General features: G+C 36.6%; 2 protein-coding genes across 2 annotated transcripts; one reads left to right on the top strand and one right to left on the bottom strand.

Moving 5' to 3' along the window:
- The first annotated feature begins 28,004 nt into the window (after window positions 1-28,004).
- LOC148166089 (uncharacterized protein F54H12.2-like) lies at window positions 28,005-29,952 on the top strand. The gene is made up of 2 exons (XM_088049445.1): window positions 28,005-29,310; window positions 29,372-29,952. Exons 1-2 carry the CDS (start codon window positions 28,005-28,007, stop codon window positions 29,950-29,952), a joined length of 1,887 nt encoding a protein of 628 aa, XP_087905571.1.
- Window positions 29,953-30,829: 877 nt separating this feature from the next.
- On the bottom strand, window positions 30,830-36,022 carry LOC148166088 (uncharacterized). The gene is made up of 11 exons (XM_088049444.1): window positions 35,869-36,022; window positions 35,780-35,793; window positions 35,591-35,729; window positions 35,361-35,525; window positions 35,212-35,301; window positions 35,003-35,158; window positions 34,867-34,950; window positions 34,743-34,796; window positions 34,654-34,692; window positions 34,556-34,620; window positions 30,830-34,495 (listed from the first exon to the last, which is right to left on the bottom strand). The coding sequence occupies exons 1-11, from the start codon at window positions 36,020-36,022 to the stop codon at window positions 30,830-30,832; spliced, it is 4,626 nt and encodes a 1,541-aa protein (XP_087905570.1).
- Window positions 36,023-71,417: the final 35,395 nt, after the last annotated feature.

Genomic DNA, 71,417 nt, shown 5'->3' with positions numbered 1-71,417 from the left:
CAACGTAAATCGGCGAGAAATCGTTGTTTTGCATCGAAATATGCAGTTTTCTCTAAGAATTTTGATGATTTTGTGCAGAATTCTGCTGTTTTCTTGCAATTCAGCTGTTGAATCTTGGTAAAAAGTCATGATTTTGTAGATTTCGTGCTCTTCTTTGCGAATTCAAGATAGAAAACAACGAAAATCAGCGAGAAAACGTCGTTTTGCATCGAAATATGCGGTTTTCTCTAAGAATTTTGATGATTTCGTGCAGAAATCTGCTGTTTTCCTGCAATTCAGCCGTTGAATCTTGGTAAAAAGTCATGATTTTGTAGATTTCGTGCTCTTCTTTGCAAATTCATGCCAGAAAACAACGAAAATCGGCGAGAAATCGTCGTTTTGCATCGAAATATGCGGTTTTCTGTAAGAATTTTGATGATTTCGTGCAGAATTCTGCTGTTTTCTTGCAATTCAGCCGTTGAATCTAGGTAAAAAGTCATGATTTTGTAGATTTCGTGCTCTTCTTGGCGAATTCAAGATAGAAAACAACGACAATCGGCGAGAACTCGTTGTTTTGCATCGAAATATGCAGTTTTCTCTAAGAATTTTGATGATTTCGTGCGGAATTCTGCTGTTTTCTTGCAATTCAGCCGTTGAATCTTGGTAAAAAGTCATGATTTTGTAGATTTCGTTCTCTTCTTTGCGAATTCAAGCCAGAAAACAACGAAAATCGGCGAGAAATCGTCGTTTTGCATCGAAATATGCGGTTTTCTGTAAGAATTTTGATGATTTCGTGCAGAATTCTGCTGTTTTCTTGCAATTCAGCCGTAGAATCTTGGTAAAAAGTGATGATTTTGTAGATTTCGTACTCTTCTTTGCGAATTCAAGCCAGAAAACAACGAAAATCGGCGAGAAATCGTTGTTTTGCATCGAAATATGAGGTTTTCTGTAAGAATTTTGATGATTTCGTGCAGAATTCTGCTGTTTTCTTGCAATTCAGCTGTTGAATCTTGGTAAAAAGTCATGATTTTGTAGATTTCGTGCTCTTCTTTGCGAATTCAAGCCACAAAACAACGAAAATCGGCGAGAAATCGTCGTTTTGCATCGAAAAATGCGGTTTTCTGTGAGAATTTTGATGATTTCGTGCAGAATTCTGCTGTTTTCTTGCAATTCAGCCGTTGAATCTAGGTAAAAAGTCAAGATTTTGTAGATTTCGTGCTCTTCTTGGCGAATTCAAGATAGAAAACAACGAAAATCGGCGAGAAATCGTTGTTTTGCATCGTAATATGCAGTTTTCTCTAAGAATTTTGATGATTTCGTGCAGAATTCTGCTGTTTTCTTGCAATTCAGCCGTTGAATCTTGGTAAAAAGTCATGATTTTGTAGATTTAGTGCTCTTCTTTGCGAACTCAAGCCAGAAAACAACGAAAATCGGCGAGAAATCGCCGTTTTGCATCGAAAATTGCGGTTTTCTGTAAGAATTCTGATGATTTCGTGCAGAATTTTGCTGTTTTCTAGCAATTCAGCCGTTGAATCTTGGTAAAAAGTCATGATTTTGTAGATTTCGTGCTCTTCTTTGCGAATTCAAGCCAGAAAACAACGAAAATCGGCGAGAAAACGTCGTTTTGCATCGAAATATGCGGTTTTCCGTAAGAATTTTGATGATTTCGTGCAGAATTCTGCTGTTTTCTTGCAATTCAGCCGTTGAATCTTGGTAAAAAGTCATGATTTTGTAGATTCCGTGCTCTTCTTTGCGAATTCAAGATAGAAAACAACGAAAATCAGCGAGAAATCGTCGTTTTGCATCGAAATATGCGGTTTTCTCTAAGAATTTTGATGATTTCGTGCAGAATTCTGCTGTTTTCTTGCAATTCAGCCGTTGAATCTTGGTAAAAAGTAATGATTTTGTAGATTTCGTGCTCTTCTTTGCGAATTCAAGCCAGAAAACAACGAAAATCGGCGAGAAATCGTCGTTTTGCATCGAAATATGCGGTTTTCTCTAAGAATTTTGATGATTTCGTGCAGAATTCTGCTGTTTTCTTGCAATTCAGCCGTTGAATCTTGGTAAAAAGTGATGATTTTGTAGATTTCGTGCTCTTCTTTGCGAATTCAAGCCAGAAAACAACGAAAATCGGCGAGAAATCGTCGCTTTGCATCAAAATATGCGGTTTTTTTTAAGAATTTTGATGATTTCGTGCAGAATTCTGCTGTTTTCTTGCAATTCAGCCGTTGAATCTTGGTAAAAAGTCATGATTTTGTGGATTTTGTGCTCTTCTTTGCGAATTCAAGCCAGAAAACAACGAAAATCACCGAGAAATCGTCGATTTGCATCGAAATATGCGGTTTTCTGTAAGAATTTTGATGATTTCGTGCAGAATTCTGCTGTTTTCTTGCAATTCAGCCGTTGAATCTACGTAAAAAGTCATGATTTTGTAGATTTCGTGCTCTTCTTGGCGAATTCAAGATAGAAAACAACGAAAATCGGCGAGAAATCGTTGTTTTGCATCGAAATATGCGGTTTTCTGTAAGAATTTTGATGATTTCGTGCAGAATTCTGCTGTTTTCTTGCAATTCAGCCGTTGAATCTAGGTAAAAATTCATGATTTTGTAGATTTCGTGCTCTTCTTGGCGAATTCAAGATAGAAAACAACGAAAATCGGCGAGAAATCGTTGTTTTGCATCGGAATATGCAGTTTTCTCTAAGAATTTTGATGATTTTGTGCAGAATTCTGCTGTTTTCTTGCAATTCAGCCGTTGAATCTTGGTAAAAAGTCATGATTTTGTAGATTTCGTGCTCTTCTTTGCGAATTCAAGCCAGAAAACAACGAAAATCGGCGAGAAATCGTTGTTTTGCATCGAAATATGCGGTTTTCTGTAAGAATTTTGATGATTTCGTGCAGAATTCTGCTGTTTTCTTGCAATTCAGCCGTTGAATCTAGGTAAAAAGTCATGATTTTGTAGATTTCGTGCTCTTCTTGGCGAATTCAAGATAGAAAACAACGAAAATCGGCGAGAAATCGTTGTTTTGCATCGAAATATGCGGTTTTCTGTAAGAATTTTGATGATTTCGTGCAGAATTCTGCTGTTTTCTTGCAATTCAGCCGTTGAATCTAGGTAAAAAGTCATGATTTTGTAGATTTCGTGCTCTTCTTGGCGAATTCAAGATAGAAAACAACGAAAATCGGCAAAAAATCGTTGTTTCGCATCGGAATATGCAGTTTTCTCTAAGAATTTTGATGATTTTGTGCAGAATTCTGCTGTTTTCTTGCAATTCAGCTGTTGAATCTTGGTAAAAAGTCATGATTTTGTAGATTTCGTGCTCTTCTTTGCGAATTCAAGATAGAAAACAACGAAAATCAGCGAGAAAACGTCGTTTTGCATCGAAATATGCGGTTTTCTCTAAGAATTTTGATGATTTCGTGCAGAAATCTGCTGTTTTCTTGCAATTCAGCCGTTGAATCTTGGTAAAAAGTCATGATTTTGTAGATTTCGTGCTCTTCTTTGCAAATTCATGCCAGAAATCAACGAAAATCGGCGAGAAATCGTCGATTTGCATCGAAATATGCGGTTTTCTGTAAGAATTTTGATGATTTCGTGCAGAATTCTGCTGTTTTCTTGCAATTCAGCCGTTGAATCTTGGTAAAAAATCATGATTTTGTAGATTTCGTGCCCTTCTTTGCAAATTCAAGCCAGAAAACAACGAAAATCGGCGAGAAATCGTCGTTTTGCATCGAAATACGCGGTTTTCTGTAAGAATTTTGATGATTTCGTGCAGAATTCTGCTGTTTTCTTGCAATTCAGCCGTTGAATCTAGGTAAAAAGGCATGATTTTGTAGATTTCGTGCGCTTCTTGGCGAATTCAAGATAGAAAACAACGACAATCGGCGAAAAATCGTTGTTTTGCATCGAAATATGCAGTTTTCTCTAAGAATTTTGATGATTTCGTGCGGAATTCTGCTGTTTTCTTGCAATTCAGCCGTTGAATCTTGGTAAAAAGTCATGATTTTGTAGATTTCGTGCTCTTCTTTGCGAATTCAAGCCAGAAAACAACGAAAATCGGCGAGAAATCGTCGTTTTGCATCGAAAAATGCGGTTTTCTGTAAGAATTTTGATGATTTCGTGCAGAATTCTGCTGTTTTCTTGCAATTCAGCCGTTGAATCTTGGTAAAAAGTCATGATTTTGTAGATTTCGTGCTCTTCTTTGCGAATTCAAGCCAGAAAACAACGAAAATCGGCGAGAAATCGTCGTTTTGCATCAAAATATGCGGTTTTCTGTAAGAATTTTGATGATTTCGTGCAGAATTCTGCTGTTTTCTTGCAATTCAGCTGTTGAATCTTGGTAAAAAGTCATGATTTTTTAGATTTCGTGCTCTTCTTTGCGAATTCAAGATAGAAAACAACGAAAATCAGCGAGAAAACGTCGTTTTGCATCGAAATATGCGGTTTTCTCTAAGAATTTTGATGATTTCGTGCAGAAATCTGCTGTTTTCTTGCAATTCAGCCGTTGAATCTTGGTAAAAAGTCATGATTTTGTAGATTTCGTGCTCTTCTTTGCGAATTCAAGCCAGAAAACAACGAAAATCGGCGAGAAATCGTCGTTTTGCATCGAAAAATGCGGTTTTCTGTAAGAATTTTGATGATTTCGTGCAGAATTCTGCTGTTTTCTTGCAATTCAGCTGTTGAATCTTGGTAAAAAGTCATGATTTTGTAGATTTCGTGCTCTTCTTTGCGAATTCAAGATAGAAAACAACGAAAATCAGCGAGAAATCGTCGTTTTGCATCGAAATATGCGGTTTTCTCTAAGAATTTTGATGATTTCGTGCAGAAATCTGCTGTTTTCTTGCAATTCAGCCGTTGAATCTTGGTAAAAAGTCATGATTTTGTAGATTTCGTGCTCTTCTTTGCGAATTCAAGCCAGAAAACAACGAAAATCGGCGAGAAATCGTCGTTTTGCATCGAAAAATGCGGTTTTCTGTAAGAATTTTGATGATTTCGTGCAGAATTCTGCTGTTTTCTTGCAATTCAGCCGTTGAATCTTGGTAAAAAGTCATGATTTTGTAGATTTCGTGCTCTTCTTTGCGAATTCAAGCCAGAAAACAACGAAAATCGGCGAGAAATCGTCGTTTTGCATCAAAATATGCGGTTTTCTGTAAGAATTTTGATGATTTCGTGCAGAATTCTGCTGTTTTCTTGCAATTCAGCTGTTGAATCTTGGTAAAAAGTCATGATTTTGTAGATTCCGTGCTCTTCTTTGCGAATTCAAGATAGAAAACAACGAAAATCAGCGAGAAATCGTCGTTTTGCATCGAAATATGCGGTTTTCTCTAAGAATTTTGATGATTTCGTGCAGAATTCTGCTGTTTTCTTGCAATTCAGCCGTTGAATCTTGGTAAAAAGTGATGATTTTGTAGACTTCGTGCTCTTCTTTGCGAATTCAAGCCAGAAAACAACGAAAATCGGCGAGAAATCGTCGTTTTGCATCGAAATATGCGGTTTTCTCTATGAATTTTGATGATTTCGTGCAGAATTCTGCTGTTTTCTTGCAATTCAGCCGTTGAATCTTGGTAAAAAGTGATGATTTTGTAGATTTCGTGCTCTTCTTTGCGAATTAAAGCCAGAAAACAACGAAAATCGACGAGAAATCGTCGTTTTGCATCGAAATATGCGGTTTTCTGTAAGAATTTTGACGATTTCGTGCAGAATTCTGCTGTTTACTTGCAATTCAGCTGTTGAATCTTGGTAAAAAGTCATGATTTTGTAGATTTCGTGCTCTTCTTTGCGAATTCAAGATAGAAAACAACGAAAATCAGCGAGAAATCGTCGTTTTGCATCGAAATATGCGGTTTTCTCTAAGAATTTTGATGGTGTCGTGCAGAATTCTGCTGTTTTCTTGCAATTCAGCCGTTGAATCTTGGTAAAAAGTCATGATTTTGTAGATTTCGTGCTCTTCTTTGCAAATTCATGCCAGAAAACAACGAAAATCGGCGAGAAATCGTCGTTTTGCATCGAAATATGCGGTTTTCTGTAAGAATTTTGATGATTTCGTGCAGAATTCTGCTGTTTTCTTGCAATTCAGCCGTTGAATCTTGGTAAAAAGTCATGATTTTGTAGATTTCGTGCTCTTCTTTGCAAATTCAAGCCAGAAAACAACGAAAATCGGCAAGAAATCGTCGTTTTGCATCGAAATATGCGGTTTTCTGTAAGAATTTTGATGATTTTGTGCAGAATTCTGCTGTTTTCTTGCAATTTAGCCGTTGAATCTAGGTAAAAAGTCATGATTTTATAGATTTCGTGCTCTTCTTGGCGAATTCAAGATAGAAAACAACGAAAATCGGCGAGAAATCGTTGTTTTGCATCGAAATATGCGGTTTTCTGTAAGAATTTTGATGATTTCGTGCAGAATTCTGCGGTTTTCTTGCAATTCAGCCGTTGAATCTTGGTAAAAAGTAATGATTTTGTAGATTTCGTGCTCTTCTTTGCGAATTCAAGCCAGAAAACAACGAAAATCGGCAAGAAATCGTCGTTTTGCATCGAAATATGCGGTTTTCTGTAAGAATTTTGATGATTTCGTGCAGAATTCTGCTGTTTTCTTGCAATTCAGCCGTTGAATCTTGGTAAAAAGTCATGATTTTGTAGATTTCGTGCTCTTCTTTGCGAATTCAAGCCAGAAAACAACGAAAATCGGCGAGAAATAATCGTTTTGCATCGAAATATGCGGTTTTCTGTAAGAATTTTGATGATTTCGTGCAGAATTCTGCTGTTTTCTTGCAATTCAGCCGTTGAATCTTGGTAAAAAGTCATGATTTTGTTGATTTCGTGCTCTTCTTGGCGAATTCAAGATAGAAAACAACGAAAATCGACGAAAAATCGTTGTTTTGCATCGAAATATGCAGTTTTCTCTAAGAATTTTGATGATTTCGTGCAGAATTCTGCTGTTTTCTTGCAATTCAGCCGTTGAATCTTGGTAAAAAGTCATGATTTTGTAGATTTCGTGCTCTTCTTTGCGAATTCAAGCCAGAAAACAAGGAAAATCGGCGAGAAATCTTCGTTTTGCATCGAAATATGCGGTTTTCTGTAAGAATTTTGATGATTTCGTGCAGAATTCTGCTGTTTTCTTGCAATTCAGCCGTAGAATCTTGGTAAAAAGTGATGATTTTGTAGATTTCGTGCTCTTCTTTGCGAATTCAAGCCAGAAAACAACGAAAATCGGCGAGAAATCGTTGTTTTGCATCGAAATATGCGGATTTCTGTAAGAATTTTGATGATTTCGTGCAGAATTCTGCTGTTTTCTCGCAATTCTGCCGTAGAATCTTGGTAAAAAGTGATGATTTTGTAGATTTCGTGCTCTTCTTTGCGAGTTCAAGCCAGAAAACAACGAAAATCGGCGAGAAATCGTTGTTTTGCATCGAAATATGCGGTTTTCTGTAAGAATTTTGATAATTTCGTGCAGAATTCTGCGGTTTTGTTGCAATTCAGCTGTTGAATCTTGGTAAAAAGTCATGATTTTGTAGATTTCGTGCTCTTCTTTGCGAATTCAAGCCAGAAAACAACGAAAATCGGCGAGAAATCGTCGTTTTGCATCGAAATATGCGGTTTTCTGTAAGAATTTTGATGATTTCGTGCAGAATTCTGCTGTTTTCTTGCAATTCAGCTGTTGAATCTTGGTAAAAAGTCATGATTTTGTAGATTTCGTGCTCTTCTTTGCGAATTCAAGCCAAAAAACAACGAAAATCGGCGAGAAATAATCGTTTTGCATCGAAATATGCGGTTTTCTGTAAGAATTTTGATGATTTCGTGCAGAATTCTGCTGTTTTCTTGCAATTCAGCCGTTGAATCTTAATAAAAAGTCATGATTTTGTAGATTTCGTGCTCTTCTTTGCGAACTCAAGCCAGAAAACCACGAAAATCGGCGAGAAATCGTCGTTTTGCATCGAAATATGCGGTTTTCTCTAAGAATTTTGATGATTTCGTGCAAAATTCTGTTGTTTTCTTGCAATTCAGCCGTTGAATCTTGGTAAAAAGTGATGATTTTGTTGATTTCGTGCTCTTCTTTGCGAATTCAAGCCAGAAAACAACGAAAATCGGCGAGAAATCGTCGTTTTGCATCGATATATGCGGTTTTCTGTAAGAATTTTGATGATTTCGTGCAGAATTCTGCTGTTTTCTTGCAATTCAGCCGTTGAATCTTGGTAAAAAGTCATGATTTTGTAGATTTCGTGCTCTTCTTTGCGAATTCATGCCAGAAAACAACGAAAATCGGCGAGAAATCGTCGTTTTGCATCGAAATATGCGGTTTTCTGTAAGAATTTTGATGATTTCGTGCAGAATTCTGCTGTTTTCTTGCAATTCAGCCGTTGAATCTTGGTAAAAAGTCATGATTTTGTAGATTTCGTGCTCTTCTTTGCAAATTCATGCCAGAAAACAACGAAAATCGGCGAGAAATCGTCGTTTTGCATCGAAATATGCGGTTTTCTCTAAGAATTTTGATGATTTCGTGCAGAATTCTGCTGTTTTCTTGCAATTCAGCCGTTGAATCTAGGTAAAAAGTCATGATTTTGTAGATTTCGTGCTCTTCTTGGCGAATTCAAGATAGAAAACAACGAAAATCGGCGAGAAATCGTTGTTTTGCATCGAAATATGCAGTTTTCTCTAAGAATTTTGATGATTTCGTGCGGAATTCTGCTGTTTTCTTGCAATTCAGCCGTTGAATCTTGGTAAAAAGTCATGATTTTGTAGATTTCGTGCTCTTCTTTGCGAATTCAAGCCAGAAAACAACGAAAATCGGCGAGAAATCGTCGTTTTGCATCGAAAAATGCGGTTTTCTGTAAGAATTTTGATGATTTCGTGCAGAATTCTGCTGTTTTCTTGCAATTCAGCCGTTGAATCTTGGTAAAAAGTCATGATTTTGTAGATTTCGTGCTCTTCTTTGCGAATTCAAGCCAGAAAACAACGAAAATCGGCGAGAAATCGTCGTTTTGCATCAAAATATGCGGTTTTCTGTAAGAATTTTGATGATTTCGTGCAGAATTCTGCTGTTTTCTTGCAATTCAGCTGTTGAATCTTGGTAAAAAGTCATGATTTTTTAGATTTCGTGCTCTTCTTTGCGAATTCAAGATAGAAAACAACGAAAATCAGCGAGAAAACGTCGTTTTGCATCGAAATATGCGGTTTTTTCTAAGAATTTTGATGATTTCGTGCAGAAATCTGCTGTTTTCTTGCAATTCAGCCGTTGAATCTTGGTAAAAAGTCATGATTTTGTAGATTTCGTGCTCTTCTTTGCGAATTCAAGCCAGAAAACAACGAAAATCGGCGAGAAATCGTCGTTTTGCATCGAAAAATGCGGTTTTCTGTAAGAATTTTGATGATTTCGTGCAGAATTCTGCTGTTTTCTTGCAATTCAGCTGTTGAATCTTGGTAAAAAGTCATGATTTTGTAGATTTCGTGCTCTTCTTTGCGAATTCAAGATAGAAAACAACGAAAATCAGCGAGAAATCGTCGTTTTGCATCGAAATATGCGGTTTTCTCTAAGAATTTTGATGATTTCGTGCAGAAATCTGCTGTTTTCTTGCAATTCAGCCGTTGAATCTTGGTAAAAAGTCATGATTTTGTAGATTTCGTGCTCTTCTTTGCGAATTCAAGCCAGAAAACAACGAAAATCGGCGAGAAATCGTCGTTTTGCATCGAAAAATGCGGTTTTCTGTAAGAATTTTGATGATTTCGTGCAGAATTCTGCTGTTTTCTTGCAATTCAGCCGTTGAATCTTGGTAAAAAGTCATGATTTTGTAGATTTCGTGCTCTTCTTTGCGAATTCAAGCCAGAAAACAACGAAAATCGGCGAGAAATCGTCGTTTTGCATCAAAATATGCGGTTTTCTGTAAGAATTTTGATGATTTCGTGCAGAATTCTGCTGTTTTCTTGCAATTCAGCTGTTGAATCTTGGTAAAAAGTCATGATTTTGTAGATTCCGTGCTCTTCTTTGCGAATTCAAGATAGAAAACAACGAAAATCAGCGAGAAATCGTCGTTTTGCATCGAAATATGCGGTTTTCTCTAAGAATTTTGATGATTTCGTGCAGAATTCTGCTGTTTTCTTGCAATTCAGCCGTTGAATCTTGGTAAAAAGTGATGATTTTGTAGACTTCGTGCTCTTCTTTGCGAATTCAAGCCAGAAAACAACGAAAATCGGCGAGAAATCGTCGTTTTGCATCGAAATATGCGGTTTTCTCTATGAATTTTGATGATTTCGTGCAGAATTCTGCTGTTTTCTTGCAATTCAGCCGTTGAATCTTGGTAAAAAGTGATGATTTTGTAGATTTCGTGCTCTTCTTTGCGAATTAAAGCCAGAAAACAACGAAAATCGACGAGAAATCGTCGTTTTGCATCGAAATATGCGGTTTTCTGTAAGAATTTTGACGATTTCGTGCAGAATTCTGCTGTTTACTTGCAATTCAGCTGTTGAATCTTGGTAAAAAGTCATGATTTTGTAGATTTCGTGCTCTTCTTTGCGAATTCAAGATAGAAAACAACGAAAATCAGCGAGAAATCGTCGTTTTGCATCGAAATATGCGGTTTTCTCTAAGAATTTTGATGGTGTCGTGCAGAATTCTGCTGTTTTCTTGCAATTCAGCCGTTGAATCTTGGTAAAAAGTCATGATTTTGTAGATTTCGTGCTCTTCTTTGCAAATTCATGCCAGAAAACAACGAAAATCGGCGAGAAATCGTCGTTTTGCATCGAAATATGCGGTTTTCTGTAAGAATTTTGATGATTTCGTGCAGAATTCTGCTGTTTTCTTGCAATTCAGCCGTTGAATCTTGGTAAAAAGTCATGATTTTGTAGATTTCGTGCTCTTCTTTGCAAATTCAAGCCAGAAAACAACGAAAATCGGCAAGAAATCGTCGTTTTGCATCGAAATATGCGGTTTTCTGTAAGAATTTTGATGATTTTGTGCAGAATTCTGCTGTTTTCTTGCAATTTAGCCGTTGAATCTAGGTAAAAAGTCATGATTTTATAGATTTCGTGCTCTTCTTGGCGAATTCAAGATAGAAAACAACGAAAATCGGCGAGAAATCGTTGTTTTGCATCGAAATATGCGGTTTTCTGTAAGAATTTTGATGATTTCGTGCAGAATTCTGCGGTTTTCTTGCAATTCAGCCGTTGAATCTTGGTAAAAAGTCATGATTTTGTAGATTTCGTGCTCTTCTTTGCGAATTCAAGCCAGAAAACAACGAAAATCGGCAAGAAATCGTCGTTTTGCATCGAAATATGCGGTTTTCTGTAAGAATTTTGATGATTTCGTGCAGAATTCTGCTGTTTTCTTGCAATTCAGCCGTTGAATCTTGGTAAAAAGTCATGATTTTGTAGATTTCGTGCTCTTCTTTGCGAATTCAAGCCAGAAAACAACGAAAATCGGCGAGAAATAATCGTTTTGCATCGAAATATGCGGTTTTCTGTAAGAATTTTGATGATTTCGTGCAGAATTCTGCTGTTTTCTTGCAATTCAGCCGTTGAATCTTGGTAAAAAGTCATGATTTTGTTGATTTCGTGCTCTTCTTGGCGAATTCAAGATAGAAAACAACGAAAATCGACGAAAAATCGTTGTTTTGCATCGAAATATGCAGTTTTCTCTAAGAATTTTGATGATTTCGTGCAGAATTCTGCTGTTTTCTTGCAATTCAGCCGTTGAATCTTGGTAAAAAGTCATGATTTTGTAGATTTCGTGCTCTTCTTTGCGAATTCAAGCCAGAAAACAAGGAAAATCGGCGAGAAATCTTCGTTTTGCATCGAAATATGCGGTTTTCTGTAAGAATTTTGATGATTTCGTGCAGAATTCTGCTGTTTTCTTGCAATTCAGCCGTAGAATCTTGGTAAAAAGTGATGATTTTGTAGATTTCGTGCTCTTCTTTGCGAATTCAAGCCAGAAAACAACGAAAATCGGCGAGAAATCGTTGTTTTGCATCGAAATATGCGGATTTCTGTAAGAATTTTGATGATTTCGTGCAGAATTCTGCTGTTTTCTCGCAATTCTGCCGTAGAATCTTGGTTAAAAGTGATGATTTTGTAGATTTCGTGCTCTTCTTTGCGAGTTCAAGTCAGAAAACAACGAAAATCGGCGAGAAATCGTTGTTTTGCATCGAAATATGCGGTTTTCTGTAAGAATTTTGATAATTTCGTGCAGAATTCTGCGGTTTTGTTGCAATTCAGCTGTTGAATCTTGGTAAAAAGTCATGATTTTGTAGATTTCGTGCTCTTCTTTGCGAATTCAAGCCAGAAAACAACGAAAATCGGCGAGAAATCGTCGTTTTGCATCGAAATATGCGGTTTTCTGTAAGAATTTTGATGATTTCGTGCAGAATTCTGCTGTTTTCTTGCAATTCAGCTGTTGAATCTTGGTAAAAAGTCATGATTTTTTAGATTTCGTGCTCTTCTTTGCGAATTCAAGCCAAAAAACAACGAAAATCGGCGAGAAATAATCGTTTTGCATCGAAATATGCGGTTTTCTGTAAGAATTTTGATGATTTCGTGCAGAATTCTGCTGTTTTCTTGCAATTCAGCCGTTGAATCTTAATAAAAAGTCATGATTTTGTAGATTTCGTGCTCTTCTTTGCGAACTCAAGCCAGAAAACCACGAAAATCGGCGAGAAATCGTCGTTTTGCATCGAAATATGCGGTTTTCTCTAAGAATTTTGATGATTTCGTGCAAAATTCTGTTGTTTTCTTGCAATTCAGCCGTTGAATCTTGGTAAAAAGTGATGATTTTGTTGATTTCGTGCTCTTCTTTGCGAATTCAAGCCAGAAAACAACGAAAATCGGCGAGAAATCGTCGTTTTGCATCGATATATGCGGTTTTCTGTAAGAATTTTGATGATTTCGTGCAGAATTCTGCAGTTTTCTTGCAATTCAGCCGTTGAATCTTGGTAAAAAGTCATGATTTTGTAGATTTCGTGCTCTTCTTTGCGAATTCATGCCAGAAAACAACGAAAATCGGCGAGAAATCGTCGTTTTGCATCGAAATATGCGGTTTTCTGTAAGAATTTTGATGATTTCGTGCAGAATTCTGCTGTTTTCTTGCAATTCAGCCGTTGAATCTTGGTAAAAAGTCATGATTTTGTAGATTTCGTGCTCTTCTTTGCAAATTCATGCCAGAAAACAACGAAAATCGGCGAGAAATCGTCGTTTTGCATCGAAATATGCGGTTTTCTCTAAGAATTTTGATGATTTCGTGCAGAATTCTGCTGTTTTCTTGCAATTCAGCCGTTGAATCTAGGTAAAAAGTCATGATTTTGTAGATTTCGTGCTCTTCTTGGCGAATTCAAGATAGAAAACAACGAAAATCGGCGAGAAATCGTTGTTTTGCATCGAAATATGCAGTTTTCTCTAAGAATTTTAATGATTTCGTGCAGAATTCTGCTGTTTTCTTGCAATTCAGCCGTTGGATCTTGGTAAAAAGTCATGATTTTGTAGATTTCGTGCTCTTCTTTGCGAATTCGTGCCAGAAAACAACGAAAATCGGCGAGAAATCGTCGTTTTGCATCGAAATATGCGGTTTTCTGTAAGAATTTTGATGATTTCGTGCAGAATTCTGCAGTTTTCTTGCAATTCAGCCGTTGAATCTTGGTAAAAAGTCATGATTTTGTAGATTTCGTGCTCTTCTTTGCGAATTAAAGCCAGAAAACAACGAAAATCGGCGAGAAATCGTTGTTTTGCATCGAAATATGCGGTTTTCTCTAAGAATTTTGATGATTTCGTGCAGAATTCTGTTGTTTTCTTGCAATTCAGCCGTTGAATCTTGGTAAAAAGTGATGATTTTGTAGATTTCGTGCTCTTCTTTGCGAATTCAAGCCAGAAAACAACGAAAATCGGCGAGAAATCGTCGTTTTGCATCGAAATATGCGGTTTTCTCTAAGAATTTTGACGATTTCGTGCAGAATTCTGCTGTTTTCTTGCAATTCAGCCGTTGAATCTTGGTAAAAAGTCATGATTTTGTAGATTTCGTGCTCTTCTTTGCGAATTCAAGATAGAAAACAACGAAAATCAGCGAGAAATCGTCGATTTGCATCGAAATATGCGGTTTTCTCTAAGAATTTTGATGATTTCGTGCAGAATTCTGCTGTTTTCTTGCAATTCAGCCGTTGAATCTTGGTAAAAAGTCATGATTTTGTAGATTTCGTGCTCTTCTTGGCGAATTCAAGATAGAAAACAACGAAAATCGGCGAGAAATCGTTGTTTTGCATCGAAATATGCAGTTTTCTCTAAGAATTGTGATGATTTCGTGCAGAATTCTGCTGTTTTCTTGCAATTCAGCCGTTGAATCTTGGTAAAAAGTGATGATTTTGTTGATTTCGTGCTCTTCTTTGCGAATTCAAGCCAGAAAACAACGAAAATCGGCGAGAAATCGTCGTTTTGCATCGAAATATGCGGTTTTCTGTAAGAATTTTGATGATTTCGTGCAGAATTCTGCTGTTTTCTTGCAATTCAGCCGTTGAATCTTGGTAAAAAGTCATGATTTTGTAGATTTCGTGCTCTTCTTTGCGAATTCATGCCAGAAAACAACGAAAATCGGCGAGAAATCGTCGTTTTGCATCGAAATATGCGGTTTTCTGTAAGAATTTTGATGATTTCGTGCAGAATTCTGCTGTTTTCTTGCAATTCAGCCGTTGAATCTTGGTAAAAAGTCATAATTTTGTAGATTTTGTGCTCTTCTTTGCGAATTCAAGCCAGAAAACAACGAAAATCGGCGAGAAATCGTCGTTTTGCATCGAAATATGCGGTTTTCTCTAAGAATTTTGATGATTTCGTGCAGAATTCTGCTGTTTTCTTGCAATTCAGCCGTTGAATCTAGGTAAAAAGTCATGATTTTGTAGATTTCGTGCTCTTCTTGGCGAATTCAAGATAGAAAACAACGAAAATCGGCGAGAAATCGTTGTTTTGCATCGAAATATGCGGTTTTCTCTAAGAATTTTGACGATTTCGTGCAGAATTCTGCTGTTTTCTTGCAATTCAGCCGTTGAATCTTGATAAAAAGTCATGATTTTGTAGATTTCGTGCTCTTCTTTGCGAATTCAAGATAGAAAACAACGAAAATCAGCGAGAAATCGTCGATTTGCATCGAAATATGCGGTTTTCTCTAAGAATTTTGATGATTTCGTGCAGAATTCTGCTGTTTTCTTCCAATTCAGCCGTTGAATCTTGGTAAAAAGTCATGATTTTGTAGATTTCGTGCTCTTCTTGGCGAATTCAAGATAGAAAACAACGAAAATCGGCGAGAAATCGTTGTTTTGCATCGAAATATGCAGTTTTCTCTAAGAATTTTAATGATTTCGTGCAGAATTCTGCTGTTTTCTTGCAATTCAGCCGTTGGATCTTGGTAAAAAGTCATGATTTTGTAGATTTCGTGCTCTTCTTTGCGAATTCATGCCAGAAAACAACGAAAATCGGCGAGAAATCGTCGTTTTGCATCGAAATATGCGGTTTTCTGTAAGAATTTTGATGATTTCGTGCAGAATTCTGCTGTTTTCTTGCAATTCAGCCGTTGAATCTTGGTAAAAAGTCATAATTTTGTAGATTTTGTGCTCTTCTTTGCGAATTCAAGCCAGAAAACAACGAAAATCGGCGAGAAATCGTCGTTTTGCATCGAAATATGCGGTTTTCTCTAAGAATTTTGATGATTTCGTGCAGAATTCTGCTGTTTTCTTGCAATTCAGCCGTTGAATCTAGGTAAAAAGTCATGATTTTGTAGATTTCGTGCTCTTCTTGGCGAATTCAAGATAGAAAACAACGAAAATCGGCGAGAAATCGTTGTTTTGCATCGAAATATGCGGTTTTCTCTAAGAATTTTGACGATTTCGTGCAGAATTCTGCTGTTTTCTTGCAATTCAGCCGTTGAATCTTGATAAAAAGTCATGATTTTGTAGATTTCGTGCTCTTCTTTGCGAATTCAAGATAGAAAACAACGAAAATCAGCGAGAAATCGTCGATTTGCATCGAAATATGCGGTTTTCTCTAAGAATTTTGATGATTTCGTGCAGAATTCTGCTGTTTTCTTCCAATTCAGCCGTTGAATCTTGGTAAAAAGTCATGATTTTGTAGATTTCGTGCTCTTCTTGGCGAATTCAAGATAGAAAACAACGAAAATCGGCGAGAAATCGTTGTTTTGCATCGAAATATGCAGTTTTCTCTAAGAATTTTAATGATTTCGTGCAGAATTCTGCTGTTTTCTTGCAATTCAGCCGTTGGATCTTGGTAAAAAGTCATGATTTTGTAGATTTCGTGCTCTTCTTTGCGAATTCAAGCCAGAAAACAACGAAAATCGGCGAGAAATCGTCGTTTTGCATCGAAATATGCGGTTTTCTCTAAGAATTTTGACGATTTCGTGCAGAATTCTGCTGTTTTCTTGCAATTCAGCCGTTGAATCTTGGTAAAAAGTCATGATTTTGTAGATTTCGTGCTCTTCTTTGCGAATTCAAGATAGAAAACAACGAAAATCAGCGAGAAATCGTCGATTTGCATCGAAATATGCGGTTTTCTCTAAGAATTTTGATGATTTCGTGCAGAATTCTGCTGTTTTCTTGCAATTCAGCCGTTGAATCTTGGTAAAAAGTCATGATTTTGTAGATTTCGTGCTCTTCTTGGCGAATTCAAGATAGAAAACAACGAAAATCGGCGAGAAATCGTTGTTTTGCATCGAAATATGCAGTTTTCTCTAAGAATTGTGATGATTTCGTGCAGAATTCTGCTGTTTTCTTGCAATTCAGCCGTTGAATCTTGGTAAAAAGTGATGATTTTGTTGATTTCGTGCTCTTCTTTGCGAATTCAAGCCAGAAAACAACGAAAATCGGCGAGAAATCGTCGTTTTGCATCGAAATATGCGGTTTTCTGTAAGAATTTTGATGATTTCGTGCAGAATTCTGCAGTTTTCTTGCAATTCAGCCGTTGAATCTTGGTAAAAAGTCATGATTTTGTAGATTTCGTGCTCTTCTTTGCGAATTAAAGCCTGAAAACAACGAAAATCGGCGAGAAATCGTTGTTTTGCATCGAAATATGCGGTTTTCTCTAAGAATTTTGATGATTTCGTGCAGAATTCTGTTGTTTTCTTGCAATTCAGCCGTTGAATCTTGGTAAAAAGTGATGATTTTGTAGATTTCGTGCTCTTCTTTGCGAATTCAAGCCAGAAAACAACGAAAATCGGCGAGAAATCGTCGTTTTGCATCGAAATATGCGGTTTTCTCTAAGAATTTTGACGATTTCGTGCAGAATTCTGCTGTTTTCTTGCAATTCAGCCGTTGAATCTTGATAAAAAGTCATGATTTTGTAGATTTCGTGCTCTTCTTTGCGAATTCAAGATAGAAAACAACGAAAATCAGCGAGAAATCGTCGATTTGCATCGAAATATGCGGTTTTCTCTAAGAATTTTGATGATTTCGTGCAGAATTCTGCTGTTTTCTTCCAATTCAGCCGTTGAATCTTGGTAAAAAGTCATGATTTTGTAAATTTCGTGCTCTTCTTGGCGAATTCAAGATAGAAAACAACGAAAATCGGCGAGAAATCGTTGTTTTGCATCGAAATATGCAGTTTTCTCTAAGAATTTTGATGATTTCGTGCAGAATTCTGCTGTTTTCTTGCAATTCAGCCGTTGAATCTTGGTAAAAAGTCATGATTTTGTAGATTTCGTGCTCATCTTTGCGAATTCAAGATAGAAAACAACGAAAATCAGCGAGAAATCGTCGTTTTGCATCGAAATATGCGGTTTTCTCTAAGAATTTTGATGATTTCGTGCAGAATTCTGCTGTTTTCTTGCAATTCAGCCGTTGAATCTTGGTAAAAAGTCATGATTTTGTAGATTTCGTGCTCTTCTTTGCAAATTCATGCCAGAAAACAACGAAAATCGGCGAGAAATCGTCGTTTTGCATCGAAATATGCGGTTTTCTGTAAGAATTTTGATGATTTCGTGCAGAATTCTGCTGTTTTCTTGCAATTCAGCCGTTGAATCTTGGTAAAAAGTCATGATTTTGTAGATTTCGTGCTCTACTTTGCGAATTCAAGCCAGAAAACAACGAAAATCGGCGAGAAATAATCGTTTTGCATCGAAATATGCGGTTTTCTGTAAGAATTTTGATGATTTCGTGCAGAATTTCGCTGTTTTCTTGCGATTCAGCCGTTGAATCTTGGTAAAAAGTCATGATTTTGTAGATTTCGTGCTCTTCTTTGCGAATTCAAGCCAGAAAACAACGAAAATCGGCGAGAAATCGTCGTTTTGCATCGAAATATGCGGTTTTCTCTAAGAATTTTGACGATTTCGTGCAGAATTCTGCTGTTTTCTTGCAATTCAGCCTTTGAATCTTGGTAAAAAGTCATGATTTTGTAGATTTCGTGCTCTTCTTTGCGAATTCAAGCCAGAAAACAACGAAAATCGGCGAGAAATCGTCGTTTTGCATCGAAATATGCGGTTTTCTCTAAGAATTTTGACGATTTCGTGCAGAATTCTGCTGTTTTCTTGCAATTCAGCCGTTGAATCTTGGTAAAAAGTCATGATTTTGTAGATTTCGTGCTCTTCTTTGCGAATTCAAGCTAGAAAACAACGAAAATCAGCGAGAAATCGTCGTTTTGCATCGAAATATGCGGTTTTCTCTAAGAATTTTGATGATTTCGTGCAGAATTCTGCTGTTTTCTTGCAATTCAGCCGTTGAATCTTGGTAAAAAGTCATGATTTTGTAGATTTCGTGCTCTTCTTTGCGAATTCATGCCAGAAAACAACGAAAATCGGCGAGAAATCGTCGTTTTGCATCGAAATATGCGGTTTTCTGTAAGAATTTTGATGATTTCGTGCAGAATTCTGCTGTTTTCTTGCAATTCAGCCGTTGAATCTTGGTAAAAAGTCATGATTTTGTAGATTTCGTGCTCTTCTTTGCGAATTCAAGCCAGAAAACAACGAAAATCGGCGAGAAATCGTCGTTTTGCATCGAAATATGCGGTTTTCTGTAAGAATTTTGATGATTTCGTGCAGAATTCTGCTGTTTTCTTGCAATTCAGCCGTTGAATCTTGGTAAAAAGTCATGATTTTGTAGATTTCGTGCTCTACTTTGCGAATTCAAGCCAGAAAACAACGAAAATCGGCGAGAAATAATCGTTTTGCATCGAAATATGCGGTTTTCTGTAAGAATTTTGATGATTTCGTGCAGAATTTCGCTGTTTTCTTGCAATTCAGCCGTTGAATCTTGGTAAAAAGTCATGATTTTGTAGATTTCGTGCTCTTCTTTGCGAATTCAAGCCAGAAAACCACGAAAATCGGCGAGAAATCGTCGTTTTGCATCGAAATATGCGGTTTTCTCTAAGAATTTTGATGATTTCGTGCAGAATTCTGCTGTTTTCTTGCAATTCAGCCGTTAAATCTTGGTAAAAAGTGATGATTTTGTAGATTTCGTGCTCTTCTTTGCGAATTCAAGCCAGAAAACAACGAAAATCGGCGAGAAATCGTCGTTTTGCATCGAAATATGCGGTTTTTCTCTAAGAATTTTGACGATTTCGTGCAGAATTCTGCTGTTTTCTTGCAATTCAGCCGTTGAATCTTGGTAAAAAGTCATGATTTTGTAGATTTCGTGCTCTTCTTTGCGAATTCAAGCTAGAAAACAACGAAAATCAGCGAGAAATCGTCGTTTTGCATCGAAATATGCGGTTTTCTCTAAGAATTTTGATGATTTCGTGCAGAATTCTGCTGTTTTCTTGCAATTCAGCCGTTGAATCTTGGTAAAAAGTCATGATTTTGTAGATTTCGTGCTCTTCTTTGCGAATTCATGCCAGAAAACAACGAAAATCGGCGAGAAATCGTCGTTTTGCATCGAAATATGCGGTTTTCTGTAAGAATTTTGATGATTTCGTGCAGAATTCTGCTGTTTTCTTGCAATTCAGCCGTTGAATCTTGGTAAAAAGTCATGATTTTGTAGATTTCGTGCTCTTCTTTGCGAATTCAAGCCAGAAAACAACGAAAATCGGCGAGAAATCGTCGTTTTGCATCGAAATATGCGGTTTTCTGTAAGAATTTTGATGATTTCGTGCAGAATTCTGCTGTTTTCTTGCAATTCAGCTGTTGAATCTTGGTAAAAAGTCATGATTTTGTAGATTTCGTGCTCTTCTTTGCGAATTCAAGCCAGAAAACAACGAAAATCGGCGAGAAATCGTCGTTTTGCATCGAAATATGCGGTTTTCTCTAAGAATTTTGATGATTTCGTGCAGAATTCTGCTGTTTTTTTGCAATTCAGCCGTTGAATCTTGATAAAAAGTCATGATTTTGTAGATTTCGTGCTCTTCTTTGCGAATTCAAGCCAGAAAACAACGAAAATCGGCGAGAAATCGTCGTTTTGCATCGAAATATGCGGTTTTCTGTAAGAATTTTGATGATTTCGTGCAGAATTCTGCTGTTTTCTTGCAATTCAGCCGTTGAATCTTGGTAAAAAGTCATGATTTTGTAGATTTCGTGCTCTTCTTTGCGAATTCAAGCCAGAAAACAACGAAAATCGGCGAGAAATAATCGTTTTGCATCGAAATATGCGGTTTTCTGTAAGAATTTTGATGATTTCGTGCAGAATTCTGCTGTTTTCTTGCAATTCAGCTGTTGAATCTTGGTAAAAAGTGATGATTTTGTAGATTTCGTGCTCTTCTTTGCGAATTCAAGCCAGAAAACAACGAAAATCGGCGAGAAATCGTCGTTTTGCATCGAAATATGCGGTTTTCTCTAAGAATTTTGACGATTTCGTGCAGAATTCTGCTGTTTTCTTCCAATTCAGCCGTTGAATCTTGGTAAAAAGTCATGATTTTGTAGATTTCGTGCTCTTCTTTGCGAATTCAAGATAGAAAACAACGAAAATGAGCGAGAAATCGTCGTTTTGCATCGAAATATGCGGTTTTCTGTAAGAATTTTGATGATTTCGTGCAGAATTCTGCTGTTTTCTTCCAATTCAGCCGTTGAATCTTGGTAAAAAGTCATGATTTTGTAGATTTCGTGCTCTTCTTGGCGAATTCAAGATAGAAAACAACGAAAATCGGCGAGAAATCGTTGTTTTGCATCGAAATATGCAGTTTTCTCTAAGAATTTTGATGATTTCGTGCAGAATTCTGCTGTTTTCTTGCAATTCAGCCGTTGAATCTTGGTAAAAAGTCATGATTTTGTAGATTTCGTGCTCATCTTTGCGAATTCAAGATAGAAAACAACGAAAATCAGCGAGAAATCGTCGTTTTGCATCGAAATATGCGGTTTTCTCTAAGAATTTTGATGATTTCGTGCAGAATTCTGCTGTTTTCTTGCAATTCAGCCGTTGAATCTTGGTAAAAAGTCATGATTTTGTAGATTTCGTGCTCTTCTTTGCAAATTCATGCCAGAAAACAACGAAAATCGGCGAGAAATCGTCGTTTTGCATCGAAATATGCGGTTTTCTGTAAGAATTTTGATGATTTCGTGCAGAATTTCGCTGTTTTCTTGCAATTCAGCCGTTGAATCTTGGTAAAAAGTCATGATTTTGTAGATTTCGTGCTCTTCTTTGCGAATTCAAGCCAGAAAACCACGAAAATCGGCGAGAAATCGTCGTTTTGCATCGAAATATGCGGTTTTCTCTAAGAATTTTGATGATTTCGTGCAGAATTCTGCTGTTTTCTTGCAATTCAGCCGTTAAATCTTGGTAAAAAGTGATGATTTTGTAGATTTCGTGCTCTTCTTTGCGAATTCAAGCCAGAAAACAACGAAAATCGGCGAGAAATCGTCGTTTTGCATCGAAATATGCGGTTTTCTCTAAGAATTTAGTAGTAAGGGGGGCCCATTAGTGATTAATCAAAGGTCAATCAAAGGTCAATTAAAGGTCAATTAATTAATTAATTAATAATTAATTAATTAGTCGATTAATTGACCTAATGACTTTTTAATTGCTTTTTAATGGGATATTAATTAGATATCAAAGTGAAAGTGTAAATTAATTATATTGATTAATTAATCAATTAAGTAATTAATTAATTAACAAATTAATTAAGTCAATTAAAATAATTACTCGATTAATTAATTAATTGGTAAAATCAATTAAATAATTAATTAATTAATTTTTTAATTAAATATCAAAATGAAAGTTTTGATAATGACTCATTAAAAAATTTGATATAAAAAGTGAAACTTTTAATTGATGAAACTTTCTAATTACATCTTAATGATGCTATAATTAGTTTTCCAAGGGAACGTTTTAATTGATGGAACTTTCTAATTACCTCTTAATGATGTCATAATTGCATATAAAAAGGGAAAGTTTTAATTTATTCAATTAGAAATTAAATCAGGCTCGTTATGACATTAATTAACGGTCAAATAATGATATATAAATATAAAATTAATATGACATCAAATTAGAAAGTCGTAATTAATGAAATTAGAAACTCAATTAAATAGATAATTGCATTGACTAACGAAAAGTTAATGTGAAATTAAATGAAAATAAAAGAGAAACTTCTTTTGGTTTCTACATATATATTGTGACCGTTTGTGGGGTCCCTTCAGTTTCCAAAGTCCGTTTGTGCTACGAAGAAGTCCCCGAAGTGTTTTAGTGTCTTTTGTGTTTGTGCCTGTGAGAAGAAGAAGAAGAAGACTGCTACTATGGCCATGCCTAAGATTTCTGTTAGACGTGATCTGAAACCCTCCATCGACGAACCTCTCCAAAAGAAGAAGACAAAGCTTCACCTGGAAGCCGAGTGTGGTGTAGGAGCGAGTTCTGCAGGTCAAGATTTAACTATACTTCAACACATTCCAACACAACCACCACCACCTCCACCACCTGCAGCAGCAAAACATCAAATGGAAGACTTAGACGAAGGCGTCGAAGAAGCTATGGTTGCAAAAGCCGATGAAGTTGAGTTACAGTTTAAAGCCGTAGAAGACAGAAAACTTGTAAATGAAAAATATCGTCTGCTGAACGAAACTACGCTGCCAATAACCAAGTCCAGCTCGAAGTTCATTACCGTTGGTGTTTTGCCGTTGAAAGATTTTGAAGTGTGTGTGAGAATCCATAACTTTAATCTTACATCAGCTGCATGTTTCACCATACGGGAATATTGCGAATTCATAATGAAAAGCAAGGAAAATCTTATTGACGTTCCGGAGGTGGTTAAAACATCCCTTTTGTTCAACCTAGAGAAGTACAGCGTGTTTTTGCTACCCAACAAGGTCGTACAATTTAAGTCCGTAAATCCAGACGTTTATAATTCACTGTACCTCAAAACAGACACAGTCAACCTAATTTTAAAACTGGACGAATTTTTAACAAGTTTACTACAAGAAGTCAATGTGAGGACCAACTTCTACCCTGATTACAACATGTTTGTGATGGGTGTAGCAATGAGTATTCACAAGAATTCTCTCGTATCATATGAAAACGCTGTTCTATCACTCATACAAAAGGAGTACGAATGCAAACCCATTCTCTACGAGGTATTTTTAAAACTACCTTGTACGCTAGCCCGTGATGTGCGTAACAAGATACAGTATTTTGAAGAATTTAATAGATACGTTTAAAAACTGTTTCAACAATGTAAATAAATAAATGTATTAAGAATTTATTTTTTATGACCCCCTTCACTCATTTCTCAAATGACATGCGCTGAAACAACACTAACACAAATCAGAAATAATAATAACAACAGCATGGTCAGTCGTCGGGTCAGTTATTAGCAACTGCTGTTCGCTCTGCTACCATTTGCTAAAAAAAAAAAATCATGGACTTACGGTTTAAAACTCCTTTTACAGCGATTGTTGCTGGACCAACTGCCTGTGGAAAATCTTATTTCATAAAACGTTTTCTAAAATATTGTGATTCAATGTGTGATTCAGATTTTGAAGAAATTATATGGTGTTACGATGAATGGCAGCCTCTATATGAAGTAGAAGAAGAAGAAGCGACCATGTCGATAAAGTATTACCAAGGAATTCCTAATTTAAATGCATTTGACGATGTGAAACCGAGATTGATAATTATCGATGATTTGATGAGAGAAACCAATGGTAATGTCGTGGATATTTTCACTAAAGGAAGTCATCACCGAAACCTCAGCGTTTTCTATATAACACAAAATCTGTTTCATCAAGGCAAAGGCCAAAGAGATATATCGTTGAACGCTAATTACATTGTGTATTTTAAAAATCCTAGAGATAAGGCACAAATCAATTTTCTGGCTCGACAAATATACCCTGAAAACGTTAAGTATATTCAAGAGGCATACAAGGATGCAACCTCTAAACCTCACGGTTACTTATTATTCGATTTAAAACAAAGCACACCCGAGTCGGTTCGCATTCGTACAAACATTCTACCTGATGAACAACCAGCCATTGCTTATATTCCTAAAAGAAAAGTATAAATAGAAAGACAAACAATATCTTAATCAGTTACCAAAGCGATGTCACGAAAGATTGAACAAAACGCTGCGCTTCTAAAATTTTTGCATAAATCAAAACCGGAATATCGAAAATCTATTTTAAATTCGGCTGACAAAAATTTAGTTCATTGCATTTGCGAGTGCGCGTACAACACTTTATCGGGTAAAGTTCTTTTGAATCGCTCACAAAAAACTAAATTGCAGAGACATAAGAAATTACTTCGCGATTTGGTTAATCGTCAGATACCTGCACATAAGAAGAAAAAAATACTTATTCAAAAAGGTGGAGCTTTTCTTCCATTGTTGTTAGGACCAATAATATCCGGTGTTTTGGGGAGTTTGTTTAATAATAAATAGACAATGGAGCACGCTAAGAAGATGATCCTAGTTGACCCTTCTGTTTTCGAACGGACCCAGAATAATAATAACAATCAACAAAACATGGTCAGCCACATCGATAGTGAAATGAAAAAAATACTTGACATGAAGAATATTGACGACAACGAAAAATGGACTCTTTATAATCAAATACTGCGAAAATATTTAAACGTTATGAGTCGTGCACGTGAGCCAATTGCTTTACCAATAATTGAACAACAAGAAGTACGTAAAATTAAGGATGAGAAGTACAAAGAAGCTGATGCAAACATAGCAAAAATAGAGCCGAATTCTAATAACTTTTCAAACATTTTAGAAACGATTCCAAAAAGAACACAAAAGAAAGCGAAATCTTTACTTGACGTTTTAATAAACAATCAAGTTACATGGGATGATAAAGGCATTGTATCTTATAACGGTAACACCATTCAAAATTCCAATATAGTTGATTTAATCGACGACATCATGCGACCTAGTAGTAGTGTCAAATCATCCACTGCACCGGACGGTTGGGAGGATTTTGCAATTGTGTTGAAGAAAATAAATGTCCCGCGTACATTTATCGTAAATTCTCAGAGATTAAAACATATAAACGAAGAAGAAACGGCAGCAGCAGCAGTAGAAAGCGAGGAAATTGAAGGCTCACCGAATTCTAAACAGAGCATGGAGACACCTACGAGAAACGATTATGAAGAACCGTTAAGCAGAACGCAAAGAAGGAGAAGAAACAAGCAGCAAACACCTAATTCGGTATCGCCTTCAAATAAACGTCGATTCTGGTTACCATATTAGATTGAGTGATTAATAAAATGAACTTTATAAAAGACCGATACTTTACTCTTGCGGATCCTCTAAGTTTTTCCGGTGTCACTAAATTAGCCAAGGAATCAGATGTCCCCAAACAAGAAGTTCAACACTGGTTGGAAGGTGAAGATTCCTACACTCTACACAAGCAGGTTCATAGAAAGTTTTCCAGAAATAGATATCATGTAACCAACATTGATGATCTTTTTCAAGCAGATTTAATTGATATACGTAACATTGCAAAATATAACAAAGGCATAAACTATCTTCTAAGTGTGATAGACGTGTTTTCAAAATTTGCATGGGTTAAACCTTTACGCACGAAAACAGGCAAAGAAGTAGCTGACGCATTTGCTGAAATTTTCAGTGAACGTGTACCTGTAAGTATTCAAACGGACAAAGGTAAAGAATTTCTTGCTAAAAATGTGCAAAAACTGTTCAAACAACACGATGTAAACTTCTATACAGCAAATAATCCTGATGTAAAGGCTGCAGTCGTAGAAAGATTTAATAAAACGTTAAAAACAAAAATGTACAAGTACTTCACTTACTCGAACAGTTTTGAGTATATAAACGTATTACAAGACCTTGTGAAATCCTATAACAGCGCTTATCACTCGACAATCAAAATGTCCCCTAACGAAGTAAACAGAGATAATGTTTTAACCGTATATAATAATATTATGAACGGTCGTCTAAAATTAAAAAATGAAAGTAAGAGAACAATTTTATACAAAGTTGGTGATTACGTAAGAATAAGCAGGTACAAACATGTTTTTGAAAAAGGTTATGTGAACAATTGGAGTGGTGAAATATTTAAAATTACACACGTAATAAGACGAGAGCCAGTTGTGTATAAGATCTGCGACTTGTTGGACGAACCTGTAGACGGAGTCTTTTATCAGCCGGAACTTCAGCGCGTAACGTACGACCCCGAAAATACATTTAAAATTGAGAAAGTATTAAAAAAGAGACACAAAAAAGGCAACTGTGAAGCACTTGTACAGTGGAGGGATTACCCAACAAAGTTCAATTCTTGGATTCCGTGCGACGCGTTAACAACGATATGAATCAGAATAAGGATTTTTATTTATCACTGGTGTCAAACAGCTCTACCGAATATTTTCCTAATAACACAACTGCGAATTTTTACACTCAGTTACCAAAAACTATTCATTTAGATGGCGAATGGTGCGTGGGTTTAACGGAAATTCAGTATCCTTGCTCCTTTATGAGTGTCAACAAGGGCGAAAATGTTATATACTGCATCTACAAATTTAACATGAAAACACTGATAACTGCTGGTGGTAATTCTATCGGTGATGTGAAGTGTAATGAACGCTGTGCCATGTTATCGAGTGATGTAATTTTGCGAGGAGAATATAAATCTTTTGAAAATCTACTGAAAGCTATCAAAAATGGTCAGCACCAAATATTGAACGATGAAATTACTGGAGATTACAAATCTAGAATAGAAACTGGAAACTACGATTCGATAGAAGATATTTTACATGCTCTAAACACAATAGAAACTCTGAAGATGGAAAAGGTATTATTTAAGTTTGACAGTATCTCAAAAAAAGTACATGTCGCTTGTGGTAGCAAAGAATTAGTATCACTGGTGCTTTCGCCAAAACTTAGTCTACAGTTGGGATTTGAGCCCGAGACAAACGTGTTAAATAAGAGATCATCACACCCCGCAAATGTTATGCTGGGTATGCCATCACATCTTTTTATATATAGTGACATTGTTGAGCCACAGTTAATTGGTGATACGCTTGCAAAAGTGTTGCGAGTAGTAGTTATTGACAATCAACGTTACATTTACGGCACTCATAATACTCAAGAATTTTCACACCCTCACTATATACCTGTACTGAGGAGAGAGTTTGAAAATATCGAAATTGATATAAGAAGTGTGACGGGTGAAAAAGTGCCATTCCAGTTTGGGACCGTGTGCGTTAAACTTCACTTTAGAAAAATTTCATAATGAACGCTTGTCATTATCACGACTATTACATCAACCAAGCCGGCTCAGGTATAGGTTCAATTTATAAAGGTGCTAGTTATCAAAGAGGTTATGGTTTCGGGAGTTTTTTAAAAGGTCTTTTTCGTACCGTTTTGCCATTTTTAAAAAGCGGCATAAAGACTATCGGTAAAGAAACACTGCTTAGTGGATCAAACTTACTTAGTGACGTCGTTAATGAGGTGCCCGCAAAAGAGGCGTTTAAAACACGTTTCAACCAGTCAGTTCAAAATTTAAAACGTAAAGCTGAGGATAAAGTCAATAATCTAATTGGTTCAGGCAGTATAAAAAGAAAGCGCATGAGGAATAAAGTTCAGAAGCAGTTAACAGCTCATCGTGTAAAGAAGTCTAAGCGTAAAAGTGCAACAGCAAAATATCAGGATATTTTCACATAAGCGAGTATAGTATAGAGAAAATACAAAATGTCTTTCCTACACCCAAACAGTTGCGAGTGTGCCAAGAGTGAACTCGATCTTTTCGCATTACCACCGACACAAACGAGTATTGAGTCAGGTCAGTGGGTTCACTATAAAACAGTGTCCAGCATATCGGAAAATAGCCCCCTTGAATTTGTTGCAACCGGGTGTGACGATTATATAGACCTTTCTCAGACCTTACTTTCGGTCACTGTAAATATTGTCAAAGAAGATGGAACCAAGTTCGTCGAAGCTGATAAAATAGCACCAATTAATAATCTTTTGCACTCGATGTTTAGCCAAGTTGACGTGTACTTGAATCAAAAACTCATCTCACCTCCTAACAACACATACGCTTACAAAAGTTATCTGGAGACTCTTTTAAATTACGATGCTGGCGCAAAGAACTCGCATCTTACATGCGGATTATGGTACCAAGATACAGCTGGAAAAATGAACACCATCGGTGACGCAAACGCTGGATATGCTAAGAGACGAAAGTTAACATCGGCAAGTAAAGAAATCGATCTCATAGGACACTTGAACTGTGACATATTTAACCAAGAAAAATTTTTAATGAACGGTGTAGAGTTGCGTTTAAAGTTTGTGCGATCACGGGATAGTTTTGTGTTGATGGCCGATGGTGTAGTTGGAAAATTACATATTAAAGATGCAACTTTGCTGATTAGAAGAAATAAAATAAATCCAACAGTCCTGCTTGCGCATACAAAAGCTTTGGAAATATCTTCGGCAAAGTATCCCATAACTCGAACTGAATTAAAAGTTCTAACGATACCGCAAGGCGTACAAGGAAAATCTTTGGATAACGTTTATTTAGGGCAATTGCCAAAACGATGCGCCGTGTGTTTTGTTACTAATAAAGCATTTAATGGCGATTATACATTAAATCCGTTCAATTTTCAAAATTTTGGTTTGAACTATTTATCACTCTACGTGGATGGAAATCAAATTCCTAGTAAACCGCTACAGCCAATTTTTGATGGTGCTAGTAAGAATTTTGTGTCGATGTATCACACTCTTTTTTCGGGAACGGGAATACACTTTTTGAACACTGGCAACAACATTTCCAGGGAAAACTACGCTGAAGGATTTTCAATTGCTGTTTTTGATTTAACACCTGATTTGTCAGCGCATAACAATCTCTCGTGGAATTTGATAAAAAACGGAAGTTTACGAATAGAAGTTGCGTTTAACACACCTCTCGAAGAAACTGTCAACTGTTTGGTGTATGGGGAATTTGACAGTGTAATTGAAATTGATAAAAAACGTAATGTAATTGTGGATTATAGCAGTTAATTTTGTATTTGATTATAAGTAAACAAATAAAATGTAAAAAAACAAAAATTTGTCAGTCTTATTTCGAACGTCCAACAAGATGGTTGTCTTCATCGACTACCAGTGTTTCAGCTTTGGGGACTCGGATAAAAATCTGATCATAAAAGAGTTGGCGATTTTAAATTGTTGTGGTGAAAGTGCGCCAATGCATTTTCTGCTTAAACCACCGGAAGATATTCCTACATTACCGCACAATTATCAAAAGCAGGCTGATTGGTTAACCTACAATTTTCACGGTCTTTGTTGGTCAACGGGTGATACATTGTATGAAAACTTGGATAAAATATTGCAAAAAGCAACCGAAAACTCAACTTGCATCTATGTAAAAGGTATAGAGAAGAAACGTTTTTTAGCCAAGCGTCTACCAGAATGTAATATTCTGAATATTGAGAACTTGGATTGTCCGTCGTTTCGAAATTTAAGAAAGGATTTTGACACACAGTGTTGCAAACATCATTTATTTAGAAAAGCAATGTGCGCGTTGCGAAATGTTCAGAACTTGAAAAGCTGGTACGATGAACACAGTGCAACTGAAAAACTGTCTGGAGAAAATATCTACGAAGAAGAGGAAATATCATGTTCTTGTTTCGGCCTATAACACACTACCACGTTTTGTTAGTAGACCGTCACTAATAATTTTCAACAGCGACCCCGACTATATGCCCGGTACTCACTGGATGGCCATTTACATCGATAAATTTGGATTTGCGTATTTCTTTGACAGTTTTGGAAGGCGTCCATCTAAAAAAATTTCAAGTTTTCTTCAAAGAAATTGTTTAATGTGGTCTTACAACTCGCATCAAATTCAAGATGTAACATCAACCCTTTGCGGACAGTACTGTCTTTTGTTTCTTTTCAACTACGCTATGGGAAATCCAATTGAGACATTTCTAAACACGTATGACTATGATTTCAAAAACAACGATACAATTTGCAATAATCTCTTTAATAAGTATTTCTCATAAATACACAAAGACGCATACAAAACCACTTGTTTTCTTTTACCTTTTATACCCAAACGACATTCTTTTGATGGTGTACGGGGTGATGCGGGCGGCGGCCGGGAACGCGCACCGGGAAAACGCGCCGGGAAACGCGCCGGGAAACGCGCCGGGAAACGCGCCGGGAAACGCGCCGGGAAACGCGCCGGGAAACGCGGCCGGGAACGCGCGCCGGGAAACGCGGCCGGGAACGGGCACCGAAAACGCTGGCTTGGAACACTCCCAAAAAACGTGCACTTCAATTGTTTGTAATGCTAAGATACTGTAACCGTTATTTATTTATTTTAATATGGGACTAACAACCAAACAAAAGTGTAAGAGGTAAATATGTACATTTATTCACAAAAATGTATGCCTATGTTATTATTAAAACAAATTTACATAGACACACACACATACACAAACATATATAAAATAAAATTTTTACACACAATACAAAAAAAAAAAATAAATAAATAAAAATAAAAATACATGTCACTCGAAGCCGTACGGTAAAGTGTCAAATGTGTTATCGTTTAAACGGCGCCTTTTGGTATAATTTATCTTGTACAGCTTCGAGCTGTTCTTAGTCAAAACTTCGTAAGTCTTACTTCTAACAATTACCCTGTCCTCTAAATGTATTTCCTGTCCTGTATTGTTGCACACCATATCTCTCATTTTTGAAAAATTTATATGCTGAAGATTTTGGTAATTCAACGTGATTCCTTTAATTTTACAAACATAGTCAATTTTATTTTCTTTCGAGTTCAAAAATTTATAACTATAGTTTTTCGGCCCCCCGCTGACAAATTCTAAGATATAACTCTCCGGACCGTAATCGGTCATTTCATTAGTTAAATCTCCCAAAAAATCGCCCGTTGGTGGTAACCATTCATCATTTTTATGCGTGAAGATGACACTATCTGTATCATAGTATAATACTCGTTCGTTAAGCTGCTCTAAGTATTTGTATAATTGTAGACGTGCGTTTGCCGTAGTGTATGCAGCGATAGCGACGTTAACTGTTTTTGACGGCTTCACATCCTCAGCACATCTGTCCCAGGTAGCCATAACTGTGTCGGGATTAATTATCGTAATGTCATGTACCACCGCTGAAGGGTTCGTAACTAGTTTAAACAAATCAGATGGATTGCTGATTATCTCTGTTTGTTGCAAATTCTCCCGCTGACCGAATTTCCCCCAAAACGAATTCAACATTAGTTTCGATAAATACCGCATACCGGGGTTTTTAGCGATTTTAGCTCGGTCTAATTGAACCCCCTCGCGTGCGTAATATTCTTCAACATACCGGGACTTATCCGCATCCGTTAGACACCACGATGGCCAATCTGAGCACTCCTGTTTTATTTTCAAAAAATTATTTACGTAACCTGTGAATAGACCACCAATTTTTGAAGCTGGATCGTACATCGTGACATCATACTCCCATATTTCATGGTATTCTATAATTTTGTACTCCTTTTCCAAAGCTTTTCTTAGTTCATCAGCTATAAATGTACCCGTAAATTGACGCTCCGTACCTGAGTGCTGACAACGGTTTTGATTCGATGATTCGACACATACGCGACACAGCGGAAACGTCAATTTTCCGTTACATCTATAAGGAAGTACCGGGTGATATAGACCTCTGGGTGGTTCAACGACGCATTTAATTATACCTTCAATTGTATCTATATCAACCTGATTACAGTTTTCAGACCCTACATAAATTTTCTTAGGGTGACCCGATGGATATTTTCCGTACTTGTTGACGAAAGGGTAAAGACTGCAAACGTCGTAGTACATTATCTTCTCACCCGGTATACATTTGTGATACAATTTGCACGCGTTTGTTCTGCCGCCGTAAAAAGCATCGCGCGGATTTAGTGGTGTTGTCCGGTTAACATTTTGTGAAGCTAAAAATGGGATTATTAGTGGATTCTCATTTTTCAATTTGTTAAAAGCACATTCCCAGATGGTCACGAGATTGTACCCCGCATTTCTAATACGGTTTTCTTTGTATAAGGTGTTTTCACGACGCGAAAACAACGAATCGTCTTTCGTGGATAGTTTGGCCGTTTGATTGGGAAAACAACTTTCGCATCCGTGCCACCAACATCCGTGAAATTCAAACACAGTGTTTGTAGCTGCGCAAAAACCGTCAACCAACAAACCTTCTTTTAAGCGAACTTCGCGATCATTGCCGACATGTATAATGGTGATATTTTCGCTATGGGCCATCCACGTAAGCCATTGCAGTGCAGAATAGGATTGATTATCACATCTTCGATACCCGTTACGCGGTATGACGGCAATACTATCTTCTTTTAAAAAGTTCCGACGAAACACAAGATTGCACGCCGAAGCTATAGTTATGCATTCTAAAAACGGATCAACGCGATTTGTTTCTAAAAAGTTGAGCCTTAATTTTACGCAACTTCGCCGTAAAATATCAACGTCTGATATACAATATTTAACTATCTCATCCTTCATGTTAAAAACGTAACCGTTTGCTATTTGTGCATCATACCATTTGAAGAATGTAACTCTATCATCAGGCTTCATCATGTCACAACCGTAATGCTTTGCATCAGGTAATGGCCCTACGTATTCACTGTTTTGATTCGTGTTGAAAAAATGGGGAAAATAACCTTTACAGCCTGAAATTTTGAATGTAGTCGGAAATTTTGACAATGGTAGTTGAATGAAGTTTAAGCTATCAATGAAGCGAATTGATTCACCGCATTTAATTGACATTAACTTAGCCCCGGTTCGAATAACAGATGGCTGCCATCTCGAAAAGTTGTTAAACAGAAATTGCAAAATAAAGCAACCGTCATAGCCTTTCAAGTTATGGGCTATGGCTGTAACTTTAATTTTTTTTGACATGTTTGATACATGTTCTAACAAGTTTTCTATTGGATTGTCTAAAAAAATGTGTTGCCGGATTCCGCAAAACGAACATTCGTCTGAAATGTCATCTTTTGAAATGCACTGGTGACAGACTTGCTGTACCACGCACACATTTGGTACATGTAAATAGTTGTCGTCTTGAACAACCGTATCTTGGGTCGTTTCTAAATCAAAAAATAATAACAAAAACATGGAATTATTATCAATAACTTTTTGACTCAGTTTGTTTGTTCGTATATAGCACAAATGTCTAATTGGTTTCTTTTCACCGCATACATCGCAAAACTTAATACCGCAAACATGAGTTTCTTTGCGTTTTATCCAAATATTTTGAAAACAATCTCTACACTTTTGTAATTTTTCACATATCTTTAGTTTTTCGTGTTTGGCCAGACAATTACCGCCGCGGAAAAATCGGTTACACTTAGTACATTCAATTTGATTGTTTTCAATTAATTCACATGGTGGACTTGAATGACAACATGGGCAGATGTAGGGACAATTTTTATGTCTACTGTTATCTCTACTTCGGACACGGCATCTCTCGCAGAAATAGCTCGTCGCAAACACCCCTGTTAAACTTAATATCACATTATAATGACCATTTTCCATGATTAAATTTAAGCACGGCCGACCTGTAAGTCGAGCACCCTCGAAATAAACAGTTCTCCCTTTTCGACTATTGTAAACAACTATAGTGTAATCATTCAAATATTCTTGGAGAATATTAATGTGTCTGTAATCGCCGCCATTTGATAAATCTATATCCGCTGCAATGCATAAACTCTCCGCCAAATCTGATAAAAGTTGTCTACCGTGAGTGCCTTTGAAAATTTCCAAACTTTTTTTCAGAAAACCCGAATCGCAAAAATGTTTTGCAACCACAACGGCTCTCGCTAAGCATCTGTTATCAGCGTCATTTTCTATACAATAAACACTGTTTTTACGTAATGAAAATTCGTTAAACCCAACAGTTAGAGCATCTGATGCGGATGGCGTACCTTTTCCCAAAGGTGGTCTTATGCAGTCAACTCGTACACTCAACACACCATCAACGAAAAAGGATGCGTTACTTTGGAGTACCTTTGCGATGAGATCCATTATCACATGGTTGCTGTATTGCGCCAAATTTCGGAATGAAACGTAGAGTGGTTTGTCGGGGTGTTCATGATTCTCGAGTACCACGCCTACAATATCCGTCTGTGCAAAACCTCTGCACATGTGCTTGAGAAGCTCATCAGTAGCATTCTGAAAATTCAGGATTTATTTAGCGATACATGTTTTTTTTATTTACTTATTTATTCTGACCTGCAACCAGACAATAGGATCGCCCGTACATGTTTCTTTTTTAAACTGAAATCTCATACGGCGACCTGTGAGAGCGAATTTTGTCAACGTACACTCACTTTCGCCCATACTCTCCAGATAAGTATGTGGTGGTATATCTAAACAAAAAAAATAATAGAAAATTTCTTAACATACTGCTCGCACTCACCTAAATTTTCCAAGTAAGTAGGCGAATTTTCCTCGCTTGCATATGGTTTCCATTCTGTTTTACATAAAAAAAAACAAAAAAAAAGTTTATATTACCACTTAAACGGATAACAAAGTTACTTTACCTGAACTAGCATCTTTTGATGTTGAAGGTTGAGGATTAGTATAAGGATTAAATGCCACAAAGTGCGAAATGATATTTACCGGGTCTGAAAACCGTAAAATTAAAGTGATGAATGATGAAAAAATATATTTAGGTACCTTTAGTTGTTAATTTGTTTTTATTTATTTCGTCACCAGCTTGTGTTCTTTCTGTTTTTACAGCGTCATCATCGCTGCCAGGAATTTCTATGATCTTGCAATCGTCGTCGTCATCCTTGTTGCTCTTTTTTCCACTTGCGATATGTTGAGCAGCAACTGTACCTCATATAACATTAGAATAATAAATAAATAAATAGTTAATCTCTCACCGTTTTTTAAGTTTGATGCTGAGACAGAAGCCTTGTCGCTATTTGTTAAATCACTAGTTTCAGTCCCCAATGGTGTTTTTCTCTTCATTTCTAATATTTAACAAAATTCGGAAATTATCACCTTTAAATTAATATTTAAATACACTTACCGAGCGATGCAGTAACTGAACGTCGTAATTGAACATAGCTGTCAATGTCAACTTCACTTTTTGGGCGATCATTTTGTAATAATTTGTAATCAATAAAAGATAAAGCCGCTTTTTTCATCTCGCTAGTGTTGAGCAAACCGCATTTAAACATTAATAAAATGTTATCTATGGATAGCGAAGCAAGCAGAACTTTGAAAGATTCCATTTTCGATGTCACCAGAGAAACTAACACAATTCAGGCGAAACACACACTGTGAAAAATTTTTTCAACTGAGAACATATGACTCGGTGGTAGCAGCTTTTAATACTGAGTGTGAAAGTTTTGAAAGTATGAAGAAAGGGGTAGGTAATTAACATTATTTTCTGTTTCTAAACCCCGACGCATGAGTTGACCGACCGGAAGACAACCTTAGCGCTACCGGCACCAGCTTTTCTAATCTCTTAGTCAAGAAATACAATGCCTAATATTCACTAGCGCAGTCATTAGCCAGAGAAAATCATAATTCACCATTGTTTGTTTGCCAAAACACCCTCATCATCATCAGCATCATCACCATCATCATCGCAGATCCATAGTTACGATGGGAAGTGTACGGAGCCGATTTCCCGAAAGACAACCTTGTTTCTAGCGACAATAGTTTTCTAATCCGCAGTAAATACATTGTCTAATATTCACTGACGACGTCTATTAGTCAAAAAAAAAAAAAATAAAAATAAAAATAAATTACCATTGTTTAATTGTCAAAATATCCTCATCACATCCGATATGCTTACGATGTTAAGTTAAGAATTTATGTGCTTAATGAGATTGCACTTGTCACACAAAAACACTCATCCTTAACCGCTCATTTTTGCGAAACTCTTTTTTTTCTTTCTTGGTTAAATGCGGTGGGACTTCTTTAATGATGTCCCCTCGAATAACGGGAGTATATCCACCGTGATTATCGTCATCCCAAGACTCTTCATCTTCTGCTTCTTCTCCTTCTTTCTTATGTATCAGCATTTCTTGATTCTGGTCGGCTTTACAATTTCTCTCCGTATGTTGAGCATGTGGAACGGGAAACGTTGGTTGCATCCGTCGCTGACATTTATACTTGTGCATCCACATCCTGCTAGCTTTCACCCAATGATCTTTGATAAATGGACACTGAACCAATTCTGTTAAAAAAAAAAAATGTTTAATTTCGTAGATATGATTAAAGTTATGGAAATAATAAATAAATAATTTCTTACCATCATCCATGTTTAATAACGGCGCGTTAATTGAAAAAACAATTGAAGATCTATTTTCTTTTACTTCTTCTTGTTCTTCCTCTAACCAACACACACAAAGTCACTAAGACACTTGGGGGACTTCTTCGTAGCACCAACGAACTTAGACAATGAAGGGCTCTATCAGAAGGCAGTAATTTATGTAGAAATAAAAACAAGTTTCTCTTTTATTTTCATTTAATTTTACATTAACTTATCGTTAGTCAATGCAATTATATATTTAATTAAGTTTCTAATTTCACTAATTAGACTTTCTAATTTGAAATTTCATTAATTACGACTTTCTAATTTGATGTCATATTAATTTTATATTTATATATCATTATTTGACCGTTAATTAATGTCATAACGAGCCTGATTTAATTTCTAATTGAATAAATTAAAACTTTCCCTTTTTATATGCAATTATGACATCATTAAGAGGTAATTAGAAAGTTCCATCAATTAAAACGTTCCCTTGGAAAACTAATTATAGCATCATTAAGATGTAATTAGAAAGTTTCATCAATTAAAAGTTTCACTTTTTATATCAAATTTTTAATGAGTCATTATCAAAACTTTCATTTGTAATGGGCATGACTAAATTTCTAATCGAAATGAATAAAAACTTCTTTCCCCTTTTTAAATAGGCAATTATTATGATCATCAAATGCTGCAATTACTCCATTTTTATTCGTATAACTTCATTTTGGCAAATAATTTAGTTATCTTGTACATTTTTATATCGTGTTTCAAGATTTTCATTTTTCTAATATAATTATTTTTTCTAATCATGTACTCTCTTTCCAAACTAGTGTACGACGGCTTCATTCTGAAACGTTTACAAGTAAAGTCATTGTAACAAACTGAAAAAAAAAAACTTACTTGGTGCTGACGAACCTGTGCTGGTAAACTAAATTAAATTTCGCCCAAATCAAAATATTTTAAGGGAAAGACAAAATCATCACTACCATTTACAACTTTCTATTCAATAGAATGCCAGGTAATTACAACCTGCCTAATGACATCTTTTGGGTGTAGAGGGGTGAGAATCGGTTAGACAGTATTTAGTTTTGAGCCACCTCTGTGAGCTTGAGGGTACAGATCTTCAATTTGTTTTTTTTTTTTAATTTAAAGTTTCAAGTGTTTCTGTTGAAATGGCTGAACATCAAGGTAAGTCAAACAAGTCTATTATCTTTACCTAATACAACCTCGTTCCAGAATATTGTTACAAATATTATATGGATTCGGTGAGTAATCCCATATGCTTGTGGTGCATAAAAAGAAAAGCGCTACTTTATGTTGAAAAGATTCATCAACACTGGGATAAAAAAATGGAGCTCCGGTGCTATAGGTGCAACACTAATCTCGTGGATGAGGAGGAAGCGACGGAGATATGCTTCGAAGATGAATTTATTGACGAGGTCAGAATGGAAACCGAAGAAGAAGATGATGATGAGGACGATTCAGATGATAGCGGGAATAGTACAGATGAAAATCAATAAAATTTCATTATAAAGTGATTTTTATTTCCCACCATTTCACATTTTTTTTTTTAATTTCTCAACAACATTCAATCCCCTCAAATTTAATTTCAAATTTCCCGCAATTGATGTGAATTAACAAATTCAAATTTTGCCACCTTTTTTCAAAATTCAAATTTCCCGCTGTTTAACTTTTACCAGGTTATGCAACCACATGTATAAGTGACTTTTATTTTCCACAATTTCTGGTTTTTGAATTCCCCGCCATTTTATAATTTAAATTTCCCGCAACTTTTACTTCAACAAATTCAAATTTTGTCACCCTTTTTCAAATTTCCCGCTGCTTATCTGATCAAGGTCACTTAAAAACTTTCACCAGGTTATGCAACCACATGTATTGAATTGGTCAAGGTCAATTAAAACTTTCTCTTTTATATCTATTTAATTATGAGTCATTATCAATTTGTCATTATCAATTTGATTACTCAATTATTTTAATTGACCTTGACCTAATTACGTAATCAAATTAATTGATCTAATTAATTCAACTTTCACTTTGATATCTAATTAATATCCAATTAAAAAACAATTAAAAATTCATTAGCCTAATTAAAGCGCTAATTAATTAATTAATTAATTAATTAATTGACCTTTAATTGACCTTTGATTGACCTTTGATTAATCACTAATGGGCCCCCCTTACTACTGAATTTTGACGATTTCGTGCAGAATTCTGCTGTTTTCTTGCAATTCAGCCGTTGAATCTTGGTAAAAAGTCATGATTTTGTAGATTTCGTGCTCTTCTTTGCGAATTCTAGCCAGAAAACAACGAAAATTGGCGAGAAATAATCGTTTTGCATCGAAATATGCGGTTTTCTGTAAGAATTTTGATGATTTCGTGCAGAATTCTGCTGTTTTCTTGCAATTCAGCGGTTGAATCTTGGTAAAAAGTCATGAATTTGTAGATTTCGTGCTCCTCTTTGCGAATTCAAGCCAGAAAACCACGAAAATCGGCGAGAAATCGTCGTTTTGCATCGAAATATGCGGTTTTCTCTAAGAATTTTGATGATTTCGTGCAGAATTCTGCTGTTTTCTTGCAATTCAGCCGTTGAATCTTGGTAAAAAGTGATAATTTTGTAGATTTTGTGCTCTCCTTTGCGAATTCAAGCCAGAAAACAACGAAAATCGGCGAGAAATCGTCGTTTTGCATCGAAATATGCGGTTTTCTCTAAGAATTTTGACGATTTCGTGCAGAATTTTGCTGTTTTCTTGCAATTCAGCCGTTGAATCTTGGTAAAAAGTCATGATTTTGTAGATTTCGTGCTCTTCTTTGCGAATTCAAGCCAGAAAACAACGAAAATCGGCGAGAAATCGTCGTTTTGCATCGAAATATGCAGTTTTCTCTAAGAATTTTGATGATTTCGTGCAGAGTTCTGCTGTTTTCTTGCAATTCAGCCGTTGAATCTTGGTAAAAAGTCATGATTTTGTAGATTTCGTGCTCTTCTTTGCGAATTCAAGCCAGAAAACAACGAAAATCAGCGAGAAATCGTCGTTTTGCATCGAAATATGCGGTTTTCTGTAAGAATTTTGATGATTTCGTGCAGAATTCTGCTGTTTTCTTGCAATTCAGCCGTTGAATCTTGGTAAAAAGTGATGATTTTGTAGATTTCGTGCTCTTCTTTGCGAATTCAAGCCAGAAAACAACGAAAATCGGCGAGAAATCGTCGTTTTGCATCGAAATATGCGGTTTTCTCTAAGAATTTTAACGATTTCGTGCAGAATTCTGCTGTTTTCTTGCAATTCAGCCGTTAAATCTTGGTAAAAAGTCATGATTTTGTAGATTTCGTGCTCTCCTTTGCGAATTCAAGATAGAAAACAACGAAAATCAGCGAGAAATCGTCGTTTTGCATCGAAATATTCGGTTTTCTCTAAGAATTTTGATGATTTCGTGCAGAATTCTGCTGTTTTCTTGCAATTCAGCCGTTGAATCTTGGTAAAAAGTCATGAATTTGTAGATTTCGTGCTCTTCTTTGCAAATTCATGCCAGAAAACAACGAAAATGGGCGAGAAATCGTCGTTTTGCAACGAAATATGCGGTTTTCTGTAAGAATTTTGATGATTTCGTGCAGAATTCTGCTGTTTCCTTGCAATTCAGCCGTTGAATCTTGGTAAAAAGTCATGATTTTGTAGATTTCGTGCTCTTCTTTGCGAATTCAAGCAAGAAAACAACGAAAATCGGCGAGAAATCGTCGTTTTGCATCCAAATATGCGGCTTTCTGTAAGAATTTTGATGATTTCGTGCAGAATTCTGCTGTTTTCTTGCAATTCAGCCGTTGAATCTTGGTAAAAAGTCATGATTTTGCAGATTCCGTGCTCTTCTTTGCGAATTCAAGATAGAAAACTACGAAAATCAGCGAGAAATCGTCGTTTTGCATCGAAATATGCGGTTTTCTCTAAGAATTTTGATGATTTCGTGCAGAATTCTGCTGTTTTCTTGCAATTCAGCTGTTGAATCTTGGTAAAAAGTCATGATTTTGTAGATTTCGTGCTCTTCTTTGCGAATTCAAGCCAGAAAACAACGAAAATCGGCGAGAAATAATCGTTTTGCATCGAAATATGCGGTTTTCTGTAAGAATTTTGATGATTTCGTGCAGAATTCTGCTGTTTTCTTGCAATTCAGCCGTTGAATCTTGGTAAAAAGTCATGATTTTGTAGATTTCGTGCTCCTCTTTGCGAATTCAAGCCAGAAAACCACGAAAATCGGCGAGAAATCGTCGTTTTGCCTCGAAATATGCGGTTTTCTCTAAGAATTTTGATGATTTCGCGCAGAATTCTGCTGTTTTCTTGCAATTCAGCCGTTGAATCTTGGTAAAAAGTGATAATTTTGTAGATTTCGTGCTCTTCTTTGCAAATTCAAGCCAGAAAACAACGAAAATCGGCGAGAAATCGTCGTTTTGCATCGAAATATGCGGTTTTCTCTAAGAATTTTGACGATTTGGTGCAGAATTCTGCTGTTTTCTTGCAATTCAGCTGTTGAATCTAGGTAAAAAGTCATGATTTTGTAGATTTCGTGCTCTTCTTGGCGAATTCAAGATAGAAAACAACGAAAATCGGCGAGAAATCGTTGTTTTGCATCGAAATATGCAGTTTTCTCTAAGAATTTTAATGATTTCGTGCAGAGTTCTGCTGTTTTCTTGCAATTCAGCCGTTGAACCTTGGTAAAAAGTCATGATTTTGTAGATTTCGTGCTCTTCTTTGCGAATTCAAGCCAGAAAACAACCAAAATCGGCGAGAAATCCTCGTTTTGCATCGAAATATGCGGTTTTCTGTAAGAATTTTGATGATTTCGTGCAGAATTCTGCTGTTTTCTTGCAATTCAGCCGTTGAATCTTGGTAAAAACTCATGATTTTGTAGATTCCGTGCTCTTCTTTGCGAATTCAAGATAGAAAACAACGAAAATCATCGAGAAATCGTTGTTTTGCATCGAAATATGCAGTTTTCTCTAAGAATTTTGATGATTTCGTGCAGAGTTCTGCTGTTTTCTTGCAATTCAGCCGTTGAATCTTGGTAAAAAGTCATGATTTTGTAGATTTCGTGCTCTTCTTTGCGAATTCAAGCCAGAAAACAACGAAAATCAGCGAGAAATCGTCGTTTTGCATCGAAATATGCGGTTTTCTGTAAGAATTTTGATGATTTCGTGCAGAATTTTGCTGTTTTCTTGCAATTCAGCCGTTGAATCTTGGTAAAAAGTCATGATTTTGTAGATTTCGTGCTCTCCTTTGCGAATTCAAGATAGAAAACAACGAAAATCAGCGAGAAATCGTCGTTTTGCATCGAAATATGCGGTTTTCTCTAAGAATTCTGCTGTTTTCTTGCAATTCAGCCGTTGAATCTTGGTAAAATGTGATGATTTTGTAGATTTCGTGCTCTTCTTTGCGAATTCAAGCCAGAAAACAACGAAAATCGGCGAGAAATCGTCGTTTTGCATCGAAATATGCGGTTTTCTCTAAGAATTTTGACGATTTTGTGCAGAATTTTGCTGTTTTCTTGCAATTCAGCCGTTGAATCTTGGTAAAAAGTCATGATTTTGTAGATTTCGTGCTCTCCTTTGCGAATTCAAGATAGAAAACAACGAAAATCAGCGAGAAATCGTCGTTTTGCATCGAAATATGCGGTTTTCTCTAAGAATTTTGATGATTTCGTGCAGAATTCTGCTGTTTTCTTGCAATTCAGCCGTTGAATCTTGGTAAAAAGTCATGATTTTGTAGATTTCGTGCTCTTCTTTGCAAATTCATGCCAGAAAACAACGAAAATCGGCGAGAAATCGTCGTTTTGCAACGAAATATGCGGTTTTCTGTAAGAATTTTGATGATTTCGTGCAGAATTCTGCTGTTTTCTTGCAATTCAGCCGTTGAATCTTGGTAAAAAGTCATGATTTTGTAGATTTCGTGCTCTTCTTTGCAAATTCAAGCCAGAAAACAACGAAAATCGGCGAGAAATCGTCGTTTTGCATCGAAATATGCGGTTTTCTCTAAGAATTTTGATGATTTCGTGCAGAATTCTGCTGTTTTCTTGCAATTCAGCCGTTGAATCCTGGTAAAAAGTCATGATTTTGTAGATTCCGTGCTCTTTTTTGCGAATTCAAGATAGAAAACTACGAAAATCAGCGAGAAATCGTCGTTTTGCATCGAAATATGCGGTTTTCTCTAAGAATTTTGATGATTTCGTGCAGAATTCTGCTGTTTTCTTGCAATTCAGCCGTTGAATCTTGGTAAAAAGTCATGATTTTGTAGATTTCGTGCTCCTCTTTGCGAATTCAAGCCAGAAAACCACGAAAATCGGCGAGAAATCGTCGTTTTGCCTCGAAATATGCGGTTTTCTCTAAGAATTTTGATGATTTCGCGCAGAGTTCTGCTGTTTTCTTGCAATTCAGCCGTTGAATCTTGGTAAAAAGTGATAATTTTGTAGATTTCGTGCTCTTCTTTGCAAATTCAAGCCAGAAAACAACGAAAATCGGCGAGAAATCGTCGTTTTGCATCGAAATATGCGGTTTTCTCTAAGAATTTTGACGATTTGGTGCAGAATTCTGCTGTTTTCTTGCAATTCAGCTGTTGAATCTAGGTAAAAAGTCATGATTTTGTAGATTTCGTGCTCTTCTTGGCGAATTCAACATAGAAAACAACGAAAATCGGCGAGAAATCGTTGTTTTGCATCGAAATATGCAGTTTTCTCTAAGAATTTTGATGATTTCGTGCAGAGTTCTGCTGTTTTCTTGCAATTCAGCTGTTGAACCTTGGTAAAAAGTCATGATTTTGTAGATTTCGTGCTCTTCTTTGCGAATTCAAGCCAGAAAACAACCAAAATCGGCGAGAAATCCTCGTTTTGCATCGAAATATGCGGTTTTCTGTAAGAATTTTGATGATTTCGTGCAGAATTCTGCTGTTTTCTTGCAATTCAGCCGTTGAATCTTGGTAAAAAGTCATGATTTTGTAGATTTCGTGCTCTTCTTTGCGAATTCAAGCCAGAAAACAACGAAAATCGGCGAGAAATAATCGTTTTGCATCGAAATATGCGGTTTTCTGTAAGAATTTTGATGATTTCGTGCAGAATTCTGCTGTTTTCTTGCAATTCAGCCGTTGAATCTTGGTAAAAAGTCATGATTTTGTAGATTTACTGCTCCTCTTTTCGAATTCAAGCTAGAAAACCACGAAAATCGGCGAAAAATCGTCGTTTTGCATCGAAATATGCGGTTTTCTCAAAGAATTTTGATGATTTCGTGCAGAATTCTGCTGTTTTCTTGCAATTCAGCCGTTGAATCTTGGTAAAAAGTGATAATTTTGTAGATTTCGTGCTCTTCTTTGCGAATTCAAGCCAGAAAACAACGAAAATCGGCGAGAAATCGTCGTTTTGCATCAAAATATGCGGTTTTCTCTAAGAATTTTGACGATTTCGTGCAGATTTCTGCTGATTTTTTGCAATTCAGCTGTTGAATCTAGGTAAAAAGTCATGATTTTGTAGATTTCGTGCTCTTCTTGGCGAATTCAAGATAGAAAAGAACGAAAATCGGCGAGAAATCGTTGTTTTGCATCGAAATATGCAGTTTTCTCTAAGAATTTTGATGATTTCGTGCAGAGTTCTGCTGTTTTCTTGCAATTCAGCCGTTGAATCTTGGTAAAAAGTCATGATTTTGTAGATTTCGTGCTCTTCTTTGCGAATTCAAGCCAGAAAACAACGAAAATCGGCGAGAAATCGTCGTTTTGCATCGAAATATGCGGTTTTCTGTAAGAATTTTGATGATTTCGTGCAGAATTCTGCTGTTTTCTTGCAATTCAGCCGTTGAATCTTGGTAAAAAGTCATGATTTTTAGATTTCGTGCTCTTCTTTGCAAATTCAAGCCAGAAAACAACGAAAATCGGCGAGAAATCGTCGTTTTGCATCGAAATATGCGGTTTTCTGTAAGAATTTTGATGATTTCGTGCAGAATTCTGCTGTTTTCTTGCAATTCAGCCGTTGAATCTTGGTAAATAGTCATGATTTTGTAGATTCCGTGCTCTTCTTTGCGAATTCAAGATAGAAAACAACGAAAATCAGCGAGAAATCGTCGTTTTGCATCGAAATATGAGGTTTTCTGTAAGAATTTTGATGATTTCGTGCAGAATTCTGCTGTTTTCTTGCAATTCAGCCGTTGACTCTTGGTAAAAAGTCATGATTTTGTAGATTTCGTGCTCTTCTTTGCAAATTCAAGCCAGAAAACAACGAAAATCGGCGAGAAATCGTCGTTTTGCATCGAAATATGCGGTTTTCTGTAAGAATTTTGATGATTTCGTGCAGAATTCTGCTGTTTTCTTCCAATTCAGCAGTTGAATCTTGGTAAAAAGTCATGATTTTGTAGATTTCGTGCTCTTCTTTGCGAATTCATGCCAGAAAACAACGAAAATCGGCGAGAAATCGTCGTTTTGCATCGAAATATGCGGTTTTCTCTAAGAATTTTGATGATTTCGTGCAGAATTCTGCTGTTTTCTTGCAATTCAGCCGTTGAATCTTGGTAAAAAGTCATGATTTTGTAGATTTTGTGCTCTTCTTTGCAAATTCATGCCAAAAAACAACGAAAATCGGCGAGAAATCGTCGTTTTGCAACGAAATATGCGGTTTTCTGTAAGAATTTTGATGATTTCGTGCAGAATTCTGCTGTTTTCTTGCAATTCAGCCGTTGAATCTTGGTAAAAAGTCATGATTTTGTAGATTTCGTGCTCTTCTTTGCGAATTCAAGCCAGAAAACATCGAAAATCAGCGAGAAATCGTCGTTTTGCATCGAAATATGCGGTTTTCTCTAAGAATTTTGATGATTTCGTGCAGAATTCTGCTGTTTTCTTGCAATTCAGCCGTTGAATCTTGGTAAAAAGTGATGATTTTGTAGATTTCGTGCACTTCTTTGCGAATTCAAGATAGAAAACAAGAAAATCGGCGAGAAATCGTTGTTTTGCATCGAAATATGCAGTTTTCACTAAGAATTTTGATGATTTCGTGCAGAAGTCTGATGTTTTCTTGCAACTCAGCCTTTGAATCTTGGTAAAAAGTTATGATTTTGTAGATTTCGTGCTCTTCTTTGCGAATTCAAGCCAGAAAACAACGAAAATCGGCGAGAAATCGTCGTTTTGCATCAAAATATGCGGTTTTCTGTAAGAATTTTGATGATTTCGTGCAGAATTCCTCTGTTTTCTTGCAATTCAGCCGAAGAATCTTGGTAAAAAGTGATGATTTTGTAGATTTCGTGCTCTTCTTTGCGAATTCAAGCCAGAAAACAACGAAAATCGGCGAGAAATCGTCGTTTTGCATCGAAATATGCGGTTTTCTGTAAGAATTTTGATGATTTCGTGCAGAATTCTGCTGTTTTCTTCCAATTCAGCAGTTGAATCTTGGTAAAAAGTCATGATTTTGAAGATTTCGTGCTCCTCTTTGCGAATTCATGCCAGAAAACAACGAAAATCGGCGAGAAATCGTCGTTTTGCATCGAAATATGCGGTTTTCTCTAAGAATTTTGATGATTTCGTGCAGAATTCTGCTGTTTTCTTGCAATTCAGCCGTTGAATCTTGGTAAAAAGTCATGATTTTGTAGATTTCGTTCTCTTCTTTGCAAATTCATGCCAAAAAACAACGAAAATCGGCGAGAAATCGTCGTTTTGCAACGAAATATGCGGTTTTCTGTAAGAATTTTGATGATTTCGTGCAGAATTCTGCTGTTTTCTTGCAATTCAGCTGTTGAATCTTGGTAAAAAGTCATGATTTTGTAGATTTCGTGCTCTTCTTTGCGAATTCAAGCCAGAAAACAACGAAAATCGGCGAGAAATCGACGTTTTGCATCGAAATATGCAGTTTTCTGTAAGAATTTTGATGATTTCGTGCAGAATTCTGCTGTTTTCTTGCAATTCAGCCGTTGAATCTAGGTAAAAAGTCATGATTTTGTAGATTTCGTGCTCTTCTTGGCGAATTCAAGATAGAAAACAACGAAAATCGGCGAGAAATCGTCGTTTTGCATCGAAATATGCGGTTTTCTCTATGAATTTTGACGATTTCGTGCAGAATTCTGCTGTTTTCTTGCAATTCAGCCTTTGAATCTAGGTAAAAAGTCATGATTTTGTAGATTTCGTGCTCTTCTTGGCGAATTCAAGATAGAAAACAACGAAAATCGGCGAGAAATCGTTGTTTTGCATCGAAATATGCAGTTTTCTCTAAGAAGTTTGATGATTTCGTGCAGAATTCTGCTGTTTTCTTGCAATTCAGCCGTTGAATCTTGGTAAAAGGTCATGATTTTGTAGATTTCGTGCTCTTCTTTGCGAATTCAAGCCAGAAAACCACGAAAATCGGCGAGAAATCGTCGTTTTGCATCGAAATATGCGGTTTTCTGTAAGAATTTTGATGATTTCGTGCAGAATTCTGCTGTTTTCTTGCAATTCAGCCGATGAATCTTGGTAAAAAGTCATGATTTTGTAGATTTCGTGTTCTTCTTTGCGAATTCAAGCCAGAAAACAACGAAAATCGGCGAGAAATCGTCGTTTTGCATCGAAAAAATGCGGTTTTCTGTAAGAATTTTGATGATTTCGTGCAGAATTCTGCTGTTTTCTTGCAATTCAGCCGTTGAATCTTGGTAAAAAGTCATGATTTTGTAGATTTCGTGCTCTTCTTTGCGAATTCAAGCCAGAAAACAACGAAAATCGGCGAGAAATCGTCGTTTTGCATCGAAATATGCGGTTTTCTCTAAGAATTTTGATGATTTCGTGCAGAATTCTGCTGTTTTCTTGCAATTCAGCCGTTGAATCTTGGTAAAAAGTCATGATTTTGTAGATTTCGTGCTCTTCTTTGCAAATTCAAGATAGAAAACAACGAAAATCAGCGAGAAATCGTCGTTTTGCATCGAAATATGCGGTTTTCTCTAAGAATTTTGATGATTTCGTGCAGAATTTTGCTGTTTTCTTGCAATTCAGCCGTTGAATCTTGGTAAAAAGTCATGATTTTGTAGATTTCGTGCTCTCCTTTGCGAATTCAAGATAGAAAACAACGAAAATCAGCGAGAAATCGTCGTTTTGCATCGAAATATGCGGTTTTCTCTAAGAATTCTGCTGTTTTCTTGCAATTCAGCCGTTGAATCTTGGTAAAATGTGATGATTTTGTAGATTTCGTGCTCTTCTTTGCGAATTCAAGCCAGAAAACAACGAAAATCGGCGAGAAATCGTCGTTTTGCATCGAAATATGCGGTTTTCTCTAAGAATTTTGACGATTTCGTGCAGAATTTTGCTGTTTTCTTGCAATTCAGCCGTTGAATCTTGGTAAAAAAGTCATGATTTTGTAGATTTCGTGCTCTCCTTTGCGAATTCAAGATAGAAAACAACGAAAATCAGCGAGAAATCGTCGTTTTGCATCGAAATATGCGGTTTTCTCTAAGAATTTTGATGATTTCGTGCAGAATTCTGCTGTTTTCTTGCAATTCAGCCGTTGAATCTTGGTAAAAAGTCATGATTTTGTAGATTTCGTGCTCTTCTTTGCAAATTCATGCCAGAAAACAACGAAAATCGGCGAGAAATCGTCGTTTTGCAACGAAATATGCGGTTTTCTGTAAGAATTTTGATGATTTCGTGCAGAATTCTGCTGTTTTCTTGCAATTCAGCCGTTGAATCTTGGTAAAAAGTCATGATTTTGTAGATTTCGTGCTCTTCTTTGCAAATTCAAGCCAGAAAACAACGAAAATCGGCGAGAAATCGTCGTTTTGCATCGAAATATGCGGTTTTCTCTAAGAATTTTGATGATTTCGTGCAGAATTCTGCTGTTTTCCTTGCAATTCAGCCGTTGAATCCTGGTAAAAAGTCATGATTTTGTAGATTCCGTGCTCTTTTTTGCGAATTCAAGATAGAAAACTACGAAAATCAGCGAGAAATCGTCGTTTTGCATCGAAATATGCGGTTTTCTCTAAGAATTTTGATGATTTCGTGCAGAATTCTGCTGTTTTCTTGCAATTCAGCCGTTGAATCTTGGTAAAAAAGTCATGATTTTGTAGATTTCGTGCTCCTCTTTGCGAATTCAAGCCAGAAAACCACGAAAATCGGCGAGAAATCGTCGTTTTGCCTCGAAATATGCGGTTTTCTCTAAGAATTTTGATGATTTCGCGCAGAGTTCTGCTGTTTTCTTGCAATTCAGCCGTTGAATCTTGGTAAAAAGTGATAATTTTGTAGATTTCGTGCTCTTCTTTGCAAATTCAAGCCAGAAAACAACGAAAATCGGCGAGAAATCGTCGTTTTGCATCGAAATATGCGGTTTTCTCTAAGAATTTTGACGATTTGGTGCAGAATTCTGCTGTTTTCTTGCAATTCAGCTGTTGAATCTAGGTAAAAAGTCATGATTTTGTAGATTCGTGCTCTTCTTGGCGAATTCAACATAGAAAACAACGAAAATCGGCGAGAAATCGTTGTTTTGCATCGAAATATGCAGTTTTCTCTAAGAATTTTGATGATTTCGTGCAGAGTTCTGCTGTTTTCTTGCAATTCAGCTGTTGAACCTTGGTAAAAAGTCATGATTTTGTAGATTTCGTGCTCTTCTTTGCGAATTCAAGCCAGAAAACACCAAAATCGGCGAGAAATCCTCGTTTTGCATCGAAATATGCGGTTTTCTGTAAGAATTTTGATGATTTCGTGCAGAATTCTGCTGTTTTCTTGCAATTCAGCCGTTGAATCTTGGTAAAAAGTCATGATTTGTAGATTTCGTGCTCTTCTTTGCGAATTCAAGCCAGAAAACAACGAAAATCGGCGAGAAATAATCGTTTTGCATCGAAATATGCGGTTTTCTGTAAGAATTTTGATGATTTCGTGCAGAATTCTGCTGTTTTCTTGCAATTCAGCCGTTGAATCTTGGTAAAAAGTCATGATTTTGTAGATTTACTGCTCCTCTTTTCGAATTCAAGCTAGAAAACCACGAAAATCGGCGAAAAATCGTCGTTTTGCATCGAAATATGCGGTTTTCTCAAAGAATATGCGGTTTTCTGTAAGAATTTTGATGATTTCGTGCAGAATACTTCTGTTTTCTTGCAATTCAGCCGAAGAATCTTGGTAAAAAGTGATGATTTTGTAGATTTCGTGCTCTTCTTTGCGAATTCAAGCCAGAAAACAACGAAAATCGGCGAGAAATCGTCGTTTTGCATCGAAATATGCGGTTTTCTGTAAGAATTTTGATGATTTCGTGCAGAATTCTGCTGTTTTCTTCCAATTCAGCAATTGAATCTTGGTAAAAAGTCATGATTTTGTAGATTTCGTGCTCTTCTTTGCGAATTCATGCCAGAAAACAACGAAAATCGGCGAGAAATCGTCGTTTTGCATCGAAATATGCGGTTTTCTCTAAGAATTTTGATGATTTCGTGCAGAATTCTGCTGTTTTCTTGCAATTCAGCCGTTGAATCTTGGTAAAAAGTCATGATTTTGTAGATTTCGTGCTCTTCTTTGCAAATTCATGCCAAAAAACAACGAAAATCGGCGAGAAATCGTCGTTTTGCAACGAAATATGCGGTTTTCTGTAAGAATTTTGATGATTTCGTGCAGAATTCTGCTGTTTTCTTGCAATTCAGCTGTTGAATCTTGGTAAAAAGTCATGATTTTGTAGATTTCGTGCTCTTCTTTGCGAATTCAAGCCAGAAAACAACGAAAATCGGCGAGAAATCGACGTTTTGCATCGAAATATGCAGTTTTCTGTAAGAATTTTGATGATTCCGTGCAGAATTCTGCTGTTTTCTTGCAATTCAGCCGTTGAATCTAGGTAAAAAGTCATGATTTTGTAGATTTCGTGCTCTTCTTGGCGAATTCAAGATAGAAAACAACGAAAATCGGCGAGAAATCGTCGTTTTGCATCGAAATATGCGGTTTTCTCTAAGAATTTTGACGATTTCGTGCAGAATTCTGCTGTTTTCTTGCAATTCAGCCTTTGAATCTAGGTAAAAAGTCATGATTTTGTAGATTTCGTGCTCTTCTTGGCGAATTCAAGATAGAAAACAACGAAAATCGGCGAGAAATCGTCGTTTTGCATCGAAAAATGCGGTTTTCTGTAAGAATTTTGATGATTTCGTGCAGAATTCTGCTGTTTTCTTGCAATTCAGCCGTTGAATCTTGGTAAAAAGTCATGATTTTGTAGATTTCGTGCTCTTCTTTGCGAATTCAAGCCAGAAAACAACGAAAATCGGCGAGAAATCGTCGTTTTGCATCGAAATATGCGGTTTTCTCTAAGAATTTTGATGATTTCGTGCAGAATTCTGCTGTTTTCTTGCAATTCAGCCGTTGAATCTTGGTAAAAAGTCATGATTTTGTAGATTTCGTGCTCTTCTTTGCAAATTCAAGATAGAAAACAACGAAAATCAGCGAGAAATCGTCGTTTTGCATCGAAATATGCGGTTTTCTCTAAGAATTTTGATGATTTCGTGCAGAATTCTGCTGTTTTCTTGCAATTCAGCCGTTGAATCTTGGTAAAAAGTGATGATTTTGTAGATTTCGTGCACTACTTTGCGAATTCAAGATAGAAAACAAGAAAATCGGCGAGAAATCGTTGTTTTGCATCGAAATATGCAGTTTTCACTAAGAATTTTGATGATTTCGTGCAGAATTCTGATGTTTTCTTGCAACTCAGCCGTTGAATCTTGGTAAAAAGTTATGATTTTGTAGATTTCGTGCTCTTCTTTGCGAATTCAAGCCAGAAAACAACGAAAATCGGCGAGAAATCGTCGTTTTGCATCAAAATATGCGGTTTTCTGTAAGAATTTTGATGATTTCGTGCAGAATTCTTCTGTTTTCTTGCAATTCAGCCGAAGAATCTTGGTAAAAAGTGATGATTTTGTAGATTTCGTGCTCTTCTTTGCGAATTCAAGCCAGAAAACAACGAAAATCGGCGAGAAATCGTCGTTTTGCATCGAAATATGCGGTTTTCTGTAAGAATTTTGATGATTTCGTGCAGAATTCTGCTGTTTTCTTCCAATTCAGCAGTTGAATCTTGGTAAAAAGTCATGATTTTGTAGATTTCGTGCTCTTCTTTGCGAATTCATGCCAGAAAACAACGAAAATCGGCGAGAAATCGTCGTTTTGCATCGAAATATGCGGTTTTCTCTAAGAATTTTGATGATTTCGTGCAGAATTCTGCTGTTTTCTTGCAATTCAGCTGTTGAATCTTGGTAAAAAGTCATGATTTTGTAGATTTCGTGCTCTTCTTTGCAAATTCATGCCAAAAAACAACGAAAATCGGCGAGAAATCGTCGTTTTGCAACGAAATATGCGGTTTTCTGTAAGAATTTTGATGATTTCGTGCAGAATTCTGCTGTTTTCTTGCAATTCAGCTGTTGAATCTTGGTAAAAAGTCATGATTTTGTAGATTTCGTGCTCTTCTTTGCGAATTCAAGCCAGAAAACAACGAAAATCGGCGAAAAATCGACGTTTTGCATCGAAATATGCAGTTTTCTGTAAGAATTTTGATGATTTCGTGCAGAATTCTGCTGTTTTCTTGCAATTCAGCCGTTGAATCTAGGTAAAAAGTCATGATTTTGTAGATTTCGTGCTCTTCTTGGCGAATTCAAGATAGAAAACAACGAAAATCGGCGAGAAATCGTCGTTTTGCATCGAAATATGCGGTTTTCTCTAAGAATTTTGACGATTTCGTGCAGAATTCTGCTGTTTTCTTGCAATTCAGCCTTTGAATCTAGGTAAAAAGTCATGATTTTGTAGATTTCGTGCTCTTCTTGGCGAATTCAAGATAGAAAACAACGAAAATCGGCGAGAAATCGTCGTTTTGCATCGAAAAATGCGGTTTTCTGTAAGAATTTTGATGATTTCGTGCAGAATTCTGCTGTTTTCTTGCAATTCAGCCGTTGAATCTTGGTAAAAAGTCATGATTTTGTAGATTTCGTGCTCTTCTTTGCGAATTCAAGCCAGAAAACAACGAAAATCGGCGAGAAATCGTCGTTTTGCATCGAAATATGCGGTTTTCTCTAAGAATTTTGATGATTTCGTGCAGAATTCTGCTGTTTTCTTGCAATTCAGCCGTTGAATCTTGGTAAAAAGTCATGATTTTGTAGATTTCGTGCTCTTCTTTGCAAATTCAAGATAGAAAACAACGAAAATCAGCGAGAAATCGTCGTTTTGCATCGAAATATGCGGTTTTCTCTAAGAATTTTGATGATTTCGTGCAGAATTCTGCTGTTTTCTTGCAATTCAGCCGTTGAATCTTGGTAAAAAGTCATGATTTTGTAGATTTCGTGCTCTTCTTTGCAAATTCATGCCAGAATACAACGAAAATCGGCGAGAAATCGTCGTTTTGCATCGAAATATGCGGTTTTCTGTAAGACTTTTGATGATTTCGTGCAGAATTCTGCTGTTTTCTTGCAATTCAGCCGTTGAATCTAGGTAAAAAGTCATGATTTTGTAGATTTCGTGCTCTTCTTGGCGAATTCAAGATAGAAAACAACGAAAATCGGCGAGAAATCGTTGTTTTGCATCGAAATATGCGGTTTTCTGTAAGAATTTTGATGATTTCGTGCAGAATTCTGCTGTTTTCTTGCAATTCAGCCGTTGAATCTAGGTAAAAAGTCATGACTTTGTAGATTTCGTGCTCTTCTTGGCGAATTCAAGATAGAAAACAACGAAAATCGGCGAGAAATCGTTGTTTTGCATCGAAATATGCAGTTTTCTCTAAGAATTTTGATGATTTCGTGCAGAATTCTGCTGTTTTCTTGCAATTCAGCCGTTGAATCTTGGTAAAAAGTCATGATTTTGTAGATTTCGTGCTCTTCTTTGCAAATTCAAGCCAGAAAACAACGAAAATCGGCGAGAAATCGTCGTTTTGCATCGAAAAATGCGGTTTTCTGTAAGAGTTTTGATGATTTTGTGCAGAATTCTGCTGTTTTCTTGCAATTCAGCTGTTGAATCTTGGTAAAAAGTCATGATTTTGTAGATTTCGTGCTCTTCTTTGCAAATTCAAGCCAGAAAACAACGAAAATCGGCGAGAAATCGTCGTTTTGCGTCGAAATATGCGGTTTTCTGTAAGAATTTTGATGATTTCGTGCAGAATTCTGCTGTTTTCTTGCAATTCAGCCGTTGAATCGTGGTAAAAAGTCATGATTTTGTAGATTTCGTGCTCTTCTTGGCGAATTCAAGATAGAAAGCAACGAAAATCGGCGAGAAATCGTTGTTTTGCATCGAAATATGCAGTTTTCTCTAAGAATTTTGATGATTTCGTGCAGAATTCTGCTGTTTTCTTGCAATTCAGCCGTTGAATCTTGGTAAAAAGTCACGATTTTGTAGATTTCGTGCTCTTCTTTGCGAATTCAAGCCAGAAAACAACGAAAATCGGCGAGAAATCGTCGTATTGCATCGAAAAATGCGGTTTTCTGTAAGAATTTTGATGATTTTATGCAGAATTCTGCTGTTTTCTTGCAATTCAGCCGTTGAATCTTGGTAAAAAGTCATGATTTTGAAGATTTCGTGCTCTTCTTTGCGAATTCAAGCCAGAAAACAACGAAAATCGGCGAGAAATCGTCGTTTTGCGTCGAAATATGCGGTTTTCTGTAAGAATTTTGATGATTTCGTGCAGAATTCTGCTGTTTTCTTGCAATTCAGCCGTTTAATCGTGGTAAAAAGTCATGATTTTGTAGATTTCGTGCTCTTCTTTGCGAATTCATGCCAGAAAACATCGAAAATCGGCGAGAAATAATCGTTTTGCATCGAAATATGCGGTTTTCTGTAAGAATTTTGATGATTTCGTGCAGAATTCTGCTGTTTTCTTGCAATTCAGCCGTTGAATCTTGGTAAAAAGTCATGATTTTGTAGATTTCGTGCTCTTCTTTGCAAATTAAAGCCAGAAAACCACGAAAATCGGCGAGAAATCGTCGTTTTGCATCGAAATATGCGGTTTTCTCTAAGAATTTTGATGATTTCGTGCAGAATTCTGCTGTTTTCTTGCAATTCAGCCGTTGAATCTTGGTAAAAAGTGATGATTTTGTAGATTTCGTGCACTTCTTTGCGAATTCATGATAGAAAACAAGAAAATCGGCGAGAAATCGTTGTTTTGCATCGAAATATGCAGTTTTCACTAAGAATTTTGATGATTTCGTGCAGAATTCTGATGTTTTCTTGCAACTCAGCCGTTGAATCTTGGTAAAAAGTTATGATTTTGTAGATTTCGTGCTCTTCTTTGCGAATTCAAGCCAGAAAACAACGAAAATCGGCGAGAAATCGTCGTTTTGCATCAAAATATGCGGTTTTCTGTAAGAATTTTGATGATTTCGTGCAGAATTCTTCTGTTTTCTTGCAATTCAGCCGAAGAATCTTGGTAAAAAGTGATGATTTTGTAGATTTCGTGCTCTTCTTTGCGAATTCAAGCCAGAAAACAACGAAAATCGGCGAGAAATCGTCGTTTTGCATCGAAATATGCGGTTTTCTGTAAGAATTTTGATGATTTCGTGCAGAATTCTGCTGTTTTCTTCCAATTCAGCAGTTGAATCTTGGTAAAAAGTCATGATTTTGTAGATTTCGTGCTCTTCTTTGCGAATTCATGCCAGAAAACAACGAAAATCGGCGAGAAATCGTCGTTTTGCATCGAAATATGCGGTTTTCTCTAAGAATTTTGATGATTTCGTGCAGAATTCTGCTGTTTTCTTGCAATTCAGCCGTTGAATCTTGGTAAAAAGTCATGATTTTGTAGATTTCGTGCTCTTCTTTGCAAATTCATGCCAAAAAACAACGAAAATCGGCGAGAAATCGTCGTTTTGCAACGAAATATGCGGTTTTCTGTAAGAATTTTGATGATTTCGTGCAGAATTCTGCTGTTTTCTTGCAATTCAGCTGTTGAATCTTGGTTAAAAGTCATGATTTTGTAGATTTCGTGCTCTTCTTTGCGAATTCAAGCCAGAAAACAACGAAAATCGGCGAGAAATCGACGTTTTGCATCGAAATATGCAGTTTTCTGTAAGAATTTTGATGATTTCGTGCAGAATTCTGCTGTTTTCTTGCAATTCAGCCTTTGAATCTAGGTAAAAAGTCATGATTTTGTAGATTTCGTGCTCTTCTTGGCGAATTCAAGATAGAAAACAACGAAAATCGGCGAGAAATCGTCGTTTTGCATCGAAAAATGCGGTTTTCTGTAAGAATTTTGATGATTTCGTGCAGAATTCTGCTGTTTTCTTGCAATTCAGCCGTTGAATCTTGGTAAAAAGTCATGATTTTGTAGATTTCGTGCTCTTCTTTGCGAATTCAAGCCAGAAAACAACGAAAATCGGCGAGAAATCGTCGTTTTGCATCGAAATATGCGGTTTTCTCTAAGAATTTTGATGATTTCGTGCAGAATTCTGCTGTTTTCTTGCAATTCAGCCGTTGAATCTTGGTAAAAAGTCATGATTTTGTAGATTTCGTGCTCTTCTTTGCAAATTCAAGATAGAAAACAACGAAAATCAGCGAGAAATCGTCGTTTTGCATCGAAATATGCGGTTTTCTCTAAGAATTTTGATGATTTCGTGCAGAATTCTGCTGTTTTCTTGCAATTCAGCCGTTGAATTTTGGTAAAAAGTCATGATTTTGTAGATTTCGTGCTCTTCTTTGCAAATTCATGCCAGAATACAACGAAAATCGGCGAGAAATCGTCGTTTTGCATCGAAATATGCGGTTTTCTGTAAGACTTTTGATGATTTCGTGCAGAATTCTGCTGTTTTCTTGCAATTCAGCCGTTGAATCTAGGTAAAAAGTCATGATTTTGTAGATTTCGTGCTCTTCTTGGCGAATTCAAGATAGAAAACAACGAAAATCGGCGAGAAATCCTTGTTTTGCATCGAAATATGCGGTTTTCTGTAAGAATTTTGATGATTTCGTGCAGAATTCTGCTGTTTTCTTGCAATTCAGCCGTTGAATCTAGGTAAAAAGTCATGACTTTGTAGATTTCGTGCTCTTCTTGGCGAATTCAAGATAGAAAACAACGAAAATCGGCGAGAAATCGTTGTTTTGCATCGAAATATGCAGTTTTCTCTAAGAATTTTGATGATTTCGTGCAGAATTCTGCTGTTTTCTTGCAATTCAGCCGTTGAATCTTGGTAAAAAGTCATGATTTTGTAGATTTCGTGCTCTTCTTTGCAAATTCAAGCCAGAAAACAACGAAAATCGGCGAGAAATCGTCGTTTTGCATCGAAAAATGCGGTTTTCTGTAAGAGTTTTGATGATTTTGTGCAGAATTCTGCTGTTTTCTTGCAATTCAGCTGTTGAATCTTGGTAAAAAGTCATGATTTTGTAGATTTCGTGCTCTTCTTTGCGAATTCAAGCCAGAAAACAACGAAAATCGGCGAGAAATCGTCGTTTTGCGTCGAAATATGCGGTTTTCTGTAAGAATTTTGATGATTTCGTGCAGAATTCTGCTGTTTTCTTGCAATTCAGCCGTTGAATCGTGGTAAAAAGTCATGATTTTGTAGATTTCGTGCTCTTCTTGGCGAATTCAAGATAGAAAGCAACGAAAATCGGCGAGAAATCGTTGTTTTGCATCGAAATATGCAGTTTTCTCTAAGAATTTTGATGATTTCGTGCAGAATTCTGCTGTTTTCTTGCAATTCAGCCGTTGAATCTTGGTAAAAAGTCACGATTTTGTAGATTTCGTGCTCTTCTTTGCGAATTCAAGCCAGAAAACAACGAAAATCGGCGAGAAATCGTCGTATTGCATCGAAAAATGCGGTTTTCTGTAAGAATTTTGATGATTTTATGCAGAATTCTGCTGTTTTCTTGCAATTCAGCCGTTGAATCTTGGTAAAAAGTCATGATTTTGAAGATTTCGTGCTCTTCTTTGCGAATTCAAGCCAGAAAACAACGAAAATCGGCGAGAAATCGTCGTTTTGCGTCGAAATATGCGGTTTTCTGTAAGAATTTTGATGATTTCGTGCAGAATTCTGCTGTTTTCTTGCAATTCAGCCGTTTAATCGTGGTAAAAAGTCATGATTTTGTAGATTTCGTGCTCTTCTTTGCGAATTCATGCCAGAAAACATCGAAAATCGGCGAGAAATAATCGTTTTGCATCGAAATATGCGGTTTTCTGTAAGAATTTTGATGATTTCGTGCAGAATTCTGCTGTTTTCCTTGCAATTCAGCCGTTGAATCTTGGTAAAAAGTCATGATTTTGTAGATTTCGTGCTCTTCTTTGCAAATTAAAGCCAGAAAACCACGAAAATCGGCGAGAAATCGTCGTTTTGCATCGAAATATGCGGTTTTCTCTAAGAATTTTGATGATTTCGTGCAGAATTCTGCTGTTTTCTTGCAATTCAGCCGTTGAATCTTGGTAAAAAGTGATGATTTTGTAGATTTCGTGCACTTCTTTGCGAATTCAAGATAGAAAACAAGAAAATCGGCGAGAAATCGTTGTTTTGCATCGAAATATGCAGTTTTCACTAAGAATTTTGATGATTTCGTGCAGAATTCTGATGTTTTTTGCAACTCAGCCGTTGAATCTTGGTAAAAAGTTATGATTTTGTAGATTTCGTGCTCTTCTTTGCGAATTCAAGCCAGAAAACAACGAAAATCGGCGAGAAATCGTCGTTTTGCATCAAAATATGCGGTTTTCTGTAAGAATTTTGATGATTTCGTGCAGAATTCTTCTGTTTTCTTGCAATTCAGCCGAAGAATCTTGGTAAAAAGTGATGATTTTGTAGATTTCGTGCTCTTCTTTGCGAATTCAAGCCAGAAAACAACGAAAATCGGCGAGAAATCGTCGTTTTGCATCGAAATATGCGGTTTTCTGTAAGAATTTTGATGATTTCGTGCAGAATTCTGCTGTTTTTCTTCCAATTCAGCAGTTGAATCTTGGTAAAAAGTCATGATTTTGTAGATTTCGTGCTCTTCTTTGCGAATTCATGCCAGAAAACAACGAAAATCGGCGAGAAATCGTCGTTTTGCATCGAAATATGCGGTTTTCTCTAAGAATTTTGATGATTTCGTGCAGAATTCTGCTGTTTTCTTGCAATTCAGCCGTTGAATCTTGGTAAAAAGTCATGATTTTGTAGATTTCGTGCTCTTCTTTGCAAATTCATGCCAAAAAACAACGAAAATCGGCGAGGAAATCGTCGTTTTGCAACGAAATATGCGGTTTTCTGTAAGAATTTTGATGATTTCGTGCAGAATTCTGCTGTTTTCTTGCAATTCAGCTGTTGAATCTTGGTAAAAAGTCATGATTTTGTAGATTTCGTGCTCTTCTTTGCGAATTCAAGCCAGAAAACAACGAAAATCGGCGAGAAATCGACGTTTTGCATCGAAATATGCAGTTTTCTGTAAGAATTTTGATGATTTCGTGCAGAATTCTGCTGTTTTCTTGCAATTCAGCCGTTGAATCTAGGTAAAAAGTCATGATTTTGTAGATTTCGTGCTCTTCTTGGCGAATTCAAGATAGAAAACAACGAAAATCGGCGAGAAATCGTCGTTTTGCATCGAAAGATGCGGTTTTCTGTAAGAATTTTGATGATTTCGTGCAGAATTCTGCTGTTTTCTTGCAATTCAGCCGATGAATCTTGGTAAAAAGTCATGATTTTGTAGATTTCGTGTTCTTCTTTGCGAATTCAAGCCAGAAAACAACGAAAATCGGCGAGAAATCGTCGTTTTGCATCGAAAAATGCGGTTTTCTGTAAGAATTTTGATGATTTCGTGCAGAATTCTGCTGTTTTCTTGCAATTCAGCCGTTGAATCTTGGTAAAAAGTCATGATTTTGTAGATTTCGTGCTCTTCTTTGCGAATTCAAGCCAGAAAACAACGAAAATCGGCGAGAAATCGTCGTTTTGCATCGAAAAATGCGGTTTTCTGTAAGAATTTTGATGATTTTGTGCAGAATTCTGCTGTTTTCTTGCAATTCAGCCGTTGAATCTTGGTAAAAAGTCATGATTTTGTAGATTTCGTGCTCTTCTTGCGAATTCAAGCCAGAAAACAACGAAAATCGGCGAGAAATCGTCGTTTTGCGTCGAAATATGCGGTTTTCTGTAAGAATTTTGATGATTTCGTGCAGAATTCTGCTGTTTTCTTGCAATTCAGCCGTTGAATCGTGGTAAAAAGTCATGATTTTGTAGATTTCGTGCTCTTCTTGGCAAATTCAAGATAGAAAACAACGAAAATCGGCGAGAAATCGTTGTTTTGCATCGAAATATGCAGTTTTCTCTAAGAATTTTGATGATTTCGTGCAGAATTCTGCTGTTTTCTTGCAATTCAGCCGTTGAATCTTGGTAAAAAGTCACGATTTTGTAGATTTCGTGCTCTTCTTTGCGAATTCAAGCCAGAAAACTACGAAAATCGGCGAGAAATCGTCGTTTTGCATCGAAAAATGCGGTTTTCTGTAAGAATTTTGATGATTGTATGCAGAATTCTGCTGTTTTCTTGCAATTCAGCCGTTGAATCTTGGTAAAAAGTCATGATTTTGAAGATTTCGTGCTCTTCTTTGCGAATTCAAGCCAGAAAACAACGAAAATCGGCGAGAAATCGTCGTTTTGCGTCGAAATATGCGGTTTTCTGTAAGAATTTTGATGATTTCGTGCAGAATTCTGCTGTTTTCTTGCAATTCAGCCGTTGAATCTAGGTAAAAAGTCATGATTTTGTAGATTTCGTGCTCTTCTTTGCGAATTCATGCCAGAAAACATCGAAAATCGGCGAGAAATTATCGTTTTGCATCGAAATATGCGGTTTTCTGTAAGAATTTTGATGATTTCGTGCAGAATTCTGCTGTTTTCTTGCAATTCAGCCGTTGAATCTTGGTAAAAAGTCATGATTTTGTAGATTTCGTGCTCTTCTTTGCAAATTCAAGCCAGAAAACCACGAAAATCGGCGAGAAATCGTCGTTTTGCATCGAAATATGCAGTTTTCTCTAAGAATTTTGATGATTTCGTGCAGAATTCTGCTGTTTTCTTGCAATTCAGCCGTTGAATCTTGGTAAAAAGTCATGATTTTGTAGATTTCGTGCTCTTCTTTGCGAATTCAAGCCAGAAAACAACGAAAATCGGCGAGAAATCGTCGTTTTGCATCGAAAAATGCGGTTTTCTGTAAGAATTTTGATGATTTTGTGCAGAATTCTGCTGTTTTCTTGCAATTCAGCCGTTGAATCTTGGTAAAAAGTGATGATTTTGTAGATTTCGTGCTCTTCTTTGCGAATTCAAGCCAGAAAACAACGAAAATCGGCGAGAAATCGTCGTTTTGCCTCGAAATATGCGGTTTTCTGTAAGAATTTTGATGATTTCGTGCAGAATTCTGCTGTTTTCTTGCAATTCAGCCGTTGAATCGTGGTAAAAAGTCATGATTTTGTAGATTTCGTGCTCTTCTTGGCGAATTCAAGATAGAAAACAACGAAAATCGGCGAGAAATCGTTGTTTTGCATCGAAATATGCAGTTTTCTCTAAGAATTTTGATGATTTCATGCAGAATTCTGCTGTTTTCTTGCAATTCAGCCGTTGAATCTTGGTAAAAAGTCACGATTTTGTAGATTTCGTGCTCTTCTTTGCGAATTCAAGCCAGAAAACAACGAAAATCGGCGAGAAATCGTCGTTTTGCATCGAAAAATGCGGTTTTCTGCAAGAATTTTGATGATTGTATGCAGAATTCTGCTGTTTTCTTGCAATTCAGCCGTTGAATCTTGGTAAAAAGTCATGATTTTGAAGATTTCGTGCTCTTCTTTGCGAATTCAAGCCAGAAAACAACGAAAATCGGCGAGAAATCGTCGTTTTGCATCGAAATATGCGATTTTCTCTAAGAATTTTGATGATTTCGTGCAGAATTCTGCTGTTTTCTTGCAATTCAGCCGTTGAATCTTGGTAAAAAGTGATGATTTTGTAGATTTCGTGCTCTTCTTTGCGAATTCAAGATAGAAAACAAGAAAATCGGCGAGAAATCGTTGTTTTGCATCGAAATATGCAGTTTTCACTAAGAATTTTGATGATTTCGTGCAGAATTCTGATGTTTTCTTGCAACTCAGCCGTTGAATCTTGGTAAAAAGTTATGATTTTGTAGATTTCGTGCTCTTCTTTGCGAATTCAAGCCAGAAAACAACGAAAATCGGCGAGAAATCGTCGTTTTGCATCAAAATATGCGGTTTTCTGTAAGAATTTTGATGATTTCGTGCAGAATTCTTCTGTTTTCTTGCAATTCAGCCGAAGAATCTTGGTAAAAAGTGATGATTTTGTAGATTTCGTGCTCTTCTTTGCGAATTCAAGCCAGAAAACAACGAAAATCGGCGAGAAATCGTTGTTTTGCATCGAAATATGCGGTTTTCTGTAAGAATTTTGATGATTTCGTGCAGAATTCTACTGTTTTCTTGCAATTCAGCCGTTGAATCTTGGTAAAAAGTCATGATTTTGTAGATTTCGTGCTCTTCTTTGCGAATTCAAGCCAGAAAACAACGAAAATCGGCGAGAAATCGTCGTTTTGCATCGAAATATGCGGTTTTCTGTAAGAATTTTGATGACTTCGTGCAGAATTCTGCTGTTTTCTTGCAATTCAGCCGTTGAATCTTGGTAAAAAGTCATGATTTTGTAGATTCCGTGCTTTTCTTTGCGAATTCAAGATAGAAAACAACGAAAATCAGCGAGAAATCGTCGTTTTGCATCGAAATATGCGGTTTTCTCTAAGAATTTTGATGATTTCGTGCAGAATTCTGCTGTTTTCTTGCAATTCAGCCTTTGAATCTTGGTAAAAAGTGATGATTTTGTAGATTTCGTGCTCTTCTTCGCGAATTCAAGCCAGAAAACAACGAAAATCGGCGAGAAATTGTCGTTTTGCATCGAAATATGCGGTTTTCTCTAAGAATTTTGATGATTTCGTGCAAAATTCTGCTGTTTTCTTGCAATTCAGCCGTTGAATCTTGGTAAAAAGTGATGATTTTGTAGATTTCGTGCTCTTCTTTGCGAATTCAAGCCAGAAAACAACGAAAATCGGCGAGAAATCGTCGTTTTGCATCGAAATATACGGTTTTCTCTAAGAATATTGACGATTTCGTGCAGAATTCTGCAGTTTTCTTGCAATTCAGCCGATGAATCTTGGTAAAAAGTCATGATTTTGTAGATTTCGTGCTCTTCTTTGCGAATTCAGGCCAGAAAACAACGAAAATCGGCGAGAAATCGTTGTTTTGCATCGAAATATGCGGTTTTCTGTAAGAATTTTGATGATTTCGTGCAGAATTCTACTGTTTTCTTGCAATTCAGCCGTTGAATCTTGGTAAAAAGTCATGATTTTGTAGATTTCGTGCTCTTCTTTGCGAATTCAAGCCAGAAAACAACGAAAATCGGCGAGAAATCGTCGTTTTGCATCGAAATATGCGGTTTTCTGTAAGAATTTTGATGACTTCGTGCAGAATTCTGCTGTTTTCTTGCAATTCAGCCGTTGAATCTTGGTAAAAAGTCATGATTTTGTAGATTCCGTGCTTTTCTTTGCGAATTCAAGATAGAAAACAACGAAAATCAGCGAGAAATCGTCGTTTTGCATCGAAATATGCGGTTTTCTCTAAGAATTTTGATGATTTCGTGCAGAATTCTGCTGTTTTCTTGCAATTCAGCCGTTGAATCTTGGTAAAAAGTGATGATTTTGTAGATTTCGTGCTCTTCTTCGCGAATTCAAGCCAGAAAACAACGAAAATCGGCGAGAAATCGTCGTTTTGCATCGAAATATGCGGTTTTCTCTAAGAATTTTGATGATTTCGTGCAAAATTCTGCTGTTTTCTTGCAATTTAGCCGTTGAATCTTGGTAAAAAGTGATGCTTTTGTAGATTTCGTGCTCTTCTTTGCGAATTCAAGCCAGAAAACAACGAAAATCGGCGAGAAATCGTCGTTTTGCATCGAAATATACGGTTTTCTCTAAGAATATTGACGATTTCGTGCAGAATTCTGCAGTTTTCTTGCAATTCAGCCGATGAATCTTGGTAAAAAGTCATGATTTTGTAGATTTCGTGCTCTTCTTTGCGAATTCATGCCAGAAAAATACAAAAATCGGCGAGAAATCGTCGTTTTGCATCGAAATATGCGGTTTTCTGTAAGAATTTTGATGATTTCGTGCAGAATTCTGCTGTTTTCTTGCAATTCAGCCGTTGAATCTAGGTAAAAAGTCATGATTTTGTAGATTTCGTGCTCTTTTTGGCAAATTCAAGATAGAAAACAACGAAAATCGGCGAGAAATCGTTGTTTTGCATCGAAATATGCGGTTTTCTCTAAGAATTTTGATGATTTCGTGCAGAATTCTGCTGTTTTCCTTGCAATTCAGCTGTTGAATCTAGGTAAAAAGTCATGATTTTGTAGATTTCGTGCTCTTCTTGGCGAATTCAAGATAGAAAACAACGAAAATCGGCGAGAAATCGTTGTTTTGGATCGAAATATGCGGTTTTCTGTAAGAATTTTGATGATTTCGTGCAGAATTCTGCTGTTTTCTTGCAATTCAGCCGTTGAATCTTGGTAAAAAGTCATGATTTTGTAGATTTCGTGCTCTTCTTTGCGAATTCAAGCCAGAAAACAACGAAAATCGGCGAGAAATCGTCGTTTTGCATCGAAAAATGCGGTTTTCTGTAAGAATTTTGATGATTTCATGCAGATTTCTGCTGTTTTCTTGCAATTCAGCCGTTGAATCTTGGTAAAAAGTCATGATTTTGTAGATTTCGTGCTCTTCTTTGCGAATTCAAGCCAGAAAACAACCAGAATCGGCGAGAAATCGTCGTTTTGCATCGAAATATGCGGTTTTCTGTAAGAATTTTGATGATTTCGTGCAGAATTCTGCTGTTTTATTGCAGTTCAGCCGTTGAATCTTGGTAAAAAGTCATGATTTTGTAGATTTCGTGCTCTTCTTTGCGAATTCAAGCCAGAAAACAACCAGAATCGGCGAGAAATCGTCGCTTTGCATCGAAATATGCGGTTTTCTGTAAGAATTTTGATGATTTCGTGCAGAATTCTGCTGTTTTCTTGCAATTCAGCCGTTGAATCTTGGTAAAAAGTGATGATTTTGTAGATTTTGTGCTCTTTTTTGCGAATTCAAGCCAGAAAACAACGAAAATCGGCGAGAAATCGTCGTTTTGCATCGAAATATGCGGTTTTCTCTAAGAATTTTGACGATTTCGTGCAGAATTCTGCTGTTTTCTTGCAATTCAGCCGTTGAATCTTGGTAAAAAGTCATGATTTTGTAGATTTCGTGCTCTTCTTTGCGAATTCAAGCCAGAAAACAACGAAAATCGGCGAGAAATCGTCGTTTTGCATCGAAATATGCGGTTTTCTGTAAGAATTTTGAAGATTTCGTGCAGAATTCTGCTGTTTTCTTGCAATTCAGCCGTAGAATCTTGGTAAAAAGTGATGATTTTGTAGATTTCGTGCTCTTCTTTGCGAATTCAAGCCAGAAAACCACGAAAATCGGCGAGAAATCGTCGTTTTGCATCGAAAAATGCGGTTTTCTCTAAGAATTTGGATGATTTCGTGCAGAATTCTGTTGTTTTCTTGCAATTCAGCCGTTGAATCTTGGTAAAAATTGATGATTTTGCAGATTTTGTGCTCTTTTTTGCGAATTCAAGCCAGAAAACAACGAAAATCGGCGAGAAATCGTCGTTTTGCATCGAAATATGCGGTTTTCTCTAAGAATTTTGACGATTTCGTGCAGAATTCTGCTGTTTTCTTGCAATTCAGCCTTTGAATCTTGGTAAAAAGTCATGATTTTGTAGATTTCGTGCTCTTCTTTGCGAATTCAAGATAAAAAACAACGAAAATCAGCGAGAAATCGTCGTTTTGCATCGAAATATGCGGTTTTCTCTAAAAATTTTGATGATTTCGTGCAGAATTCTGCTGTTTTCTTGCAATTCAGCCGTTGAATCTTGGTAAAAAGTCATGATTTTGTAGATTTCGTGCTCTTCTTTGCGAATTCAAGATAAAAAACAACGAAAATCAGCGAGAAATCGTCGTTTTGCATCGAAATATGCGGTTTTCTCTAAGAATTTTGATGATTTCGTGCAGAATTCTGCTGTTTTCTTGCAATTCAGCCGTTGAATCTTGGTATAAAGTCATGATTTTGTAGATTTCGTGCTCTTCTTTGCGAATTCAAGCCAGAAAACAACGAAAATCGGCGAGAAATCGTCGTTTTGCATCGAAATATGCGGTTTTCTGTAAGAATTTTGATGATTTCGTGCAGAATTCTGCTGTTTTCTTGCAATTCAGCCGTAGAATCTTGGTAAAAAGTGATGATTTTGTAGATTTCGTGCTCTTTTTTGCGAATTCAAGCCAGACAACAACGAAAATCGGCGAGAAATCGTTGTTTTGCATCGAAATATGCGGTTTTTTGTAAGAATTTTGATGATTTCGTGCAGAATTCTGCTGTTTTCTTGCAATTCAGCCGTTGAATCTTGGTAAAAAGTCATGATTTTGTAGATTTCGTGCTCTTCTTTGCGAATTCAAGCCAGAAAACAACGAAAATCGGCGAGAAATCGTCGTTTTGCATCGAAAAATGCGGTTTTCTGTAAGAATTTTGATGATTTCGTGCAGAATTCTGCTGTTTTCTTGCAACTCAGCCGTTGAATCTTGGTAAAAAGTAATGATTTTGTAGATTTCGTGCTCTTCTTTGCGAATTCAAGCCAGAAAACAACGAAAATCGGCGAGAAATCGTCGTTTTGCATCGAAATATGCGGTTTTCTCTAAGAATTTTGATGATTTCGTGCAGAATTCTGCTGTTTTCTTGCAATTCAGCAGTTGAATCTTGGTAAAAAGTCATGATTTTGTAGATTCCGTGCTCTTCTTTGCGAATTCAAGATAGAAAACAACGAAAATCAGCGAGAAATCGTCGTTTTGCATGTCGTTTTGCATCGAAATATGCGGTTTTCTCTAAGAATTTTGATGATTTCGTGCAGAATTCTGCTGTTTTCTTGCAATTCAGCCTTTGAATCTTGGTAAAAAGTCATGATCTTGTAGATTTCGTGCTGTTCTTTGCGAATTCAAGCCAGAAAACAACGAAAATCGGCGAGAAATCGTCGTTTTGCATCGAAAAATGCGGTTTTCTGTAAGAATTTTGATGATTTCGTGCAGAATTCTGCTGTTTTCTTGCAATTCAGCCGTTGAATCTTGGTAAAAAGTCATGATTTTGTAGATTTTGTGCTCTTCTTTGCGAATTCAAGCCAAAAAACAACGAAAATCGGCGAGAAATAATCGTTTTGCATTGAAATATGCGGTTTTCTGTAAGAATTTTGATGATTTCGCGCAGAATTCTGCTGTTTTCTTGCAATTCAGCCGTTGAATCTTGGTAAAAAGTCATGATTTTGTAGATTTCGTGCTCTTCTTTGCGAATTCAAGCCAGAAAATCACGAAAATCGACGAGAAATCGTCGTTTTGCATCGAAATATGCGGTTTTCTCTAAGAATTTTGATAATTTCGTGCAGAATTCTGCTGTTTTCTTGCAATTCAGCCGTTGAATCTTGGTAAAAAGTGATGATTTTGTAGATTTCGTGCTCTTCTTTGCGAATTCAAGCCAGAAAACAACGAAAATCGGCGAGAAATCGTCGTTTTGCATCGAAATATGCGGTTTTCTCTAAGAATTTTGACGATTTTGTGCAGAATTCTGCTGTTTTCTTGCACTTCAGCCGTTGAATCTTGGTAAAAAGTCATGATTTTGTAGATTTCGTGCTCTTCTTTGCGAATTCAAGATAGAAAACAACGAAAATCAGCGAGAAATCGTCGTTTTGCATCGAAATATGCGGTTTTCTCTAAGAATTTTGATGATTTCGTGCAGAATTCTGCTGTTTTCTTGCAATTCAGCCGTTGAATCTTGGTAAAAAGTCATGATTTTGTAGATTTCGTGCTCTTCTTTGCGAATTCATGCCAGAAAACAACGAAAATGGGCGAGAAATCGTCGTTTTGCATCGAAATATGCGGTTTTCTGTAAGAATTTTGATGATTTCGTGCAAAATTCTGCTGTTTTCTTGCAATTCAGCTGTTGAATCTTGGTAAAAAGTCATGATTTTGTAGATTTCGTGCTCTTCTTTGCGAATTCATGCTACAAAACAACGAAAATCGGCGAGAAATCGTCGTTTTGCATCGAAATATGCGGTTTTCTGTAAGAATTTTGATGATTTCGTGCAAAATTCTGCTGTTTTCTTGCAATGAAATCGTCGTTTTGCATCGAAATATGCGGTTTTCTGTAAGAATTTTGATGATTTCGTGCAGAATTCTGCTGTTTTCTTGCAATTCAGCCGTTAAATCTAGGTAAAAAGTCATGATTTTGTAGATTTCGTGCTCTTCTTAGCGAATTCAAGATAGAAAACAACGAAAATCGGCGAGAAATCGTTGTTTTGCATCGAAATATGCAGTTTTCTCTAAGAATTTTGATGATTTCGTGCAGAATTCTGCGGTTTTCTTGCAATTCAGCCGTTGAATCTTGGTAAAAAGTCATGATTTTGTAGATTTCGTGCTCTTCTTTGCGAATTCAAGCCAGAAAACAACGAAAATCGGCGAGAAATCGTCGTTTTGCATCGAAATATGCGGTTTTCTGTAAGAATTTTGATGATTTCGTGCAGAATTCTGCTGTTTTCTTGCAATTCAGCCGTTGAATCTTGGTAAAAAGTCATGAGTTTGTAGATTTCGTGCTCTTCTTTGCGAATTCAAGATAGAAAACAACGAAAATCGGCGAGAAATCGTCGTTTTGCATCGAAAAATGCGGTTTTCTGTAAGAATTTTGATGATTTCGTGCAGAATTCTGCTGTTTTCTTGCAATTCAGCCGTTGAATCTTGGTAAAAAGTGATGATTTTGTAGATTTCGTGCTCTTCTTTGCGAATTCAAGCCATAAAACAACGAAAATCGGCGAGAAATCGTCGTTTTGCATCGAAATATGCGGTTTTCTCTAAGAATTTTGATGATTTCGTGCAGAATTCTGCTGTTTTCTTGCAATTCAGCCGTTGAATCTTGGTAAAAAGTCATGATTTTGTAGATTCCGTGCTCTTCTTTGCGAATTCAAGATAGAAAACAACGAAAATCAGCGAGAAATCGTCGTTTTGCATGTCGTTTTGCATCGAAATATGCGGTTTTCTCTAAGAATTTTGATGATTTCGTGCAGAATTCTGCTGTTTTCATGCAATTCAGCCGTTGAATCTTAGTAAAAAGTCATGATTTAGTAGATTTCGTGCTGTTCTTTGCGAATTCAAGCCAGAAAACAACGAAAATCGGCGAGAAATCGTCGTTTTGCATCGAAAAATGCGGTTTTCTGTAAGAATTTTGATGATTTCGTGCAGAATTCTGCTGTTTTCTTGCAATTCAGCCGTTGAATCTTGGTAAAAAGTCACGATTTTGTAGATTTCGTGCTCTTCTTTGCGAATTCAAGCCAGAAAACAACGAAAATCGGCGAGAAATCGTCGTTTTGCATCGAAATATGCGGTTTTCTGTAAGAATTTTGATGATTTCGTGCAGAATTCTGCTGTTTTCTTGCAATTCAGCCGTTGAATCTTGGTAAAAAGTCATGATTTTGTAGATTTTGTGCTCTTCTTTGCGAATTCAAGCCAAAAAACAACGAAAATCGGCGAGAAATAATCGTTTTGCATTGAAATATGCGGTTTTCTGTAAGAATTTTGATGACTTCGCGCAGAATTCTGCTGTTTTCTTGCAATTCAGCCGTTGAATCTTGGTAAAAAGTCATGATTTTGTAGATTTCGTGCTCTTCTTTGCGAATTCAAGCCAGAAAATCACGAAAATCGACGAGAAATCGTCGTTTTGCATCGAAATATGCGGTTTTCTCTAAGAATTTTGATGATTTCGTGCAGAATTCTGCTGTTTTCTTGCAATTCAGCCGTTGAATCTTGGTAAAAAGTGATGATTTTGTAGATTTCGTGCTCTTCTTTGCGAATTCAAGCCAGAAAACAACGAAAATCGGCGAGAAATCGTCGTTTTGCATCGAAATATGCAGTTTTCTCTAAGAATTTTGACGATTTTGTGCAGAATTCTGCTGTTTTCTTGCACTTCAGCCGTTGAATCTTGGTAAAAAGTCATGATTTTGTAGATTTCGTGCTCTTCTTTGCGAATTCAAGATAGAAAACAACGAAAATCAGCGAGAAATCGTCGTTTTGCATCGAAATATGCGGTTTTCTCTAAGAATTTTGATGATTTCGTGCAGAATTCTGCTGTTTTCTTGCAATTCAGCAGTTGAATCTTGGTAAAAAGTCATGATTTTGTAGATTTCGTGCTCTTCTTTGCGAATTCATGCCAGAAAACAACGAAAATCGGCGAGAAATCGTCGTTTTGCATCGAAATATGCGGTTTTCTGTAAGAATTTTGATGATTTCGTGCAGAATTCTGCTGTTTTCTTGCAATTCAGCCGTTGAATCTTGGTAAAAAGTCATGATTTTGTAGATTTTGTGCTCTTCTTTGCGAATTCAAGCCAAAAAACAACGAAAATCGGCGAGAAATAATCGTTTTGCATTGAAATATGCGGTTTTCTGTAAGAATTTTGATGACTTCGCGCAGAATTCTGCTGTTTTCTTGCAATTCAGCCGTTGAATCTTGGTAAAAAGTCACGATTTTGTAGATTTCGTGCTCTTCCTTGCGAATTCAAGCCAGAAAACAACGAAAATCGGCGAGAAATCGTCGTTTTGCATCGAAATATGCGGTTTTCTGTAAGAATTTTGATGATTTCGTGCAGAATTCTGCTGTTTTCTTGCAATTCAGCCGTTGAATCTTGGTAAAAAGTCATGATTTTGTAGATTTTGTGCTCTTCTTTGCGAATTCAAGCCAAAAAACAACGAAAATCGGCGAGAAATCGTCGTTTTGCATCGAAAAATGCGGTTTTCTGTAAGAATTTTGATGATTTCGTGCAGAATTCTGCTGTTTTCTTGCAATTCAGCCGTTGAATCTTGGTAAAAAGTCACGATTTTGTAGATTTCGTGCTCTTCTTTGCGAATTCAAGCCAGAAAACAACGAAAATCGGCGAGAAATCGTCGTTTTGCATCGAAATATGCGGTTTTCTGTAAGAATTTTGATGATTTCGTGCAGAATTCTGCTGTTTTCTTGCAATTCAGCCGTTGAATCTTGGTAAAAAGTCATGATTTTGTAGATTTTGTGCTCTTCTTTGCGAATTCAAGCCAAAAAACAACGAAAATCGGCGAGAAATAATCGTTTTGCATTGAAATATGCGGTTTTCTGTAAGAATTTTGATGACTTCGCGCAGAATTCTGCTGTTTTCTTGCAATTCAGCCGTTGAATCTTGGTAAAAAGTCATGATTTTGTAGATTTCGTGCTCTTCTTTGCGAATTCAAGCCAGAAAATCACGAAAATCGACGAGAAATCGTCGTTTTGCATCGAAATATGCGGTTTTCTCTAAGAATTTTGATGATTTCGTGCAGAATTCTGCTGTTTTCTTGCAATTCAGCCGTTGAATCTTGGTAAAAAGTGATGATTTTGTAGATTTCGTGCTCTTCTTTGCGAATTCAAGCCAGAAAACAACGAAAATCGGCGAGAAATCGTCGTTTTGCATCGAAATATGCAGTTTTCTCTAAGAATTTTGACGATTTTGTGCAGAATTCTGCTGTTTTCTTGCACTTCAGCCGTTGAATCTTGGTAAAAAGTCATGATTTTGTAGATTTCGTGCTCTTCTTTGCGAATTCAAGATAGAAAACAACGAAAATCAGCGAGAAATCGTCGTTTTGCATCGAAATATGCGGTTTTCTCTAAGAATTTTGATGATTTCGTGCAGAATTCTGCTGTTTTCTTGCAATTCAGCAGTTGAATCTTGGTAAAAAGTCATGATTTTGTAGATTTCGTGCTCTTCTTTGCGAATTCATGCCAGAAAACAACGAAAATCGGCGAGAAATCGTCGTTTTGCATCGAA

The sequence above is a fragment of the Gnatocerus cornutus genome, unplaced genomic scaffold, assembly GCF_029298725.1.
Source record: "Gnatocerus cornutus isolate USDA-ARS CGAHR unplaced genomic scaffold, icGnaCorn1.1 ctg00000026.1, whole genome shotgun sequence".
In the NCBI taxonomy this organism is placed as follows: Eukaryota; Metazoa; Arthropoda; class Insecta; order Coleoptera; family Tenebrionidae; genus Gnatocerus; species Gnatocerus cornutus.
This window is presented reverse-complemented; position numbering and strand designations above follow the sequence as displayed.

What these genes read in the sequence shown, in the direction of transcription:
- LOC148166089 (XM_088049445.1), top strand. Translation starts at nt 28,005, where the DNA reads ATGTCTTTCCTACACCCAAACAGTTGCGAGTGTGCCAAGAGTGAACTC. An exon ending in TGTAATTGTGGATTATAGCA is followed by an intron (nt 29,311 to 29,371) that starts GTTAATTTTGTA and finishes AAAATTTGTCAG; the next exon opens with TCTTATTTCGAACGTCCAAC.
- LOC148166088 (XM_088049444.1), bottom strand. Translation starts at nt 36,022, where the DNA reads ATGTATTTACTGCGGATTAGAAAACTATTGTCGCTAGAAACAAGGTTG. An exon ending in TTCAGTTACTGCATCGCTCG is followed by an intron (nt 35,302 to 35,360) that starts GTAAGTGTATTT and finishes GTTAAATATTAG; the next exon opens with AAATGAAGAGAAAAACACCA. An exon ending in TCTGGAGAGTATGGGCGAAA is followed by an intron (nt 34,621 to 34,653) that starts GTGAGTGTACGT and finishes TCGCTCTCACAG; the next exon opens with GTCGCCGTATGAGATTTCAG.